We start from the raw sequence: 72089 nt of genomic DNA, 5'->3' as shown, positions 1-72089 counted from the left end.
TCTGGGCCTTATAATAAAGGGGCTCTGTTCTCCATAAGAGTCTTACCCTTACCCAGAGCCCTAGAATCCTGGGCTGATGTGAAAAGGGGTAAAGGAAGAGCCTCCCATGCCTTCACCTCATCTCATCTAAGCCTTGAGCTATGAGGCAAAGGAATCCTCCTGACTCAGAAATGTTTCTGCTCTGTAAGCAGGATCTGAATGTCATTGTTCTCCTCAGACACAGTCAACCTTAAACCTTGATAACAAGTGACAATATAGAATGACCTTAACTTGTATTTTTATTAGCCTGTCCACCTGATTAAGTTTCCTTAAGTTGGAAGAGAAGTAAAATTTGGATAATGCCAACCAGAAAAACTGGTCTCCAAATAATTATGTTAATTGTACCACCCAATCACAAATGAACAAATATAATGAAACATGTATTACCTTCCATGAAGCAGAAAGTAAACTTGAAACGGCACGTCTTTATTTTTACATCAAAATTCTCTTTTGAAGCCATATTAATTAACTTTTCATCATATTAATTATTATTTGTTGGCACTTGCTATGTGCCAGGTACTGTGCTAGGATTTTAATAGCATCCCTAGGAAGTAAATAGCCATCCTTTCATTTTATAGATTAAGTAACTGAGGCAGAAAGGTTAAATACATGCCTCAAAAAACACAGCTTTGCAAAGCCAGGATATCAGAGCCAATGCCTTTATATATATATATAAAGGCATATATATATGCCTTTATATATTATATATATATATATATAATGCTTTTTATTTTTTTCCATTATAGCTAGTTTACAGTGTTCTGTCAATTTTCTACTGTACAGCATGGTGACCCAGTTACACATACATGTATACATTCTTTTTTCTCACATTATCATGCTCCATCATAAGTGACCAGACATAGTTCTCAGTGCTACACAGCAGGATCTCATTGCTAATCCATTCCAAAGGCAACAGTCTGTATCTATTAACCCTGAGCTCCCAATCCATCCCACTCCCTCCCCCTCCCCATTGGCAACCACAAGTCTATTCTCCAAGTCCATGAGTTTCTCTTCTGTGGAAAGGTTCATTTGTTCCATATATTAGATTCCAGATATAAGTGATATCATATGGTATTTGCCTTTCTCTTTCTGACTTACTTCACTCAGGATGAGAGTCTCTAGTTCCATTCATGTTGCTGCAAATGGCATTATATCGTTCTTTTTATGGCTGAGTAGTATTCCATTGTGTATATATACCACGTCTTCCTAATCAAATCATCTGTCAATAGACATTCAGGTCAGTCTCCCAAAGCAACAGAAATCAAAGCAAAAATAAACCAATGGAACCTAATCAAATTGACACACTTTTGCACAGCAAAGGAAACCAAAAAGAAAACAAAGAGATAACTTACAGAATGGGAAAAAATAGTTTCAAATGATGCAACTGACAAGGGCTTAATCTTTAGAATATACAAACAACTTATACAACTCAACAGCAAAAAAGCCAACAACCTAATTGAAAAATGGGCAAAAGATCTGAATAGACATTTCTCCAAGGAAGATATACAGATGGCCAACAAGCACATGAAAAAATGCTCAACATCACTGATTATTAGAGAAATGCAAATCAAAACTACCATGAGATACTAATGCCTTTAAACATTGCAATAATACCACCCTAGGCACAGTATAAGGACCTGGCATTGTCTCTGCAGCAGCAAAGGCTTGATCTCCAGCCCAGCACTGTGGGTTAAGGATCTGGCATTGCCACAACTGTGGCATAGCTCGCAGCTGCAGCTCTAACTACATCCTTAGCCCAGGAATTTCCATATGCGTGGGTGCAGCCAAAATAAAAATAAAAGAGAAAAAAATAATATTACCCTAAATCTTAAACTTCACTCCACCATCAGCCCCCCAACACACACACACACACACACACACACACACACACACACCCCATAAAGATAAGTCATGGGAAGCAGAAAATGGGTGAGCTTAAATACTACTGCCTGTATAGAGCAAAGAACACATTTTCCTAAAAGGGAGACTTTATTGTTTCACTAACCCAGGAGAGGATCGGATAGAGGGCTTTTAGTAGAATCCTAGTCTTTTGCTACCAGGTTTTTTACTTTTGGTTAAAGAGCCTCCATAATAAAGGAAAGTGGTTTGGAAAAGGGCATAGACCCTGAGTATCACTGGTTTTTGTTTTTTAAGAAACTGTAACAAACTTGGATGGTAACACATCATAACACCCCAACTGGAAACTTTCCAGTTGATGTTTGGCTTTTGACCAAGTTGGCCTTATTATTCCCCTCAGATTGAGTAAATTTTAGACAGGTCTTATAACTAGAGGACCCTGACTTCCCTTTCCAAAGAGCATTTACTTTAGAAAACTTATACTGCACATTCTTCCTCTGTGCCTTTGACATACAAATCTTCTCCCAGTCTCTTGCCTAGTTTACAACTCAGGAAAGTCTTTCTCAAGGATCTGGGAGCCATCCCTTTGAAATGTAATTGTCTAAAAAGATAACAACCTCATCTACCATCTTTGTGAAAGGGAGGGAGCCTAACTTCCTTAAGCACCAATTAGCAAACACTGACGGCCTAACTGCATTGACCAACCTCCCTCCAACATCTTCAGAACTCTTCCACTTGCTCAACCCAGCACTTAAAAACTATCCCCATTTGTTTCAGCGGGGTTGAGTTTAGTCTCTCTCTCCTATTGCAATAGTCTTGAATAAAGTCTTCCCTGCCTAATTGTGTCTGGTGCAATTTTTCCTTGACACTTTTGGTTAACCTACCCTTTCTCTACTGGCAATGGCTCTGTGCTTGTAGTGATGTAGGGACTGCATATTCTCTTACAAGATAAGGAAGGAGAAATGAGTGCTTAGAAGTTACAGATACTGAACATTGTTGACCCTTCAGATGGATGTGTCTCATGGCCACTTGTCAATACTGGTCTGTAGTACAGAAGAAAGGTCTAGGGTAAATATAATGATTTTAGAATTTTTGTCAACAAAGACTTGTTTGTAAACCATGGAAGTGGATGAAACTGCCCAGGGACAATGGAAAGAGTGAGAAGATAAGAAGGCTGAGGACAAAGTTCTAGGGCCAAGAGAGGAGAAGGAATAAGTGAAGGAGACCTGGGGAAAGGGTGGCCAGAAAGATGGGAAGAAAAAGAGAACAGTGAGCTATGAAAGGGTAGGATGGAGGAGATGGTCAATAGAATCCTCTGCCTCAACTAGATCAAGTGGAGTGAGAATTAGACAATGCTGCAAGGGAGACGCTATAATGGATTAAGGGGTTCCAGAAAGTTGGAGATGGTGGAAACAATCAATGGAGATGACTTTAAGGAATCCAGTGTTGTAATAATAATGGTTCATATTTATAGAGTGCTTACTAGAACCAGGCATCATTTACAGTGGTACCTCACTTAAGCCCCCTAGCAACTCCTTGAGGAAAATAGTGTTATCACATCCATTTGATGGATGAGGAAACTGAGGCACAAAGAAGTGAAGGAATTTACCCAAGATCTCAAATCTAGTGGATAGCAACATCAGGATTCGAACCCAAGCAATCTGGTTTAAGACCCCAACTTTCTAATCCTCAAGCTAAACTGCCTCTCTTTGTAGAAGGAAAACAGGATTAATATTAAATAAAGCGGAATGCCAAAAAAGGTTTTCTATACGTGTTTGATTTGGGATGGGAAGGTTTGGAGTATGGTTTCGAACTGAGAAAAAGGATCAGTGAAGAAAATCTAAAGATCCTAGAAAGAAAAAAATCAATGAAACAAAGTCCCAGAGGAAGAAAGTGGGATCAGAAGCAATTCCTTATCTATTATTAATTCCTCTAGGCCTCACTGAATGCCTACATGCCAGCCTCTGCTAGACATCAGGGATTTGGTGGTGAACTACAGGGATGGGGCCCTAACCCCAGGAAGCTTCCAGCCTAGCAAGTAAGGAAATATGAAAGGGGGAAAAAAATGAAAAGACCAACAATTTAACTCATGGTATGAGGGATGGTGAGGGATAGACAAACCAGAGGCAGGGAACCTACTTAGAGGCTGTTACTATAATCTGGGCAAGAGGTCAAGATGACCTGGCCCAGAGTCTTGTCTGGATGGAGTATAAGGGACAGATCTCAAAGATGGTTGGGAGACAGAGCTGCAGGACCAAGTGCCTAGAGTGGGGTGTTAGGGAGAAGGAGAGTCAAGAACGATATTCCGGTGTCTTGCTAGGCCACCATGTGATAGGGGTAGCATTCTCTGAAATACTGAAAACCAGAGGAGGAAGAGCAGTGCTGGAGGATAAAGAATATGAACTTCATGACTGGACAAGTTGAGATGAAGGTGCCTGAGTGAGTGGGACAATCTCCCTGGGATTCAGGAGAGAATCCTGAGCTGGTGATAAAGCCTTCGGAGTCTATAGCACGCTGGCCACAGCATAAGCCATAAGGAGAGCTGAGATCACCCGTGGAGGTGTGCAGAGTTAGAAGAGGAGGGGCTTCAGGTAGAACTAACTCTCAGCCCCCAGAAGAAAAAGCATCTGTGGGAGGCTAAGGAGGAGCAGTAGGAGAAGTCAAAGGAAAACCAGGTAAATGAGGAATCATGAAACTCAAGAGAAAACTGTTTCAAGAAGGAAGAATCAGTCAAAAAAGTTAAATACTGCTGAAAGATTAAGACAAGGAGGGTTGAGAAATATTATTGGCGGTCCCCAATGACTTTAGCAAAATTCATTTCAGAGCTGTGATGGTAAAGGATGCCAAATTTCAGGGGCCAGCAGAGGAAGGATGTGGAGGCAGCAGGTTCAGGCAATCGTTCAAGAAGGTTGATGGTGAACAGGTGCAGAGAGATTGGACAGTAACTGGAGAGAAATGGGGAGCACTGCAGAGGGCCTTAAGTTTAGAGAGACATGAGCATATTTAAATGCTGATAAGGAGGAGCCAGTAGAGAAAGGGAGGTTGACAGAGCAGAACAAAGATCTAATGTGGGCAATACTGGGCCTGAGATAGATCCTAGGCTGCCAATCACCTCTCCAGGGTGGAACTAGAGCCAAGGGTCTCACAGCACCCCAGAGTAATTGAGGAGAAGAAAGAGAAGGACACTGAGAAAAACGCATTCGTTAGACAGCTGGGGCCACACCAGTTTGTAAGTTATTAGTGCCATGCAATTTTAGTCAGAGCACTACCATTTGAGGAAAATGTGATTAAAATTTATTTTTAAGTTATTTCATGAAACTAAGTTTTGGTTCTTTATCAAAATAAATTTTTAGGTCCTTTAAATGTTTAGAAAAGGGGTCCAAACTGGCAGCCTGTAGGTCTAATCATTGGCAGACAAATACTTTGTCTAAATGGTGTTCTAAAATTTAGAAATTCCACATAAAAATCTAGACTTCGGAAAATCTTGAAAACTTGAAATCTGGAAACACTGGGACCACGTGGCATGTATCAGATGAGCCAAGTGGCCACTGCCTCATTGGAAAGGGGCAAACACCCTCCAGACTTTCCTAGCCTCACTCAGCCATTTTCCATTCCTGCCCAGCCAGTATAGGGGGGTTCTTCCACTCTGGCACCAAGGTGGATTAGATGGCTCTACAGTCTGTTCCAGCCTTGCTTTATTGTTGAGTGCCTTCTCTGTGCAGGGCAGAGAGCTCAGGCACTGAGGATACGACAGTAATTGTGCCACTGTCCCTGCTCACAGAGTGTGGAAGCTGGAGAGGCTGGCGGAACTAATCTCAACAATATGGGGCTGCCGGGACCCTTTGACAGCACAGATTTAACTCTGCATTTAGAAAATATTCCAGCTGTCTGCTTATCCCACACACCCACTGACGAACAAAAACACATTCCGAATGGATGCTCAACTAGCTATAGAAATTATGACATGAGTTCCTTGGAGTTTGACACTGTATTGTAGCACATTGCTTTAGGAGTCAGGCCAGACCACTGCCTGAAGAGGATAGGGGGGAGCATGGCTTAGCACAAAACAAAAGAAATTCAAAGAGCACTGGAATGTTTTGAGCAATAGCAGTTTCATTGCCTGCCTTCCTTTTCCAAGTTGAAGTCATTTCCAATACTGGGCTGATACCTGATCTTGTCTTTGCCAGACTCAACTGAAGAGAGACTATAATAGAGCAGGTATGACCTGTAGGGCTCAGAAGATGTATTCGTTTTGATAAAAACTCTTGCTGCTGATCATTTGCCCAATGTAAGCGTGTCTGCCTACCTGTGTCCCTTGAGGTTACTATTTTAAGGTGAAGGTGCTCTTTGGAACAGAAGGGCTTTTTCACTACTGAGCCTTCTCCTATTTCTGCTGCAGAGCAATGGGGAAAATATATTTGATAAAGTTTTAATGTGAACTGAAAAATATATTTCACACATAAGGAAGACCTTTATCTCCCACAGTAGAATTACTTTCCATTGAATAAGAGCAAAGATGAAAACAGATGAAGCCCCACGAAATTTCACGCAATAAGAATATTCCTAGGGTTGTTTTGGGGGTTTTTGTTGTTGTTGTTGTTGTTGTTTGCGTTTAAAAAAGAAGTTATTGAAGTATAGGTGATTCACAGTGTTGCGTTAATTTCTGCTGTATAGCAAAGTGCCTCAGTTAAGAATATTCCTATTTTGAGAAATAGTATTAATCAAAGACTTTGAAGGGGTGTGGAGTCAAGGTAGAGGAGGCAGACTGTGCTGAGTGTGGGGCTAAAACAACTATAGGACTCAGAAGGGAGATCACACTGGCTGCTCTGCTGACCCAGTGGTCTTCCCTCCGCCCCTCCCTCCCAAATCAAGATAGCATAGCTCAGTGCAGTATGGATCATGCCTGGAATTTGTGTCTGCCTGAGACACACCTAGATTTGAACCCTAGCTCTGTCACTTACTAACTGGGTGACCTGTGGACTTACTAGCTGTTAACCTTGTTACCTAATGTTGGTAAGTTTCGGTTTCCTCACTTATCAACAAAAGGCTATTCATATACATTTCAGAGAGTTGTCAGAATAGAAAGAGAAGCCTTGCAAAGTAGCTGGTTCATAGCAAGCATTCAGTAAGGGGCACCAAGAAACAGACAACTCTGCTGAGCATATGGCCAAATAATATTGGGAATGTTTTTATGATATCCGTTTTCAAAATCTGACACCTGAATTCCAAGATTATTAGCCCAATTTTCAAACTATTAAAAGGCCCACTATGTAAATCTACAAAAAGCTAAATAAGGTTGACAAAGCAGCTAAAAAGGTGAGGAAGGAAGAATTTCTTCTCACTGTTTATATCCTTTCATGCACTTGGAATTTTTTTCAACTTTATTGAGGTATAATTTACACACAATAAAATTCACCCATTTTTGGAGTTCCCGTCCTGGTGCAGCAGAAATGAATCTGACTAGGAACCATGAGGTTGCAGGTTCCATCCCTGGGTTAAGGATCCAGTGTTGCCATGAGCTGTGGTATAGGTCGCAGATGTGGCTCAGATCCCGAGTTGCTGTGGCTGTGGTGTAGGCTGGCGGCTACAGCTCTGATTAGACCCCTAGCCTGGAAACCTCCATATGCCAAGAGTGCAGCCCTAGAAAAGACAAAAAAAAAAAAAAAAACTTATGCTCAAATCTCTCATTTCTTTACAAGATTCAATTACATGAATGTCAGAAAATATGATATTGACCCACAGATCTCAGACACTGAAAATTCACCCATTTTTAAGTGCATAAATTTGGGTAGTGTATATAATACTATAATCATGTAACCCTCAATCAAGATATCCAACAGTTCTAGCATCCTAAAAATTCCGTTTTGCTCTTTCGGTCAACCCCCTCCTCTATCAGGGCCCTAGTCAACTACTCACCCACACTGTCATGACTGTTTGCTATTTTCTAGAATGTCATGAAAATGAAATTATACAGTATGTAGCATTTGACCTTTATGTTTAGTTATATGTTTAAAATTCATCCACATTATTGCATGTATTAATACTGCATTCCTTTTTATTGCTGAGTAATAACTCATAACATGGATATAGCACAATTCATTTATCCATTCATCAGGTGATGGACATTTGGGTGGTTTCCAGTTTGAGGCTATTATGAATAATGTTGTTGTTAATACGTGCATACAAGCCTTTGTGTTGTATCCTTTAAATTTTGTTCCAAATCCATGTATTACATTTTTAAAATTAGAGTCCAGGAAGCCTCACCTCTCTAAATAACTAGAACCTGGAATAAATGAATATAATTACAGCTTGAGTGACCAAGATTTATATAACTTCGCATGCAACACTCTGTATCTTTTTATGTATTATACATGTAAACACACAAGCACTATTTGGCTTCCTCTAAGCGATATATGTTTAATTTCCCCAGAAGACGAGATCTACCAAATCACTCTGATAATATAAAATGTGTCCCTATGGCCTTAAGGATGTTTAATTTTCTTTAAAAAACAACCTTTAACAACTACATGCAACAATGCACAGGAGATGGGAAATACATGCATTTAGAACAAAAGAATACATAAATTCAAATACAGGCAAAACTCATCTACAGAGATAAAAGTCAAATGAGTAGTTACCTGGAGCAGGGGTCAATGGTATTGACAGCTCAGGGAATCAGGATGGGGGAGGAGTGTGACTGAGTCTTAGTATGCTGGAACTCCATCTTCATCTGAGTACTGGTTCCACGAGTGTATCCGTAGATGAGAATTCATCAGACTGTGCAATTACGGTTAGTGAATTTTACCAGATATATATTTACCTCAATTTTTTAAAAAAGTAAAAGCAAATAATAGTAAAAATCTTTAATCTTGGATCAAATGAGAGCATATGTATAACTGCCTGGCATTATACCTGGCACGTAATAAATGGTGCGAATAAATGTTCATTTCTTTTCTTTGCTTTCATTTCCAAGGCAACTGTGTGGCAAAAAGTTAACATTACAATCATGGAGTTTAAATCATCACTCTTTTTTGTCTACATAGATGGAGCACACTCTCTCCCCTGAAAAATGATGCATAGTGGGCTATGGGGGGAGGCTCCTGGCCTACCCTGACTTGCCTCACCTGAGTGGATCCCAGCATAGATTTTCCGCTGGAATCTGGGCTTGTGTAGAATCTCAAAGTTCTTGCACGTGGCCACCAGGTACAGGGCTGTGCTTGCTCTTACCCAAGAGTGGAGGATCCCATGGGCCTTGGGCATCCCAGATACCACCATGTCTGAAAACAGTGGCAAACCTGAGTGAACTGAAGAAGACTGATTTTTTTAAAGCTGCTGGCAGAGCCCTGCCCTCTGAATCTTTACCTAAACCTTCCCTTGCATCTTAAAAAGTTCATGTAGGGCATGACGTCCAAAAAAACTTCCAGGAATGGGTCTTTGAGAGCAAAAATCACCAAGCTTAAGTTATTTAGACAATGTGAACAGATTGCCTCTTGGCAGTTATTGGTCAATCCTTCTTACACTCAAGTAGCATTGCTTTCTTTGTTTTTCTGAAATAGCCTTATTCTCTCATTCTTAGTTTCAAGACAGACAAGACAAACAGTCTGGGGCAACCAACTGTGTTTGAGTCATTTTCTCATATGTGCCTTTCACACCAAGAGTAGGGACTCTGAGTCAAGGCCATTGAGGGTCGCAAGAAGTAATGAAATGATATACCAAATGTTAATTCTTTGATCCACAAGACAATTTATGCAGTGAGAAGGGTACTTACGGAGTAGCAGCCCAGTAGCTTAGAAGGGTCAGTGAGGCTTCCAAAAATATGGCAAATTCATAAAGATCAAGTGTTTAGTTCAATGTAAACAAAATGGATTTCCTGGCTCAAAGAGGAATGACTTGTCTTTAAAAAGCTGACTTACTTTAGAGACACCTGACAAAATCTCAGAACCTTGAAATAGTATAATCTGTAAATGGCTCCCCAGAGTGGCAATCCAGAATGCTGGAGGTTCCTGAATGAGATGAGTCTGGAAAAGCTGAAGGGAAGAAGGTTGACACAGCAGGGTCAGCAGAATCTGAACGTGATTGAATGGTATTGGTCAGTGATAGAATATAGAATGAGAACTTAAAACACTGATCTTAAACATATGCCTGCTCCATTCTGCTGGAGATAGCAGCTGATCGGGATTTTAAACAAAGAGGTGCTGCTGTATGATATTTCAATCTTTTCTGACATCGTTGTTCAAATGGGTAGGGAGATACTCTCTACTCTGCACCCCCACTCCATTCCTGCCTGAATGCTGAAGGTGCTGCTCCCAGACACCATCCAGCAGGCAGGAAGACACACACACACACACACACACACACACACACACACACACACACACATTAATGTCATGACAGTTGAGGCACAGTCGATATAAAATACACATCAAGGAGTTCCTGTCATGGCTCAGTGGTGAGCGAACCCGACTAGCATCCATGAGGATGTGGGCTTGATCCCTGGCCTTGTTCAGTGGGTTAAGGATCCAGCGTTGCTGTGAGCTATGGTGTAGGTTGCAGATGCAGCTCGGATCCCACATTGCTGTGGCTCTGGCATAGGCTGGCAGCTACAGCTCTGATTCGACTCTTAGCCTGGGAACCTCCACATGCCACAAGTATGGCCCTAAAAAGACAAAAATACCCAAAAAAAAAACCCACAAAAAAACAAAAAACAAAAAAACCACATCAAAGCCATATCTGAATGAAGCCAGTAATTCAGATATTTTGGTAAAGATATTTTTCACTTGTTTGTCTACCCAGCAGCAACAAAAACCCATCTGTCTACATTGCAGACAATGCACCCACCTAAGTGCTGAATCCTGGGATCTTAGGATACTAAAATTAAAGCTTTGGGGAGTTCCTTTTGTGGCTCAGCGATTAACAAACCCGACTAGGATTCATAAGGTTGCGGGTTCAATTCCTGGCCTCACTCAGTGGGTTAAGGATCCAGCACTGCCGTGAGCTGTGATGTAGGTCACAGACATGTCTGGTGTTGCTGTGGCTGTGGTGTAGGTCAGTAGCTGTGGTTTCAATTCAGCCCCTAGCCTGGGAACTTCCATATGCCACACGTGTGGCCCTGGAAAGAAGGAAGGAAGGAAGGCAGGAAGGCAGGAAGGAAGGAAGGAAGGAAGGAAAGAAGGAAGGAAGGAAGGAAATTAAAACTTTGGTATTTAAGGCATCAATTACTTTTCAAAAGAGCTCTCTGGATGGGGTTTGCCCATCTCTTCTAGGTAGCAACCCACCAGGAGCCACAGGAACTAGACACACAGTAAAAAAAATAAATAAATAATAGTAACTGCACAAACCATCCAATACAAAGTTCTGATTTCTGGGAAACATTTTGGCTCATTTGGCTCACTGTGTTTTGGGGAAAATATTAAGGTGCACAGATGTCAATTCACTATCTCTTTTCACTTGCAAACATTCTGAAGCTCAGTTTGAATGTGATTGTCTTGGGGATCTAATGACTCGGGTAGCAACTTATACAAATTAGAGCCCAAGTAATTCAAAAGAGTAAATAGAGCTAACAGGTGAATTCTATCAAACATATAAAGAGGAATTGGTGCCCATCCTCCTTAAACTCTTTCAAAAGGTTGAAGAAGAAGGAATACTCCCCAAGACATTCTATGATGCCACCATCACCCTCATTCCAAAACCAGACAGAGATACCACCAAAAAAGAAAACTATCACCCAATATCATTGATGAATATAGATGCAAAAATTCTCAACAAAATTTTAGCCAACCAAATCCAAAAACATATCAAAAAAATTATACACCATGACCAGGTAGGGTTCATCCCAGGTTCACAAGGATGGTTCAACATACACAAATCAATCAATATCATACACCACATTAACAAAAAAAAAGTCAAAAATCATATGATCATCTCAATAGACACAGAAAGAGCATTTGACAAAGTCCAACATCCATTCATGATCAAGACCCTCGCCAAAGTGGGTATAGAGGGAACATTCCTGAATAGAATCAAAGCCATTTATGATAAACCCACAGCAAATATAATACTCAATGGGGAAAAACTGAAAGCCTTCTCACTCAAATCTGGAAGAAGACAGGGATGCCCACTCTCACCACTGCTCTTCAACATAGTTTTGGAAGTCCTAGCCACAGCAATTAGACAAACAAAAGAAATAAAAGGCATCCATATAGGAAGAGAAGAGATCAAACTGTCACTGTATGCAGATGACATGATACTATACATAGAAAACCCTAAGGACTCAACCCCAAAACTACTTGAACTGATTGATTAATAAATTCAGCAAAGTAGCAGGATACAAGATTAACATTCAGAAGTCAGTTGCATTTCTGTATACCAGCAATGAAAGATTAGAAAAGGAATACAAAAATACGATACCTTTTAAAATTGCACCTCACAAAATCAAATACCTCGGAATACACCTGACCAAGGAGGTAAAGGACCTATTATGCCGAGAACTATAAAACTTTAATCAAAGAAATCAAAGAAGATGTAAAGAAATGGAAAGATATTCCATGTTCCTGGACTGGGAAAATCAATATTGTAAAAATGGCCATACTACCCAAAGCAATCTGCAGATTCAATGCAATCCCTATCAAATTACCCATGACATTTTTCACAGAACTAGAACAAACAATCCAAACATTTATATGGAACCACAAAAGACCCAGAATCGCCAAAGCAATCCTGAGAAACAAAAACCAAGCAGGAGGCATAACTCTCCCAGACTTCAAGAAATACTACAAAGCCACAGTCATCAAAACAGTGTGGTACTGGTATCAAAACAGACAGACAGACCCATGGAACAGAATACAGAACCCAGAAATAAACCCTGACACCTATGGTCAATTAATCTTTGACAAGGGAGGCAAGATCATAAAATGGGAAAAAGAAAGTCTATTCAGCAAGCATTGCTGGGAAACCTGGACAGCTGCATGCAAAGCAATGAAACTAGAACACACCCTCACACCATGCACAGAAATAAACTCAAAATGGCTGAAAGACTTAAATATACGACAGGACACCATCAAACTCCTAGAAGAAAACATGGGCAAAACACTCTCTGACATCAACATCATGAATATTTTCTCAGGTCAGTCTCCCAAAGCAATCGAAATTAGAGCAAAAATAAACCCATGGGACCTCATCAAACTGAAAAGCTTTTGCACAGCAAAGGAAACCCAAAAGAAAACAAAAAGACAACTTACAGAATGGGAGAAAATAGTTTCAAATGATGCAACCGACAAGGGCTTAATCTCTAGAATATATAAACAACTTATACAACCCAACAGCAAAAAAGCCAATCAATCAATGGAAAAATGGGAAAAAGACCTGAATAGACATTTCTCCAAAGAAGATATACAGATGGCCAGCAGACACATGAAAAAATGCTCAATGTCGCTGATTATAAGAGAAATGCAAATCAAAACTACCATGAGATACCACCTCACACCAGTCAGAATGGCCATCATTAATAAATCCACAAATAACAAGTGCTGGAGGGGCTGTGGAGAAAAGGGAACCCTCCTGCACTGTTGGTGGGAATGTAAACTGGTACAGCCACTATGGAGAACAGTTTGGAGATACCTTAGAAATCTATACATAGACCTTCCATGTGACCCCGCAATCCCATTCTTGGGCATATATCCGGACAAAACTCTACTTAAAAGAGACACATGCACCCGCATGTTCATTGCAGCACTATTCACAATAGCCAGGACATGGAAACAACCCAAATGTCCATCGACAGATGATTGGATTCGGAAGATGTGGTATATATACACAATGGAATACTACTCAGCCATCAAAAAGAATGACATAATGCCATTTGCAGCAACATGGATGGAACTAGAGAATCTCATCCTGAGTGAAATGAGCCAGAAAGACAAAGACAAATCCATATGATATCACTTATAACTGGAATCTAATATCCAGCACAAATGAACATCTCCTCAGAAAAGAAAATCATGGACTTGGAGAAGAGACTTGTGGCTGCCTGATGGGAGGGGGAGGGAGTGGGAGGGATCAGGAGCTTGGGCTTATCAGACACACTTAGAATAGATTTACAAAGAGATCCTGCTGAATAGCGTTGAGAACTTTGCCTAGGTACTCATGTTGCAACAGAACAAAGGGTGGGGAAAAAAAGGTAATTGTAATATATACATGTAAGGATAACTTGATCCCCTTGCTGTACAGTGGGAAAATAAAAATTTTTTTAAAAAAAAGGAAAAAAAATAGAGCTAACAAAGGTGCTTGATTTACAATCAAAGGGAAACTTAAATCATTTCAACATAGCTTGTTTGAATTCCTTAGACACTCAGAAAATTATCATCATTAATAAGGATTTTCTGAGCAATACTTTGTGGTGGACACTTAGGCAACAGAGAGATATAAGGCTTGAGGAAGTATATAAATAGCGGCCACAAGGTCACACAAGGCACATATTCAACTAGTTAGATAAGTAGGTGATTAGAAAAGCTTGGGACAAACAAATAAAACTTTTTAGGGGGCAAATGAGACTTGAGCTGAGCCTCAAATCCTAGAAGTAAAAGAAAAAATACTACAGGTAACAAAAACATTGCATGGGATGGTTTGGATATTGCCTTATTTAGCAAGTGATATCCTACAGAAGAGCCATGGGAAGTAAGGCTGTCTAGTGAAGACTGTTTAGGAGGACCTATGCTACACCAGGCATCTATAAGTACTCCATACACTTTGTGTGTACATATGTATGTATGTGTGTAATTCTTTGTTCTATAACTATTTTAAATGTTCATAGTCCCTGATTTATTTTCATTTGGTCACACACACACATACTTGGAAAATATGCAAACATCAGGAATCAGAATGGCATAAAAAAGAGGGCTGACAGGCTGAAGGAATATCCTACACTTTAGAACTAAGCAGTTCCAATCAATCATTTGAAATCCCTTTGTTCAACACACAAAGTTATTTTGTTTTTAATGAGAAAGATTTCGGGACTAGAGCTAAGCTTCTTGTGCTGGCTGAGGCAGGGCCTTCTCTCCATATGCTTTTAATCCTCAAAACAATCTTATAAGGTGAGCCAAATTATTACCATTATACAGATGAAAAACATGGAAGCACAGAGAGATGAATTTGCCCCAAATCACCCAGCAGGCTGAGCTGAAACTTGAACCCAACTGGAATCTGACAGCAGAGCCTGGCTCATAACCATTCTATCACATGAGCTTAACCACATGTAGGATGCTGTGGTAAAAGCATCAACAATATTTGCGGGCCAACAGGATGTAAGAGAAGAAGGTCAGGAAGAGTAAAGGATGACTCCAGGGTTTAGCACATTGATAAAGGAGATGTGGATGCCCCTAAGGCCCAATTCTTCTATTTCACCATGAGCAGAAAGGACATGAGTCCAAGTCCAAATCTGCCACTAACAAGGGGAGCTGGGCTAAGTCACTGAACTTTCTCTGGGCCTCCCGTTTTTCAGTTAGACTAATCCCTAAATGCTCTGCCAGCTTTGAGAAGCAGCAGAATGAGCAGCCAGTAGCATGGACTCTTGTTATCAGATAGGTTTGGGTCCTGGTTCTGCATTTACTATGTGGCCTTGGGCAAATAACTAAGCCTCGACATTCTCATCTTGGAAATGGTGATTACAGCATCTAGGTCATAGAGATCTTGCGGGGATATTTACCATAATGGAATAATCCATGTGAAGCCACTGGTGCAATACCTGGCATATGGCTAAGCATTCAATACGTGATGGTTTTATCGTGAGTATTCCAGCTATAACATGCTATAATAACAAATTGTTAGTCCTGAAACCCCCATTGCAAATAATTCCATTGGCCAAACCCAAATGTAAATGAATAATTTATCAATCCTAATTAACAAAAATATAAGAGAAACTAACATTTTTAGCTACCCTTATGCAGATGTACCATGTGCATTCTATTGTGTGGCATTTACTGCTGTCCAGTGCTGTAGCAAAACGTACAACAAACATACAAGTCCACATTGACATATAACCAAATTGTGCAACAACAAAACAGATAATATTCTAAAATGAAGATTCAGCATCACACTAGACCTTGACTAAAACACAAATGAATCAGCACTTCCCTGAAGTATAACAGTGCAGAACCTTAGTTACAATCAAGTCCTAGAGGCCTAAATATTTAATCCATTTTTTGTCAACTCCAAGTAAAATTTACTTCAAATTTAGCCAGAGAATTATTTCAATTTTCCTTGCTTTTTTTTTTCCTACAGTGGCCATCAGTGACAGTATTATGACTTCATCCACATTGCTGTATAAGAGCTTACTCCTGGTGAATGAAGGAAAAGCCTTTAAAATCCAGGGATTATGGAAAATAAGTATCCCTGCTTATGTATCTATTGTCCTGTATTTACCCATTAACTGAGATCAATTAAAAATCAACATATTTGGGTCTAAACACCTGTTCACTGATTCTGAAACAGAGGCACAGGGAAGAAAAGCCCAAACAGAGATTAAAAAGTGGAATGCAAAGCAAATGTGGACAATTCACCGGTCGTGTATGACGGCAACTTTAATTTCATAATTCAGTGTTTTCCAGTAATGAATGGAAACCCATGGATTATAAGCACATACGGTTTGATCAGCGTTAACCTCCTGATGCAGTATTTTTCAGTAATGAACAGAAAGGAAAGGAATCACACAGTTGCAGCGAAGCATGCGATGACCTGCATGAGCAAGGTCAGGTAATGAAGGAGAAACAAGTGAAGCATCATTTCCTCTTAATGTGGTTATTGGTCTAGTCCTTCCATTTATCACTAGATCCTAAGTTCCCTGCAGGTAGAGATCCTGTCTCTCCCTTTCAGCCTTATCACCTCCAGCGTTCCAGTCCTAACACAGTGCTGGCATGTACTGAATTCTCAATAATTATGCATTGAGTAGATGAATTTTAATATTTTCTAAATCTATCTTCATTTTTCCCAATGGCTAATGAAACATTTCATTGTTTCCTTCTCAATTTGTGCAATTAAAGTTGAAGTTCAAAATTATAATCACTATTGATAACATTTTATCTGATTATTGGTCCATATTTGCCACCTCATCTTTCAAGATTCATAACCTTCCCCCACATGAGGAAAGAGAAAAGAGCAATGAGAATACATGGGCAGTGAGAGCTCATTGAGCTAAGTGTCCAAGAGTCTGACCACAAAAATAAAAGCACAAAACCAGTTTTTTCCCTTATTATGGAATAAAAATGGTTCTCAAATTAAATCAATAGACATTTTCTGGGATCTCACTATGAGGAAAGCCATGAGCAAGTGAAGGCTACTAAGAAAAATGTGCTTCCTGAGAGCTTATGATTTAGGAGAGTTAGAAATTTTATATAAATTATTTGCTTTCATTCATTCCTAGTTTTGTTCCCCAAGCAATGCAATATCATTCCATGTCTTAGGGACTGTTCATACATATCCACTCACATGCATTTCTGACTGTCTCCATTTTTGTAGACATAAAAATGACCTATAATTTCATCAAAGGTGATGTACAGCCTGTTCAAGAAGTCCACTACCTGATTTGGCATGCTGGCACTGGAAAGCTGAGGAAAGCCCACGATGTCACTGCCAAGGGGTGGTGAGGTAGAAAAAAAGTTAAATCAGGCAAAAAATTTAGTAAGACCTGATGAAGCAATGGTACCTCCTTGTTCAGCACAATTTTTTTAAGCTCTCAGAATTCTAAGCCAGGGACAGCAGGACTGATGGACCAGTTAATTGCTTTAGAAATTATCCTCAGTTGTTTCATATGCTTGGTTGGTTTTTGCTGCTTGATTTTGGGTTTAAGGTTTTGGGGGAGTTTGTTTTTGTTTTACCTAGCTTTGTCTTAGACTCTACTGATATATTCAAAGCTAGGCAGCTGGTTTGATGAGAACTCTATCCCCTAACATCTGGCCTTGCCCTGTTTCTGCCAATCAAGTGAGTGGGTTTATATAACAGGAGATTTACATAGATTGAGATGGCTGTGCAAAGCTCATTTAGAGAAGTCCCAGATTGCCTGCCAGTCATCTTGATTCCTACCTACATTCCAGATCTTTTATTTCTGGATTGTTGGGGGGGGGGCTTTCATTTCCTCAGATAAACTACTTGGGTATATACTAGAGTCTTTGCTGGGAAGAGGCTTGTCTGCCTCCCCGCTACCCTAGGAGAGACTCTCCATCAGTGCGAGAGCAGCACTCTGAGTGTGCATTTAAACCCTGGGCTCACTTTCTCCATCAGTAAAACCAGGCAAGTCCCTTGACCCCCAGATTGGGACTGACTGCTTTGAGTGCCAGCAGCAAACTGCCCTTGTGCAAATTGTTTAGAATGTTTCAAGCTCACAGCTTATGACTTCAATTTATAGGTTTTTGTCTGAACTTTCAAACTTGCCCCCAGGCAAGGTGACCTCGGGTCTGCCTCAGCACTCCTGTGCCCACTGTATCCTTTGCTACGGAAGGGAAGAACGATATGGCCTATTTACTTCTTTAAAACACATTCCCTAAGATGAAGACGTATACCTCTCTAAAGCAATTTCCTACTGTTTTTGCTAAGCTGGATGCCTTTTAGCTCTGAGAAATTGATTTAAATTAAAAAATAAAGTGGTGGGGGAGGAGGGAGTTAACCAAATCACACCAACATATCTTATTAACAAACAATATGCCTAAGTGGCAAATTTACTGCCACTTTACTCAAACGCCTTCACTTTCTTCTTTTGCAGATGTTCTGTACCCGACAGCTACTAACAGTCATGCACAAGTTGTATAATGTTGTAGATTGCTTCATCTCTCTGATTTTTTAGTTGAAATCCTAACTCCACTTATGTTAATTTACCTAAAAAAGAAGGATGCATTCAAGTAACTCTATGCTTAGCTGTCAAGGTCAGCCTCCCGTTAGGTCATCCCCAACTTATTTTGGTAACTTGCCTGTTTCTAGGTCTGAATTAGAACAGTCAACTGTCCTCAAAGAAAAGGACATGCAGGGCCCAATCCTCATGTTTGTAGCATGATTTGTCGCCACTGACATTCTCAATTGCTCTGTCCTCCACACCCAGTAGTAGGGTATTGTTTGCATTGCTTGTCTGGCCATAATGGATTTGTACCAAGCCCAGAAACTTCCCTAACCCGGCTCTCCGGGGGCCAGGGTGGAGTGGGGTCATGGCTGATGTCAGGGGCAGGGAAACAGGGAGACGTAACTGGAGGAATGGAACCTCTGTGGGTAATCCCATTCACACTGGGCTTTACAGGCAGAGCACTCTGGTCATCGAGATTGATGCCTCTCTGTACTGGAGATACTATCATGGGAACCAGGACCTCTCAGGGTGAGTGAAGCAGGCCCAGCTGCTACCTTGCAGAGATTTGCAATTTAGTTGGTACAAGGAGTGAGTATTGTTAGAAAGCTCTGGGACTTTGAACTTTGGGGGATTTCATGTAAATTTCTGTTCCCAAGAGCAGGCTATTACCTTCTTCATGGGAAGTCTGTGATAGGTTCCCAGGAGGATGGAGACAGACCCCCACCCCCATCCCCCAAATGTGGCTGTTCACCTTGAAGACCGGCTACAGGACATGGGTACAGCCCAGCACAAGATCTACACCCTTTCCTGGAGTGTGGAGCATAGATTAACCTCCTACAAGGATAAACTGCCCTCTGTCACAGGACTCGACCACCTACCCCTCCCTTGGCCTTCCCCTCCTCCTTCTTCATTCCTGCCACACGTTTCTGCCATGAACTCCAGCCACAGATTCCTGCCACAGATCCTTTATAAGCTTAGAACCTCCTCACAGTCAGGGCTGGCACCATCTTGAGCTCAGCCCATGCCCCTCTGCCTTCATAAATCATCTTTTGCTTTACCAACTAGACCTTGCGCATTCCTCCCTCGGCAAATCTAACAGTCTGGTGATACATGAACAATTGTACTTGCCTCCTCTAGTCTTGGGGATTAAAAAAAAAAAATCTAATGTTACTTGAATTTTCAGGCTGATGGAAGAAGCAAACTGACTAAGATCTCCATTCTGGCTAGAGGGTAAAAACCATCAGAGTGATTTACTGGGCACATTTATTGCTCATTTCACTTGCAGGAAGCTTGGGACCCCCCTGGAGGGATAAAGGATGAATATTTATTGGAGTCTAATAATAGTAGGAAAACCAAATTTTGTATTTTTTCAGTGAAAGAAAGAGTGTGTTATTTCTATATTTCCCTCAGGAGTTTCTGTCTTAATAGGCCATTTTTGATATACATATTCATATCTACTCTGGTAATAAGCTAAATACTTATAAATGCATCATGATCTGGCTATATTCCTATTTCTTGTATTTGTAGTTAACTGAGGAATACAAAACGTAGTCAGGCTTCCAACCAGTATTTACAGAGCAGCTACCATGACCCAGGCACTGGCAACACAAAAATGAATAAAATTCAGTCCCCACACACAAGTAACACATAATTCTCTTAGATAAACAGAAATGCATACAATTAATCACATATGTGGGCTAGCTGAATATAAAACACTGGCTTCCACTGGCCAGGAGAAGGTTTAAAGGATTACACAGGAAGTACTGGCATGTCTCTGCCCCAAGGTTGGGGGGGGGGGATCATTTCAGGTAGATTTGGAAAGTAACTCATCCCAGGGAAAGGAAGAGAATGACTCCTCTATGTCTATGGAGCAAGATAGTCAAGTGCCCCATGGGTTGATAAGTAAACCACTCAGATTAGCTTTTTTATTCATTCTTGAGCCCCCTTGTAGAATATGGATGAAAGCACGGGCTGTCTCCTAGAAAATGCACCCACTTTGCATGCAATTTTAGGAATTCGGGGACTACCTGAAGCCCAGACCTGAACTGTGGAGGACCTCAAATTTAGATAAGCAGAGGAGAGCCAACTGTAACATTCTGGTAAACATCAATATTTATAGATGAAAAGCATTTAAGGGAAGAAGAGCCACTGAAGGAAACAGTGGTATCATCAGAATTGAGAGGGTTGGTCATTGAGGACAACATCATTCACCATAGGTTAATAAGATAACAATGCAAATGCAACAAGCCGGAGAAACCTGTGTTCACCAAAACTCCTCAAGAGCAGTTTACCATACATATAATTGAAATGGAAAACTTAGATAACCCACCTGGAAGGAGAGTCAGAGCCCTAAAGAACACGCTGCAAAATAAAAGAGAGTCCCCCACGGGCCTTCTAAGGAAGATCATGTTTAACCACAGCAGTTTTGGTTTTGTTGAGTAGAGTTTGCCAGTTGAGGGTCAAAGTTGAACTGGGTAGGGTGTGGGGTGGAGTGTAGAAACCTGGAAGCTGTCAAACCTACCTTGTTATGCCCAGCCCCTTCTCAGCATCACCATCACCATCACCACCACTGTCATGATCATCATTAACAGCATCACTAACACTTACCTGGCTTCAGGCACTGGTCTAGACACTCTACATGCACTAACTCCCTGAATCCTCCCAACATTTCAGTAATGCAGATATTAAGATCCCCATTTTACAGATGGGAAGAGTGAAAAAGCCAAGATTTAAAATCAGGGACTAAATCTTGTCAACATTCAAATAAAATACCTTAGAAAGGACAAATCTGGCCTTTCTAGGGTACCCATATGCCATGGTTTGAATCCATATGTCTTAGACCTTCCTTGAGTCAGAGAAGATGGGAAGAGAAAAAAAAAAAAAGTGCACAGTATCCCAGAAGCCAAGGGACAAAGAGGCAAATGTGATCAACTTCTCAAATTTTGAGAGACATCAACTAGGGTAAGGATTGTCATATGAGTCATGGCCTTGGTGAGGGCAATTCCTGTAGAATGATGAGAGTGGGAGCCATAATGCACTTGGTGGGGGCACAAATAAGAGGTAAAAGGAAATCACTGAGCATATATTACTTTTCAACAAGTTCTTTAGAGGACAGGAAACAAATTTACTTCAGGATAAGGAAGCTCACATTAAACCACCCCTAACCCCTAATCACTACCTCCCACCCTTAGCTTGCTCTTTTTTTGGAGAACTAACAATTTCGGCACTCCCTCCCATCAAGGACCCAGCACTAGGTTCCTCATGTTCACTATCTCACTCCATTTGCACACAAGCCTTGTTAGGATTATTTAAAGGTTCAAAGAGGCCTGTACTTGCTATATCCACTTCCTCTTGCCTTATAGTCCCCTGAATACTCTCCAAAGATGGCTTTTTCTCCACAACATTTCATCAAAACTGCTCTTGTTAAGGCCACCAGGGACCTCTACAATGCCACATCCAGTGGCTGATTTAAGAATCAACCTCATAACATGAGAAAAAGAATGTATGTGTGTGTGAGTATGTGTATGTGTGAGAGACTGGGTCACTTTGCTGTATAGTAGAACACTGACAGAACGCTGTAAACCAACTATAATGGAAAAAATAAAAATCATTTAAAAAACAAAATAAAGAATCAACCTCATCTTGGAGCTCCCATTGTGGCTCAGTGGGTTAGGGACCTGATACTGTCTCTGCGAGGATGTGGGTCTGATCCCTGGCCTTAGAGAGTTAAGGATCCGGAGTTGCGGCAAGCTATGGCATAGATTGCAGATGCAGCTTGGATCTGGTATTGCCGTGGCTAGAGCCGTCAGCTCCAGCTCTGATTTGACACCTGGCCTGGGAACTTCCATATGCCACAGGAGCGGCTGTAAAAAGAAAAAATCAACCTCATCTTACTTGACCAGCAGCAGCAAACAGCACTGTTGCTCACTCCCTCCTATGGAAGACACCTTCCTCTCTTGGCTTCTGAAACTTCATCTGGTCTTGATTCCAGCTGCTCCTTCTCAGTCTCCTTTCCTGGCGTGTCCTCCCCCTCCCCCAACCTCAACACTGAGGGACCAGAGAGCTCATCCCTAAACTTGCCGCTCCTGCCTCTTTTACTTTTTACTTTATTTTCTACTTCTCTCCACTGACCCCCTTGCTGTCCCTCCAACTCCAAGTCACTCCCAGCTGTGTACCTCCTGGCTGCTACCCCCAGATGTCCCTCCCTTCATTCAGGGTTCTGACCACACCACAGAAAACAGCAGCCCCTGTCACTCTCTCACTCCTTACACGGCTTTATATTTCTCCTAGCATTTTTCACCTCCTGATAGATTATATAACTATTTGTTAGTCTGTACATTTTCTACCTTCCTTCACTAGATGCTGAGCTCCACATGAGCAGAGAATCAGTCTGTCTCGTATATTACTCTACTGCCCATCTAATACAATGCCAGTACATAGTACATAAGTACTGGTTCAAAGACTAAATGAAAGGAGGCAGTAAGATGGGATCCAGAACCCAAGCAGAGAGCTTGGCCTTGGAAAGCAGAAGGCACAGCCCTCCCTCTGAGAAGAAGAGAAACAGGGTAAAGATAGGCCTTTATTTGGTAAGTTTGGTGTTACCTGGAAGTGGGGAACACTGGTCAGTTTCACATGTTAGAATCTATAATTAGGAAGGAGGGATCCTAAGGTGAGCCATTGACAGTAAGGACAAATGAGACTAAACGAATGTAAGGAAAGCAGTAAAGGTTAGGAATTGCCATTGAGGCAACTGGGGTTAAACAGAAAGACTACCATACAGCTGTGGTCTGTGTGGCCCAGAACATCCTGGTCAATGGCTGGAACTTACCCACCTGCATCTCAAGATAGGTGGAAAATTAAAATCACGACATATAGGTAGCGCTGGAAGCTGAGAGCAGGAGCTAAATCAGAGAGGATATGAACCAGTAAAAAGCATATGAAAGAGGGACCCCAGGAAACTGTCAACATTCAAGGTATGCTTGATGGATGTAGAGTTGCTGACAAGACCATGAGGAAGCCTGCTAGGTTGCAGGAGATGAAGAGGATAGAGGTAGCAGAGAAATCCAGGGAAGAGAGCGCTTCAGAAAGAAGGGAGGAGTGAGAGGTGTCAAGTGCAGGCAAGTGGTCAAACAGAAAAACCAGTTATTTCAATTGGTTATTAAAGAATTACAGTTGTAGCAATTATCTTGCCGCTAGATGTTTACTGATTCCATCGCATTAAAATAATGCTTAGTTTACTTGTTGAATTGCTAGTCAGGAGTTTTCCAGGCAGGGATGCACATTAGCATCTACCAGTGAGCTTTTAAAATACTAATGCCTGCATTTCCCCCCTGAATAATTATAGCAGAATGTCCAAAAGGTGGGATCCAAACGTGAGTTTACTGCAAAAGTCCCAGGGGATTATAATGTACAGCCAGGATTAGGAAGTACCTTGCGAAGGGAAACCAGACCTTCTTCAATAAACACATGAGGAACCTCCATGCCTGACACATACTGGGCAACCCTAGCCCACCCAACAGGGCAGAGGACATAAAACTTTGGTCCTTGAGATAATGGGAACAATCTGTGGGGATGCTGGTGAACCTTGCCTAGGCACCTAAGCCTGGGGATATAATGGTCACCCTCTTTGCTAGGTACCAACTGCTTATTTGCTTCACTGACTCATCAGATCCTTCAAACAAAGACAACGGTCCTTTCACATCATCATCACCACTGTCATCATCGTATCTACTGCATTCTTCATTGTACCAGGCACTGCTAAGAGCATTACATGCATTAACTCATTTAATTAACTCATTTCATATGATGCTTCAATGAAGTAGGTAGAGCTTTTCATCCTTTATTTCATGGGATAAAGAAACTGAGGCTAATAAAGTGAGCCCAAGGAATATAAGGCTAGAAAAAGACAGAGCTGGAACACTAACTCAGCTCTGGCTCACTCTAGAGCCTAAGCTCTAAACCATGTCTACAGCATACCTACATCACACTCTGCTGCTGAGGCAGGAGTCCTCTACTTGCCTGAACACCTCCCCCTGCAGTTTCCTAGGAGGGCTGCTCCCCCAGCTCTTCCTCCCCCTAAGCTGGGCCCTTCCTTCCCGGACTTAGGCATAGCTGTCCAAAATTGAGGGCTGACATCAAATCCTTTCCTTGGTGTTGCAGGAAAAGATTTGTCTTCTACCTTCAACCCCTGACACACACTGACTTCTGTTAAAGGGACTCAAGAGTTATCAAAATTCTAGTGCAAAGGAGAACTGACTTAAAAATTCATGCAATGAGAGCACAAAACTTTAAAACAAAGACGTAAAATTGTTATTTCCATGGTTACAGCAATTAGCTCTCCAAAAAGCATATTCCAGAATAACAAGTCAAATAGAAATGCAAGAACTAACTAAATTGGCCTTTTATTATTAGTGGCATCACATCATGCTTCAATAAGGCATTAATTACTAAAGAGCAGGAGGTCGGTTTTTTGTTTTTCATGCCCTTGGTCTTGGGTCCTTTCTGCCTCAAGTTCTTCTAGGTGTTTCCTGTACTTCTCCATCTAAGCATTCATCACAAAGAGAAATTATTTCATGGGAACATTTTGTTCCCTGTATATTATTTTCTGACTGTTTCTGAAAGCTCCTAGAAGGCAGGGGGATTTCCATAGGGGTCCTTGCCTTGAAATGACCATTCCCCTGGGAAGCAGTAAGCAAGCCAGCAATGAGGGGGTGCATCACAGAGTCTTACTCCAAATGCTCTGCTAAGTCCATATACCTGAATGGGTGCAGTTAGTAAGGACTGAAGTCACCCAAGCTTACCAGTAACATCATCACATCCACCGGACAATTTTGCTGGGATTCATCTTGCATAAAATCTTCACTTCTTCAAATGGCGGTCTTTAAGATGGATTGTTTATCCTGCACCTCCTAAATCAGCTGTAGTGATCAAGACCAACAGTCATGCACTGGCTTACTGATATCCTGAAAAGAATTGCAGAAATGAACAACTTGGAATCATTTATTCCCTGGTTTCTCTGTCTTTTTTAACCTTAACCCTACTGCCAGGAGGATTTGGTTGAGCTTTATATTCGGTAGTTTCAACTGCTAAATCAGTATGTGGGATCTGTGTTCATTTTATAAATATAAAATTGGACAATAAAACACAATATGCTTTCTCAGACTGTTACCAAATCCAAGTCCATGTGCCTGACACACACTGAGGCCAAACAATACCAAAACATTGAGTTTGGAGCTGGAACAGGTTTATTGTAAGGCCATGCAAGGAGACAGGTGGCTCTTGCTTTAAGAAACCCAAACTCCTCCAAGGCTTTCAGTAAAGTCCTTTTAAAGGAAAGGTGAGGGAGGGGCATGGTTAGTTATGAACTTCTTGGTGTTGAATCCTTCCTTCTTGCAGCTATCCCGTAGGTCAGGTCACCACGTACCTGTAAACCTCCATCAAAACAAATGTTTCTCTCTGTTCTGCAACTTCTCATCTAAAGATGTAATGTACAAGAAAGGTAACAGAGCATTAAAATCTGCCTCCATGCCTCCCTGCAGCTTTTAACACTTAAGAAATCTCATAAGTAGGGAGTTCCCATCGTGGCGCAGTGGTTAACGAATCCGACTAGGAACCATGAGGTTGCGGGTTCGGTCCCTGCCCTTGCTCAGTGGGTTAACGATCCGGCGTTGCCCTGAGCTGTGCTGTAGGTTGCAGATGCGGCTCGGATCCCGCGTTGCTGTGGCTCTGGCGTAGGCCGGTGGCTACAGCTCCGATTCGACCCCTAGCCTGGGAACCTCCATATGCCGCGGGAGCGGCCCAAGAAAGAGCAACAACAACAAAAGACAAAAAAAAAAAGAAATCTCATAAGTAAAGCAGTATCACCACCCTCCGTTTCACTTGTTCAAGGTCCCAAGCATCAACTTTTGCCCTCTAAGGTCTAGGCCTGGCTAAGAAGAGGGAGGCCCTGCATGGCCAGCACCCTGCGCAGGGGCCTTCTTCCAGCACCCAGTCTGGGTTCTCCCATCAGTGCCCAGGCCTGGCTGAAGAGGCAGATGTTAGTGGGTGGCACTCTCCAGGCTAGGTCCCCACACCCTGCCCAGCAAGGAACCTAGGACTCAGCCAGCCCTCACGCTTCTCAGGCTCCCCAAAGGACAGCAGTTCTGGGGATTGCAACCCAGAGACACTGCAGCAGCCCTTAGGCCACGGAGGTGGTGCCTGGGCTCAGCCAGCGGGCAACGGCGAACACTCTGGAGCCCTGCAGGACACAGCCCTCTGCCTCCTGCTCCTCAGCTCACCTGCCAACCGAGGCCAGAGGGCCTGCAGGGCCCTGTGGAGAAGGCACAGAACCACTTCTCACCGCCGTCTAACACGAGGACCCCTACAAAACTCACAGTAGCCCAAGAAAAGATCCCTCCCCTCTGATACTAAAGCAGCGCTATAAGAGTCACGCGCTAAATGGTCGTGCGCTAGTGGTCTCGCGATAACAGCCGCGCTGGATAACATCCAGCCCCGCGCGACAAGAGATTTGTGCCCTCCCTCTCCCCCTCCCCCACCTCCCATTACAAGATCACCTTAGATAAACATCATATGACATCACTTATATGTGGGATCTAAAAAAAAGGATACAGGAGTTCCCGTTGTGGCGATATAGAAAGGGATCTAACTAGGAACCCTGAGGCTGCAGGTCGGGACCATGAGGTTGCAGGTTGGATCCCTGGCCTCACTCAGTGGGTTAAGGACCCGGTGTTGCAGTGAGCTGTGATGTAGGTTGCAGACACGGCTCAGATCCAGCGTTGCGGTGGCTGTGGTGTAGGCAGGTAACTATAGCTGTGATTTGACCCCTAGCCTGGGAATCTCCATAAGCCTGGGAATCTCCATAAGCCTGGGAATCTCCATAAGCCTGGGAATCTCCATATGCCAAGGCTGCGGCCCTAAAAAGCAAAGATAAAAAAGGATACAAATGAAGGTATTTGTAGAATAGAAACAGACTCACAGACTTTGAAAACAAACTTAGGGTTACCAAAGGGGACAGGGTGAGACATAGATTGGGAGTTTGAGGTTGGCGTGTGCAAACTGTGGTATGTGGAATGACCACCAAGGGAGCTCTACTCAATATTCTGTGGTGGTGTATATGGGAGAGGAATCTGAAAGAGAATGGATGTGTGTGTGTGTATATTTAACTGAATCACTTTGTTGTACAGCATAAATTATCACAATCTTCTAAATCAGCTATACTTCAATAAAACTTTTTTTTGAAAAAAAGATCACATAAGATACATGGTCCTTTAGGGGACCAACCCCAATTCTGATATGCAACCTGTTTCTGCCCCCTTGGAATCACTGCTGTAACATTCTTTTTTTATTTTAAAGATAAGGGAACTAAAGCCCAGGGATGCTCGGATCCAGAGGCCTGGGGACTTAAGCTCATAAGGGGAGTTAATACCACGGCTGGGGCTAGATCAATGGATTCTGTAACATCACTGACTGGTCCTTTCGATTCCACCACTGCCCTGTGAACTGCACCTAACCCTTTCAAAGTCACAATTCTCATTTCATGTTTTAGTAAATTAATTCTTATGAATTATACAGATTATCATAAGCCCCTTTGCATGGCTAAATCCCAAAATGATGGTAATACGGCCCCACAGCTGTATCTGTGGGTTAGGCATGCCACGCACAGACATGCTTGCTTTGTTTTCATCACCGTATGTGTCATTTGGTCATTGTTTTTATGGCACCAGAGCTCCGCAGGAATGCTGGGCTTCCATCACGGATTCTGCCCTCTCTCTTTTCCTCTCTCCATGTCTTCTACCAAGGAGGCTTCATCCCCATCTATTGGCGACATTATAGCATAGATAATGATGGCCTTCAAAGTTCTGTTTCCATCTCTACTCCAAGTCTCTATTCCAAGTTCCTGACACCTATTCCAGTTGTTTACTGGGTCATATCCACCTGGAGGCAGATTTCAAAAAGCCAGAAAAATGCTCAGAAGTTGTTACTTGAGGCAGAGTTTTCTCTTGTTGATATATCTCTTTCAAGGACATGACATGAGCTTGTGCTTGGTCAATGTGATGGCTTCCAAGTTAGCACTCACCTTTCCTCCTCACCCCCTTACCTCTGCATACTCAGGAGCAAGAACAGAGATTCTCAGGATTCCCTGAAATCAGCTCCTCAAGAAGGAGATACAAGGACTGCTCCACAGAATGGGGCTCTTTGTTCTGTGGGAGGGGAGAAATGAAGAAAAGTAAAAAAACAATTTAGTATTAAAAATAAGCCAAACAGATCCATGTGCCAAACTCTCTAGAGCAAAATATAATTTAACCACTCTGAAAGCAACTTTTGTTTTCACTGATTTATTTATTCATTTACTCAGCTGTTATTTCCTGAGCACCTCCCATGTGCCAACCATGCCTTAGGCACTCAGGACACAGCAGGGAGCAAAGAAAAAAAAAAGGGGGCCCTGCCCTCAAGGTATTTGTAGTCCAGAGGCAGAAGATAGAAATCCACAAATCACATGTAACTTGTCAGTTTGTGATAAGACAACAGAAGAGAGTTTGAGCAGATGAATTTATATCCATGATGGACCAAGGAATCTAAGGTGAGGTGAGGAGACAAGTTCATGGGAGAAGATGGAGGTCAAGGGCCTGACAAGTATTGGACACATTGTCCTCATAACTGAAGTTACCCAAAATGACAAAAGAAGTAGTATTGGAGAGAGAAAAACAGAGAGCCCAGGACTGAATTGGTGTCCTTCTACTAGAGAACTGAATAGGAGTAAGGGAGTGAGCTGGAGCCTTGAACAGCTCTGTCAATCTCTATATCTCAACTGCCACATGTGAAAATGAAATAGCACAAATAAACAATCTATAGGGTGACTTCCACCTAATAGCTTTAGCTGTGGATGCCCCCAAAGGGACAAGCTGAGATGGTTGATTCAACCCCTTAGCCTCCCTCTGAGGTAAAAAGGGTCAAATTAGCAAGTGTAGCAAGTTATCTGTGAAACATCACGTAGAAATACACCGTGCATCAGGCATTCCTTTAGGTGAGCCACTCTGGAGCCTTTACTAAGTGCTTTAATTAACCATGAAGAAGAGAAATTTCAATTCTGTCACCACTACTTGTCTCTCTCTCCTCTTTCTGCCACATCATTCCCATCATTCAAGAACTGTCAATACTCTTTTCCGATCAAGTGTAACTTTCCCAACCTGACATTTAAGATTCTCCACCAGAGGGCCCTTCCTAGACATCCAGTCATACCAGCACTCCCAGACTCCAATGGTGCTGCTCAGGCCCTTTACTGCCTATTGTGCCCCTCAACCCACAGCCTCTGCCCCCCGCCACATACACACACACACACACACTCTCTGCCTATAGGATGACGTCAACCTAGACCCTGCCATGGACAAGTTCCATGTAAGGCTCCTGCTCAGTACAGAAATGACCTTGCTCGTCCACCCTGGTGTGAGAGCATCCACTTTCAGATACTGAAAAATGGTGACTAGTAGGAGCCAATACCCATGAAGGGTATTGTTGTTTTGCTTCATTTTAGTTAATGTGGGATTACACTTAAACTGTGTGATTTGTTGTTGAAAATTAATTTGCTTAATCATATATTAAAGCTGTAACTAGTTAAATTGGGCAATAGCCAGATGAGTGGGGGAAATGGCAATATTGTATGGACCCAAATAGTGTAGTTATTGGTATAAAGTAAATTCTCCACTACCATCAACATTTCATGATTCCTCTGATCTGAGAGATGAGGCAGATTTTCTCATTGTATGCTAGCATCTCTCCTTCTATTCCTCTTTGCATTTATTTAAAGTACAAAGATCAGGAGTTCCCATTGTGGCTCAGTGGAAATGAATCCGACTAATAACCATGAGGTTGCAGGTTCAATCCCCGGCCTCACTCAGTGAGTTAAGGATCCGGCGTTGCCATGACCTGTGGGTGTGGGTTGCAGGCAAGGCTTGGATCCTGTGTTGCTGTGGCTGTGGCGTAACTTGGCAGCTATAGCTCTGATTCAACCCCTAGGCTGAGAACCTCCATATGCCATGGGTACAGCTCTAAAAAGACAAAAAATTAAAAAAATAAAAGTACAAAGATCAGTTGATAATGTTTGATTGTTCTGGCTGAAACCCCCACCTCCCCTGACTTATCTGTTGAACTGCATTTAGGAGCACAAGAAACTACTGGTCAGCATACACAGCTCCCAAGGGTTTTACCTTCAAAATAATTAAGTGAAAAATAATTTCAAAGAACCATGCCCCATCTTCGCTCTCCTCCTATTTCTCTAATAGAAAATGTTTTTAATGATGGTTTTGCTCTCCATTGAAACTATGCATAATTTTTGTCATCTGTTAGAATGTATAAACCTGGAGGGAACTACTTAAAATAAATAAACAAAAACCTAAGGGTAAGAAGAATTTATTTAAGGATTCACATCCTGGGGAACAAAACCCACACTCAACATCATTATGATTGGAATATGGTCAAATGAAACAAATCCCAAAGGATCCCAGTGTTCCAGATGCAGTGAGAGTATTTTTAGTCCTGCTGTCCTATAATCTGCCTAGATTTGGACGGGGGAACTCACCCTAATCAGGAAGACTTTACATAGGGGACTTCTTCAAACAAAAATATATGCTATTCAAACATAGACAGATAGACAAACAATGTAATATATGTCTTAGTCTCTCTCAGAAATATATAAAAAAATCAGACACAATATCATTCTCTGCTAGAGTAGAGTAGGGCACACTGCACTGCCAAGCAATGGAGAAGCATACAACTCCCCAGTGGTTCGTTTGAAAATATGTTCAACAGAGTCTAAGACTGGGTCACTCCGTTTTAGTGATCAACAAAATGATAGCATAACTGCAAAAAGACATGCAGGTCACTTTGATGTGAAATCCTTCCTACACAGCAAATTAAAAATCCACACAGATTGCTCTTCCTCTGTGAAATGCAGAGCCACTCTTTGTAGGGATAGTGGAGGTGTGACTTCAGGTAAGCTCAGCTATACCCACATGAATGCTACAGGGTTATAATTATTGAGGGAAAAAATGAATATTTATTCCAAATAAATCTGATTCACCTGTACATGTCACATTTAAAAGTAAATTTAGGGAGTTTCTTGGTGGCACAGTGAGTTAAGGATCCAGTGTTGTCACTGGTGTGGCTCGGGTCACTGCTATTGTGCAGATTCAATCTCAGGCCCAGGAACTTCCACATGATGCCAGCATGGCCAAAAAGAAAAATGAATGAATGAATAAATTTAGATGTTCATAGACTTATCTATAATTACAGACCAGAAGTTATTTGTCTTCCTACTTACACTGCTAATACCTACTAGTCTATGAGTATCAACATGAACTCTTTTGTTAGTTATACTTGGTTACAGAGCATGTTAGAAATACTTTTCCTGGATACTCATATCCCTGTTAAGTTTTCATTGTAGTATTATATAGCCATATCTCTTTTCTTCTAGTACTTCTAAAGTTTCATTTTTCATATTGAAAATTTAAAGCTGTCCCCCAATTAATTTTGGTTAAAGGTAAGAACTAGGGATCTAATGTTATTTTTGCCAAATGGTTAGACAGTTGTCCTGAATCCTCTATTCAAACAATCCCCACTTACTTGAAATTCCATTTTTATCAAATACCAAATTATCATCCTACTTTGGCCCATTTCAGGACCATCCACTTACCTTTCTGTCTCATTTCTCACACTCCTACCTCCCACCTCTACCCTCATCTCTAAGCTATGGCTGTACATAATTGATTTACAATCCCAGATTGGACCATTCTGACACCTTCGTTGGAAGGACCTATCTTCTTCCCTTCCCCTGGCAAACTTCTGCCTTCCTCAGCTCATCTCCAGTGGGATACCTTCCATTCCCCATGCCCAGTCTAAACTAGATGCTACTCCCATGCACCTAACACTCCCCTAGGACTTCTATCAACTCGCTTATTTGTCTGTCCCACCAAACCAAGATGTTCTTGAACATCAGGAATAGTTCTTGTTTATTTTTGTCAGCTTCATTGTCCAGCATAGTGTGTTATATAAACTTATTAGACCTAGCGAGTGCCTACTATTTGCCTATAGCTACAGTCTAAATGCTATGCAGGACTTTCTATCAGCATCTCCAGGCAGGTCTCCCCTGGGCACCAGTGGGTGAGCCTGGTTGAAAATCCTGTTCCTCTAGGCATCCCTGTCTAGGTATCATGACCTACCCAGTTCCATTCATTCCGCAAGACATTACACAAATCTTCTTCCAAAATAATGCATTCAGATGGCAATAGATCCTTAGGAATGCTGATAGAAAGAGGGTTTGGTTGTAGGATTTGTGCTTCCTAGCACTCAAATGTCTGGATCTTGTTGGAAACCCCAGTTGAGAGGAATGTCACCATTAAGCAGAATATCCATCAAGCTTCCTTTGGGCAGTATTCTGTCCCAATAACCGCATCTGGCACTTCATTGCAAACTCCAATGCATCTGCAAATGTTTGGATGATCTAATTCTCTGGGAAAACCAATAATACAGACCAGAAAGGATCTTTCTGGAAGAGGATCTCCTAATTCCCACTTTAAAATCTGACCTAGTTTTTCTGACATATAAAGGACAAAAATCATCCAGGATTTAGTGCTGGTCACAAATAAAGCTTACAAATCCACCCATCATGATGCAGAATAAAGAATTTAGAAAAAAAAAAAAAGCATACATTATCATCACAATTCATTCTGGGCCTTCCACTTTACATCCAACATCTATAATCCACACAGAACCCCTGCCTGTAGCTATAATTATCTCCACTCTGAATGAGGAAACTGAGGCTCAGAGAGGGAAAGTAACTGGGCCAAGGTTCCCGTATGTAAGAGACCCAGATGCTAAGCCTGAATTCCCCTAATTCCAAAATCCATTCACAGTTTTTTAACATTGCCATACTGTATTCTAATATAATATATGAATATTTTTTCCTTAGAGGAAATCTCACATGATAAAAGTTTCATTTTTCTCAAAAACATTGTTTTGGAAACGAAAAGCAATTTTCACAAGCCAAGTAGTCAGTTTTCTGAGACTTTCCACACCAGCCTCTCATATGTTTGTTTCTCTTTAAATTGGAATCCCCCACTCCTGTACAGGGAAAAGGCTCACCCCCAATCCCAGGCATGCAGCTGGCTTTTCCGCATGGTTAATTACTACATCTGCACCATCAGCACAGAGGCACAGGTGCTATTTTGCATAAACCAAGGACTGACTCGCAGATGATCCATGGGGAGTTGTCTAGGCATAACATTTTTCTCCAGTCAAAATCCTACCGTCTTTGCAGCCTAAAGCTTGTTTCCCCAATCATCATTTCTTGGATTAGATCACAAACAAGACATCCTCCAAGGGACAGCACAGAGCATTACTTTTCAAAACTGACACTGGTGAAGAGAAGAATACTGATGCGTGTTGTACAGTGGATTAAAAGCCGTTTGCCCCGCTCCCCCCTCTGTTAGGAGGATGGACAGGATGTTCTGGCCTCTCCCACCCATGATTCATTTTCCACTGAGGGGGTGGGGCATGTTTTGGGTGAGAGTTCAGACTCAATGCGTTGCAATTACCGGTGGAGCATCACTGTACTAAAGACTGCCCTTTCCATTTCTGCGCCACATGGTAAGGACTCCTGGACTGTCCTTCCTAAGCGAGAACAGACATGCTTGCTGTTCTGCTTGTTCAACCTATGACTGGCTGGATGTGGCAGGCCTGTAGTCCTGTCATATGGATGGGACTCTGCAGGCCCATTCCTCACATGCTTACTCTTAGGCTGCGTATGTGACTCTAATGCCTTAGATTTGGGCTAGGTGGTGGAAGCATGCACTTCAACTTCACACCAGAGTCAGGTTCATTAATCTAGCTTTTATCAAAGTTTACCTTGGGTATCAGAGGTTTGTCTAGCTATGAAAAAAGTGGTACTTTCCTGTCTATTATTCCTTATGTGTCTTTCCCATTGGTCAGATCAGAAAGTGAAGGAGAGGTGAATAGCACCCTGAACATCTAATAACTAAGAGTCTTGGAAACTAGGTTCTGAAAAATACTCTCTGTCAACATCAGGATGCTGCCAAGTCACAGACACATAAGGGAACCCCTCCTGATGGCAAGAAGAAATACTTAAAATACCTGAAGTAGGACATAATCAAAGAACGATCATTATTCCCCTGCTTCATAATCCATGATATGCTTTTTATATACACATCAAGTCAGTAATGCCTTGGTTTACTGATCCTGGCAAGACACAGAGCCTTTTGCAAAGGTGAAGAATTGGGAATTCAACAGCCTGTGGCTGCCAGGTACTTCAGGCTACTTTGTATCTGAAAGACTGGTTTCAGTATAAGGATTATTTTGCAAAACTGCTAACTTTAAACCAACCCAGTATCGCCTAACCAATGTAAACTGTTGCCAGCCCAATGTCTCCCCGTTCATTCCTTAACTTTTTTTTTTGTCTTTTTGTCTTTTTTGTTGTTGTTGTTGTTGTTGTTGTTTTTGCTATTTCTTGGGCCGCTCTCGTGGCATATGGAGGTTCCCAGGCTAGGGGTTGAATCGGAGCTGTAGCCACCGGCCTACGCCAGAGCCACAGCAACGCGGGCTCCGAGCCGCGTCTGCAACCTACACTACAGCTCACGGCAACGCCGGATCATTAACCCACTGAGCAAGGGCAGGGACTGAACCCGCAACCTCATGGTTCCTAGTCGGATTCGTTAACCACTGCACCACGACGGGAACTCCAACTTTTTTTTTTTTTTTAATCTTTAGAGGGAAATGAAGGTTGACATATTTCCCCATTAGTCTTGGGAGTAAGAAAAGAGGGTTGCTCCCCAACCCCCCTCCCCCACCTCTTCTGAACCTAAAGCCAACTGCATATGGCACAGATGAGTGGTAGGGAATAGAAAGAAGCAGAATCACTGAAGGGAAATGTAATCATGGTTTCTGCAAACAGGTAAGTTTCTGGCATAACTTGTTCACAAAATAAGGTCTTAAATGTGTTTTTTTAATGAATCCTTTTTTAAATATAATAAAACTATTGTACTTTTGCTGCAAGCAACATTCGACTTTTGCTGTGATATTAATTCTATCAAGCTCTATTAAATTGATCATTGCCCTAGTCTTTTGTCCTTAATGTACCCTGATTTATCCTTTGCCATGAGAGGTTAAATATAAAATAAAATAGGAGTTCCAGTTGTGGCTCAGCAGGTTAAGAATCTGACTAGTATCCATGAGGAAGCAGGTTCCATCCCTGGCCTTGCTCAGTGGGTTAAGGATCCAGCATTGCCACAAGCTGCAGTGTAGGTTGCAGATGCAGCTCGGATTCTGCATTGCTATGGTTCTAGTCTAGGCCAGGAGCTACAGCTCCAATTAGACTCCTAGCCTGGGAACCCCCAAATGCCATATGTGTGGTCCTAAAAATAAATAAATAAATAAATAAATATGAATCAATGAAGAGTAAGAAAGGCAATTAGGCTTGTACTTGTGTACTGCCAACTAAAGCTTATTGGTAATGATTAAGTGAAGCCTTATGTTGAGAAGGATTCTGAGGCCTATCCAGGCTCAGTGGAAAAGGTTCTAATAGCAAGGTCAACGGATGTGAACAAAGTCCAGGAAGATGGGCATTGTACCTATTTTCCATCTTTGACAGAAACAGAATCTTGCCCTTGAGCTCAAAAGACCATCTTGCAAGGACATAGGTAGGAAGGGCTGGTGCCACAATAACATACATGAAGACAATGTGGAGTTTGAACTTACTGAAATCTCAGTATGAGGCAGCAACATGAACGCAGTGACCAAAGCCTGATTCTCTCCAGGGTGTCGTGAGTGGAAGCATGCTATCTAAAGTTAGGGAGGTGTGTTCTGCTCTGTTCTGGCATGATCATGGTGGGTTCTGCTCCAGGTGATACATTGGAAAGAAATATTAGTTAACAGGCTGGAGAGCAATTGGAACCTATGTTTTATGAGGAAAAAACAAGAATATTCAGCCTGGTAAAGAGAAAAAGAACTCCTGATACCCATCATTCCCAGAAACCTAGCATGCTGCTTCCCCCAAAGTGGACCAACCGAGGTTTTTAGCACCACTAATTTAACTAATTAGGCAACCCACATGAGCTCTCTGGTGTTTTTACCTGCCTACCACTACCAGGGCCTGCCTGCTGCACCCAGCTGTTAAGCTGGTAGGCTAGGATTAATCAGCAATTACAATTAAAGCTGAACATAATTAACAACATAATAATAAGATATTCTTGTTTAATTTCCTGAAGACTATGATGTTCCTGACAGAAGATAAATATAAATAAAGCTCCCAGATTCAGATGAACATTTGAGTCACATCCAAATAATTGTTCATCAAGCTATTGTTACCAAGTAGAAATTCACTGGCCCACACAAATGTAAATTAATTATCTTAATTAATGATCTTGTGGCCCACTACCAATAGACTTGGATGTCCCTGCTGTCTTTAAATGCCTAAAAATTAGATGGATGATGATCGCACAACAATGTGAATCTACTTAATGCCACTGAACTGCATGCTTTAAAAAGGTTAAAATGGTAAATCTTATGCTGTGTATATTTTAACCACAATAAAGAAAAGAAAAAAATTAAATAGCATAGAGTAATGATAAAAGTATAGGCTGTCGAGTCAGAGAAGAGCACAAATTCTGGCCAGGCTACTTAGTGGCTCTGTGACCTCAAGCAAGTTGATAAACTTCTCTGGGAGTTCCCGTCATGGCTCAGTGGTTAATGAATCCGACGAGGAACCATGGGGTTGCGGGTTTGATCCCTGGCCTTGCTCAGTGGGTTGGAGATATGGTGTTGCCATGAGCTATGATGTGGGTCGCAGACTTGGCTCGGATCCCGAGTTGCTGTGGCTGTGGTGGAGGCTGGTAGCTATAGTTCCGATTAGACTCCTAGCCCGGGAACCTCCATATTTCGGAGGAACGGCCCTAGAAAAGGCAAAAAGACAAACAAACAAACAAACAAACAAAAACCTCTCTGAATCCCAGTTTCTTCCACTGCAAAATCGAATAGTAATGCCCACCCATCAAATGAAGTAAGTAGTTGGAGGTAAGAAGTAGAAATGATGCCTAGAAAGCATCCATGGGTGACAGGGCAGCCAAGGACAGTTTAGACTCAGCATGAGGACCAATGTGTAGAAGATCCACTGGTATTCAGGATAATGCTAACTTAGAGCTGTGTGACAATTCAAGAAGCACCTCCACAGAAAGTCTGTCGCTCTGCAAAACCACAACCCTGAAAGCCATGGCAATGGAGAAACAAGAAGCAGGGATTCAAAAACAATGGTTCATTCTCCAAGATGAAGGTTCCTAATCTGTTCCATAGGATGAAGGGGTCACCTGAGAAAAGCAGACAAACAAGTGTGCAGCTCAGGCTTCCCAACACGGGTCATTCCTCAAGGCCACCAGCCTCATGCTTCTGTTTATCTTACTTGCTTCACTTCCCCATGGATCACCCTGGGGAGAGTGAATGTCTTGATCCTCCTTGTGGCCATAGTCTTACCATCACTGTAATAAGAAAAGCCGCTTAGACTCTTATTTGTGTGAGATAGGAACTGTGTTCCCTCCTCAAAGCTGAAGCAGTGTCCCTCTGAGACAAGCTGGTTTGATGGGCACATCAATTTGCTCAAGAATGTGGGACACTCAGTTGGGGGTGGGTGCGGTGGTTAGGAATCTGAAGCAACTACCAACTGTATTAACATGCTGTTGTCCTTCTCACAGAAAATCTTACCGATGGGTCTTAGTTACTAGTTTCAAGCCCCTGAGAGGAGTAAGAGGTAAAGAGGCAGAGGCAGGGATCACCACTTTAGTACATACATTTTCTAAATGGTTTTCACGGGTTCACATGCACTGCCTTCTCAGAGGTCCCAAAGAATTGTATAAACTCTTTTAATGCCTTATTTTGGTATCTGGGTTTTATATCCAGTTCTCTAGATACTGTGAGGATAGAAACTACTGTCTTTTTCTGGTGTGTGGTCCCTGTACCATCCAGACGCCATCCAGAGCAAGTTTTTTGGTTTTGTTTTGTTTTGTTTTGTTTTGTTTTGTTGGTCTTTTTGCCATTTTCTTGGGCCACTCTCGCGGCATATGGAGGTTCCCAGGCTAGAGGTCGAATCGGAGCTGTAACCACCAGCCTACGCCAGAGCCACAGCAACGCGGGATCCGAGCCGCGTCTGCAACCTACACCACAGCTCATGGCAACGCCGGATCGTTAACCCACTGAGCAAGGGCAGGGATCAAACCCGCAACCCCATGGTTCCCAGTCGGGTTCGTCAACCACTGCGCCACGACGGGAACTCCTTGTTTTGTTTTTTAATGACCACACTCACGGCATGTGGAAGTTCCCAGGCCAGGGACTGAATCCAAGCTATAGTTGCAATCTGAGCCACTGCAGTCAGATTCTTACCCCACTGCGCCAGGGTGGGAACTCCCAGAGTAAGCTTTTGGTATAAAGTTGCTGAATAAATTGGATAGAGAACTGGGGCTGAATGGCTGAACAAAGTCCGAGAAAGGGAGGCAGGGAAGGAGAAGGGCACTACCGCAGGGCACTGACTCCTTGCTTTACACACTGCCTCCCAAGTGATGGTTAATCCTAGTAAGAACCCAGCCAGGATAGGCACTATTATTATTTTATTTGAACAGAACAAAGAAGCAAAGTAACTTGCCCAGAGATATCCATTAGTGACTGAGAAATGAAGATTCAATCCATATCTGCCTATTCCAATGGCCCTGCTGTTTCACCTAAGAAAATACAATTAAGCCCAGCCCCTTCCCCTGGTTCTATATCTCTTCTCCATAACTATTCTGCACCGTTCCCTCCCTAATCTTAAAGTCTCTCCAAAAACCCAGAGACCCATTAGATTTACTGCAACTTCTAAGGATCTATGCCAAAGCATTTCTGTGATCCCCAAGTAGGAGCTCTTTAAAACAATGGATGAATATATATTAGCTAGGTGCTACTTTCATTCTCTAAATTGGCTGTGAACTGGAGACGGGCACTTGCATCTGCCTCTTCATGGAATGAATCATGAGCAACTGCAGCTGCTGACCCTCAAGCCCCCCTGAAAGGAGCTCAGGGTGGAGATCCCTCTGCTCTGGGAAAACTGGTAGAATAGGTCTTCAGATAGTTAGATATTTTCAGGAGAAGATTTTATGAGCCCAATTCTTGCATCTCCTAGAAAAACATGAGGAATTTCCATTGTGGCTCAGGGGTAATGAACCCAACTAGTATCCATGAGGACACAGGTTCCATCCCTGGCCTCGCTCAGTGGGTTAAGGATCCAGCGTTGCCTTGAGCTGTGGTGTAGGTCACAGATGCACCTCAGATCCCATGTTGCTGTGGCTCTGGTATAGGCCTGCAGCTGCAAGAAGCTCTGATTTGCCCCCTATCCTGGAAAGTTCCATATGCCACAGGTGTGGCCCTAAAAATACAAAAATAAAAAAACATGAAAATCCTTCATGGTAACATCTGCTCCTTCTGACTAGCAGTAACCTTCACAAGATTAGCAGCAACCTTCTGTAAAAATGTGTGCTTGCTTGCATGTACCTCCCCTCTCCACCAAAATCATATATATACTAACCTTCCTCCCTACCTCTTTGGAGTGGTTTTTTTAAGAGGTATCTGAAATGCTCACTCCGGGGCTATAGTCCTCATTTTGCCCCAAATAAAACCTAACTCCCAACTTTGAGGTTGTGCGTATTTTTTAAGTTGGCAAGGTGATGGATACTTTTGCTGTGAAAATATGGTAGGGAATAAATTACCAGTAGTGCTTTATTAAAACAAAACATCACTAATAAACATGAACCTAGCATGCTCACATGAAAATTAGGAAAAAGAATTTGAATCGGGATCACCAAGTAGCTTATATCCTCCTGTGAGTGACTCCAAATATATTCCACTTTGCAGTCTGTAAGGGTTTTTTTTGGTTTTTGGGTTTTTGTTTTTTGGCGGGTTTTTTGGGCCACACCTGCAGCATATGGAAATTCCCAGGCTAGGATCAAATTCAAGCTGCAACTGTGACCTACACCACAGCTGCAGCAACACCAGACCCTTAACCCACTGCACCAGGCCAGGGATCAAACTCGCACCATAGCAGAGACAGTGACAGATCCTTAACCCACTCTCCCACAGTGAGAACCTCTCTGCAAAGCATTTTAATACTTATTAATCTAATTGGATCTTCCTACAAGGATCAAATGAGTAAGACAGTTTCATCTTATAAATGCAGACAAATCTATCAATATTTTCCTTTCAAGTTTATTCATTGCTTTTAGTTTATCCAAAACTTGTAAACTCATTTCTAAAAATTTGTTTCACTTTTACTTTTTACAATGGATTTTTTTTTTTTTTGTCTTTTTAGGGCCACACCCATGGCACATGGAGGTTCCCAGCCTAGGGGTCAATCGGAACTGTAGCCGCTGGCCTACACCACAGCCACAGGAACACCAGATCTGAGCCGGTGTCTGCGACCTACACCACAGCTCATGGCAAGGCAGGATCCTTAACCCACGGATCAAGGCCAGGGATCAAACCCATGTCCTCATGGAGGCTAGTCAGATTTGTTTCCACTGAGCCATATGGGAACTCCACAATGGATTATTTAAACCATCTAGAATTAACTTGGGATAAAATTTAATTTTCCCCACACAACTAATCTATTGTTCCAGCACAGTTTATTGAATAATCTTTTCTTCTGTTGGGGAGGAAGAAATTTTCCTCTACCCTTCTAAAATCTTTTGGCTGGTTGAATAACTAAGTTGACATGAGATAGATTAATAGGAGAAAATAAAAAAAAAGTTTAATAACATGTATACATGGCAGAGACCCAGGACAACTGAGTAACTCTCCAAAATGGCAAATACCATCTCTGTTTAAAGACAAAATATGTTGGAGGGGAGAGAATTAATGATTTCAAAGAGAAGGAAGGCAATTTACGTGGAGATGGAAAAGCAAACATTTGGTAAACAAATTTTTGTCTGGCCAGGAAGAGACAATGGGACACAGAAAGGAATTTTAACAAACAGGCTTTGCTTAGTATCTGTCCACACAGCTGGCTCACACTACACTTAACTGTGGTGATATCTTCCTTCCTGGAACAGGTCCTCCCTCTATCTACATTCTTTCAGGCAGGTAGGAGGAAAGTTAAAGTTTCTTTCTGGGTCTTTTGGGCCTTGATCATTTTCAGCTAAAAATAATCCACATGCCAAAGAAACATTCTGGGGTGGCAAATTTTGACCCCTACACTTCCTTCACTGATATTTGAGTTTTGCTGTGCATTTTATTTCATGTATGTCCTTTTGTCCACTTCAAGCTTAGCTATTCTACTCCAAATCTACTTGCCAAGTCTTTTTCCAGCAACACAGTCTTTTAATTATTTTAATTTTCTATTCTTTTTAATAGAAAAAAATTTTAATTGAAGAGTGAAAATACTTCCCCTTGTAATTTTTTTTTTTTTAAAGTCCTGGACATGCTCATTTGTTGATTTTTTTCCAAATGAGATTGAGAATTGCTTTGTTAGTATGGCCCTGAGGCTCTGAGGCAGAGAGCAGGCAATGAAGAAATAATAAGGGATCTTCTCCCCTCTTCCCTTCTAGTTCAGACAAGCAGCCCTGTGCTTTTATATGAAGTGAAGCAAAGGTGGTCCACGAATGGTTCTTGTCAACCCAACTTCACTGTTCCTACAATTTTTGGAAATCTGTATTTTCAGAAGCTTCTTTTACATCAAGCAGGATTTAGCAAAACCTGTCCTAGCTAATCCTATACCAGGCCTGTTAGAACGGGTTGGATGGTTATGATAAGTGCCAAAATTTCTGAGAAACAGCACCACTTAATCACAATGCCTGGGATGCTTATAGCAGACAATCTCAAAGTTGCTTAGAAATCTGAAGGGAAAAATTTGTTAGAGAAGTACCATTTAGGTGAATGGTTTCACATAAAAACTTGTCTGCCTTGTGCTGGGGGTAAGAGAATATTTTTAGTTAAATAGTTAAATAGAATTCATCCCCAACAATTGGCCCAAGCCACTTTTCCTCTTTAACCCAACCTTGGCAGCTAGGCTTGTTCCTACCGCCTGGAGATTCTGTTTACAACATACAATAGTCACCATAAAAGATTTAAATCATTCTAAAAACTGTCAATTGAGTTCTGAGTGTGTATCCTTTTCTTTGTTTTTTAGCTATTTTCTCGAAGCTGAGTAAAGATACATCGGGGCTGTTAAAACAGATGGCATGAAACCATTATAATTGTTATTTTAACGGGAAGTTGGAAGAAAGCAGACTACATACTCTACTAAGTAATCTATCACCATGTGACTCAGAAGTTCAGATATTCATTAAGTTAAATTTGCACTACTTTTAATCAGCACCGAGAAAGGCCTGGTGTAATAGTAAAGGAATGTGCTTAGAATCCAACAGACTTGGATTCTAATCCTAAATCCATTTTATGCTACTTAAAAGACCTGAGCAGAGTTCCCACAGCAGGTTAAGAACCCAACGTTGTCTCTGTGAGGATGCAGGTTCCATCCCTGACTCACCCAGTGGGTTAAGTATCTGGCATTGTTGCAAGCTGCTGTGTAGGTTGCAGATGTGGCTGGGATCTGGTGTTGGCATGGCTGTGGTGTAGGCCTGCAGCTGCAGCTCTGATTCAACCCCTAGCCCAGGAACTTCCATATGCTGCAAGTGCTGTGGCTATAAAAAGAAAAAACAAACAAACAAACAAGAGCTGCCTACTAGATCCCATCTGGGTGGACTATTGCTTCCTGGCAGAACCAAGAGCATCCTCACAATTTCTGTCCCCTGTACCTCAGGTGGCCTGGGACCCCCCTGGATACTGCTGACCCTCTGCCCAGGCTCTTTATCACAGTCCAGTGTGCCGCATGTGAATGGAAGAAAAAAAAATCAACATCAGTTTGTGCAACCAACAAAGGGAGCAAGCCAATCAGCAGGCAATTGTAGAACAAGAATCCTTAACAATAATGAGTTACCATTTATGTACCTGGCATTTTACAGATTCTTCCTGTTTAGTTATCACAATAACCCTGTAAGACAGGTACTGATATGAACATTTTACAGGGGAGGAAACAAGGCTCAGAGAAATTCAAAGTAACTTGCCGAACGTCCCATAGTTGGTAAGAGTCAGTGATAGGATTCTAACCCTGTTCTGCATGACTAGAAAGCTCATGCTCATGATACTACATGTGCTCACTCTCCAGAGCCATGGACAGAGCACTGCATGGGCCTCAAAACCTAATTTTACCTGGAAGGAACCTTACAGATGATACTAGTTACTAAGCTGTTGCCTCTCAGTCCCAAGCCCATTCTTCCACACTCAGCTTTGTAATACTAGAGATGGGACCCTCCACACTCCCATTTCTCCTTTGTCAGCTGCTTCCTGTGGGGCTTTCCCAATGGGGAATGGGGCACTAGAAGGAGACCAAAGAGGGGAGAGGGGGCCTGCTACTTCCTGCTTGCTTCCCATTAGGTCCACAAAGCCCTAGCTACTTTTCCTCTTTAACGCCACCTCACAGGCTAGGCTTGTTCCTACAGCATGGAGATTCTGTTTGCAATTTTCTCAGCACCAGCCACATAGTATCACTCTTCCTTCCTTCCCCAAAGACCTCAGATCCTGCTGGGAGGTATGTTTCCCCTTCTAAGTTTTAACAGTTTCAATGTCTTCCCTCTGTTCCCCCTCTAAGGACAGTAGCTGCTTCCTGTTTGCCTTTCCAGTTCTCTAACATCTGGTTAAGAATTGTTTATATTAATTTCTCTGTAGAAATAACTGACATGGTTTCTATCTCCTGTCTGGACCCTGACATAAAGAATCACCTACTCTAATGCCTTTCAAATGGGGACACTGAGGCCCAGAGAAGTTGCAACTTGCTTGAGTTTGCACAGCATGAGTGTGTAATGTTGCCACCATTTACACACTTAGAATGTGATACAACACAGTGAGGTACTTAAACCATCATTCCCATAAAAGAGATATAGAAACTGAAGGTCAAAAGTTAATCTGCTTTAGGAGTTCCCTTCATGGCTCAGCGGTTAATGGTTAACGAACTCGCCTAGGATCCATGAGGATGTGGGTTTGATCCCTGGGTTAAGTGAGTTAAGTATCCGGCATTGCTGTGAGCTGTGGTGTAGTTCGCAGATGCAGCTCGGATCCCTCATTGCTGTGACTCTGGGGTAGGCTGGCAGCTACAGCTACGATTAGACCCCAGCCTGGGAAACTCAATATGCCATGGGTGTGGCCCTAAAAAGCAAGGGAAAAAAAGTCACATGCTTTCCAGGAGTTGCAATACACATATTAGACAAAATAGACTTTAAAATGAAGGCCATAAAGAAAGACAAAGAAGGACACTATTTAATGCACTATCTAATGATAAAAGGATCCATTCAAGAGGAGGATATTACAAACATCACTATATATGCCCCTAATATAGGAGCACTTAGATACATACAACAAATACTAACAGACATAAAAGGAGACATTGATGGGAATACAATCATAGTAGGAGACTTTAACACCCCACTCACATCAATGGACAGATCTTCTAGACAGGAAATCAATAAGGCAACAGAGATCCTAAATGACACAATAGAAAAATTACACTTCATTGACATTTTCAGGACATTACATCCACAAAAAATGAGAATACACACTCTTTTCAAGTGCACATGGAACATTCTCAAGGATTGACCATATACTGGAGCACAAAACTAACCACAACAAGTTTAAGAGTATAGAAATTATTTCAAGTATCTTCTCTGACAACAATGGCATGAAACTAGAAATCAACCACAGGAAAAGACATGAGAAAAAAACTGACTACATGGAGACTAAACAACGTGCTACTAAAAAAACCAATGGATCAATAAGGAAATCAAAAAGGAAATTAAAAAATACCTCAAGACAGGGAGTTCCCGTCGTGGCGCAGTGGTTAACGAATCCGACTAGGAACCATGAGGTTGCGGGTTCGATCCCTGGCCTCGCTTAGTGGGATCCTGCGTTGCCATGAACTGTGGTATAGGTCACAGACACGGCTCAGATCCTGCTTTGCTGTTGCTGTGGTGTAGGCTGGCAGGTGTAGTTCCAATTCAACCCCTAGACTGGGAACCTCCATATGCCTCGGGTGCAGGCCTAAAAAGCAAAAAAAAAAAAAAAACAACAACAAAAAAACCCTCAAGACAAAAGATAATGAAGAAACGTCTGGCATTCCCATTGTGGTGCAGCAGAAACAAATCTGAATAGGAACCACGAGGTTGCAGGTTCGATCCCTAGCCTCACTCAGTGGGTTAAGGATCTGGCATTGCCACGAGCTGCAGTGTAAGTCACAGATGTGGCTCAGATCTGGCGTTGCTGTGGCTGAGGCGTAGGCCAGCAGCTACAGCTCCTATTGGACCCCTATTCTGAGAACCTCCCTCCATATGCTGCAGGTGCAGCCCTAAAAAGTCAAAAAGACAAAAAAAAAATCCATTCAAAATCTATGGGATGCTGCAAAAGCAGTGCTTAGAGGAAAATTCAGAGCAAAACAGACCTCCACCAAAAAAGAAGAAAAACCTCAAATTGACAACTTAACCCACCACCTAAATGAATTAGAAAAAGAAGAACAAACAAAACTGAAAGTCAGCAGAAATAAAGAACCCTAAAGATCAGAGAGGAAATCTAAAATAGAGATTCAAAAAACAATAGAAAAAAAATCAATGAAACCAAGAGCTGGTTCTTTGAAAAGATAAACAAAGTTAACAAACCTCTGGCCAGGCTCACCAAGAAGAGGAGAGAAAAAAATGCAAATAAACAAAATAAGAAATGAAAAAGGAGAAATCTCAATGGATACTGCAGAAATACAAAAAAACATAAGAGTACTATGAACAACTATATGCCAACAAATTTGACAACCCAGAAGAAATGGACAACTTTCTAGATACTTACAGCCCACCAAAACTGAATCAAGAAGAAATAGATCAATTGAACAGACTGATCACTAGAAATGAAATTGAATATGTCATAAAAAATACTCCCTACAAACAAAAGTCCAGGACCAGATGACTTCACAGGCAAATTCTACTGAACATACAAAGCAGAAATTATACCCATCCTCCTTAAACTTTTTCAAAAGGTTGAAGAAGGAACATTCCCAAAGACATTCTGTGACACCACCACCACAATTCCAAAACCAGACAAAGAAACCACCAAGAAAAGAAAACCATAGGCCAATATCTTTGATGAATACAGACATAAAAATTCTCAACAATATTTTAGCCAACTGAATCTAGCAACATATAAAAAAGATCATACACCATGACCAAGTGGGATTCTTCCAGTTTTCACAAGTGTGGTTCAACATACACAAAGCAATCAATGTCATACACACATTAACAAGAGAAAAGTAAAAAACCACATTACCATCTCAATAGGCACAGAAAAAGCATTTCACAAAGTCCAATATCCCTTCATGATAAAAACTCTTACCAAAGTGGGTAAAAGGGAACATACCTTAACATAACAAAAGCCATTTATGACAAACCATCAGCAAATATAATACTCATTGGAAGAAAAGCTGAAAGCCTTCCCACTAAAATCTGGATCAAGACAAGAATGCCCACTCTCACCACTTTTATTCAACATAGTATTGGAAGTCCTAGCCACAGCAATCAGACAAACAAAAGAAATAAAAGGTATCCAAACCGGAAAAGAAGAGGTAAAATGGTCACTGTACACAAATGACATGATACTATATATAAAAAACCCTAAGGACTCCACACAAAAACTACTCGAACTGATCAACAAATTCAGCAAAGTAGCAAGATACAAAATTAATATTCAGATATCAGTTGCATTTCTGTATACTAACAATGAAATATTAGAAAAGGAATATAGGAGTTCCCATTGTGGCGTAGTGGTTAACGAATCTGACTAGGAACCATGAGGTTGCGCGTTCGGTCCCTGCCCTTGCTCAGTGGGTTAATGATCCGGCGTTGCCATGAGCTGTGGTGTAGGTTGCAGACACGGCTCGGATCCCGAGTTGCTGTGGCTCTGGCGTAGGCCAGTGGCTACAGCTCCGATTCGACCCCTAGCCTGGGAACCTCCATATGCCACGGGTGCGGCCCAAGAAATAGCAACAACAACAACAACAACAAAAGACAAAAAAAAAGAGAAAAGGAATATAAAAACACAATATTTTTTAAAATCACATCCCCCAAAATTAAATACCTAGCTATAACGTGACCAAGGAGGTGAAAGGCTTATATACTAAGAACTATAAAACATTAATCAGGAGTTCCTGTTGTAGCTCAGTGGTTAACAAACCTGACTAGTATCCATGAGGATGCAGGTTCAACCCCTGGCCTTGCTCAGTGGGTTAAGGATCTAGTATTGCCATGAGCTGTGGTGTAGGTCACAGACAAGTCTCTTATCTTGCATTGCTGTGGCTGTGGTGTAGGCCAGCAGCTACAGCTCTGATTCAACCCCTAACCTGGGAACCTACAAATGCCACGGGCATGGCCCTAAAAAGATGAAACAAGACAAAAATAAATAAATAAAAATAAAATATTAATCAAGGAAATTAAAGAGGATTCAAAAAAATGAAAGATATTCCATGCTCCTCGGTTGGAAGAATTAATATTGCAAAAATGGCCATACTACTGAAAGCAATCTACAGATTCAATGTAATCCCTGTCCGATTACCCATGACGTTTTTCACAGAACTAGAACAAACAATCCAAAAATTTATACGGAACCATAAAAGACCCAGAATCGCCAAAGCAATCCTGAAGAACAAAAACAATAACTCTCCTAGGCTTCAGGCAATATTACAAAGCCACGGTAATCAAGACAGTGTGGTACTGGTACTGAAACAGACATTCAGACCAATGGAACAGAACAGAGAACCCAGAAATAAACCCAGACACCTACAGTCAATTAATCTTCAACAAAGGAGGCAAGAATATAAAATGGGGAAAAGGCAGTCTTTTCTGAAAGTAGTGCTGGGAAAACTGGACAGCCAAGTGTAAGTCAATGAAACTGGAACACACCCTTACACCATGCACAAAAATAAACTTAAAATGCCTTAAAGACTTAAACATAAGACAAAATACTATCAAACTCCTAGAAGAGAACATAGGCAAAACATTCTCTGACATCAACCTTACAAATGTTTTCTTAGGTCAGTCTCCCAAGGCAGCAGAAATAAAAACAAAAATAAACCTGTGGGACCTAATCAAACTGACAAGCTTTTGCACAGCAAAGAAAACCACTAAAAAAAAACAAACCCAAAATACAACCTATGGAATGGGAGAAAATAGTTTCAAATGATGCAACTGAAAAGGGCTTATCTCTAAAATACTCAAACAATCTATATAACTCAACAGCAAAAAAACCAACAACCCATTTGAAAAATGGGCAAAAGACCCGAGTAGACATATCTCCAAATAAGATACACAGATGGCCAACAAGCACATGAAAAATGCTCAACATCACTAATTATTAGAGAAATGAAAATCAAAAACTATGAGGTACCACCTCACACCTGTCAGAATGGCCATCAGTAACAAGTCAACAAATAACAAATGCTGAAAAGGGTGTGGAGAAAAGGGAACCCTCCTATACTGTTGGTGGGAATGTAAATTGGTACAACCACTGTGGAAAACAGTATGGAAGTACCTTAGAAAACTAAATATAGAACTACCATATGACCCAGCAATCCCACTTTGGGGCACATACCCAGACAAAACTTTCACTGAAAAAGATAAATGCACCCCTATGTTCACTGCAGCACTATTCACAATAGCCAAGACATGAAAACAACCTAAATGTCCACTGACAGATGATTGGATTAAGAACATGTATGTATGTATGTATGTATGTATCTATACACACACACACACACACACACACACACACACAAAATGGAATACTACTCAACCATAAAAAGAACAAAACAATGCCATTTGAAGCAACATGGATATAATGAGAGACTCTCACACTAAGTGAAATAAGTCAGAAAGAGAAAGACAAATACCATATGATATCACTTATATCTGGAATGTAATATAAGGCACAAATGAACCTTTCCACAGAAATGAAAATCATGGACTTGCAGAATAGACTTGTGTTTGCCAAGGGGGAGGGGGAGGGAATGGAGTGGTTGGGGAGCTTGGGGTTAATAGATACAAACTATTGCCTTTGGAATGGATTAGCAATGAGATCCTGCTGGGTAGCACTGGAAACTATGTCTAGTCACTTATGATGGAGCATGATAATGTGCAAAAATAGAATGTGTACATGTATGTGTAACTGGGTCACCATGCTGTACAGTAGAAAAAATTGTATTGGGGAAATAACTATTAAAAAATAAATAAATAAATAAATAAGAATATATATATAAACTGGGTCACTTTGCTGTACAAATTGACAGAACACTGTAAATCAACTATAATGGAAAAAGTAAAAATCATAAAATAAAAAAATAAAATAAGCTTCAAAAAAAAAAGTTATGTGCTTTCTCTAATGTCATCCACCTAGTAAGTAACAGGGGTGCGATTTTTTTCATGGTTGTTTAATGGCTTTTTAATGGTTGTATAATGTGTGTATTGATGCCTTAGTGTTGGCGTTTTTTTTTTACAATGATCATCACAACCAAATTTTACAGCATTTCCATCCCAAACCAACAGGGTACAATTTGAGCTGAACTACCCAAGCTGCAAAACCAGGGCTTTTGACAACTATTCTGTCCTAGGCATCCTGATTCCCCTTGCAGAGAGATGCAGAGATGTACATGTCTCTGCTTCTTTACAGGCTGGAGGAGCTCCTAGTTGTGACTGCTTACTCTCCTCCTAGAACTGCTCATTCCCAATGCCTGTAATCCTTTCTTAGCATTCCTGGCACAGAATTTTAAAAAATCTAAATATCATTCCATCTTCTCCCCAGGCAGTCAGGAATTTTCAGGATGACAGAAGCCCCTCTCCTAGCCAAGCACAATGACTCCAATTCCTGGGTGATTCAGAGACAAAAACAGAGGAAGACTAGTTGGCAATAAGTAAGGAGTAAGGTCAAAGTTAGGACAGTTATAAATACCTTTCATAAGTCTCTTGTAGACCAGGTTGCAAAATGAGAACACTCCAATATGCTACTAACTAGTTATCAAAAAGTACAAAGTTGTGCTTCCAAAATACCAAGTCTCTCTTTATTACCTCCTGACAGGAGGAGCCCAATTATGAACTTCCAAGGAGCTGGATTTGGAACCTGGCCACCCCCCAGACCAGGAGCTCTGTTTATCATAGCCAGGCTCTAGCCGGTTAATCACAGAGGGAGACTGGATGCTCCTGCACCAGGGATGCTGCCTGGCCATGGCAGGAGGGGGTAGCTGGTTGTCCACTAATGATGCAACCTGGATGACCCAAAGCTCCTGTGGAACTCAATACCCTGTTTGTAGGAAGCACCCTCAGAAAGATTCAAGCCCAGAATGGAGGTTCAGAGAGAAGGCCTAAGAGCATGCAGGAAGCCTCGCTACCATCCCAGCCTTGCTACCATCCCAAAAGCCATGGGTCTTTTCCTGTGTCCTGATCTTTGGCCGTCAGTTCCATGAAGCCCATTTATGGAGCACTAACTGGGTGCCAGCATTGACAGGACTGCTTTGTTCAAGTCAGTGAACGTCTGATGAGCAGCTATCATGTTGAAGACTTTATCTGAGATGAAGGATCTATGCCTACAAGGTCCCTACACACACCCCTTCCAGGCTACTCACCTGGTTTTCACAGCTTTATCAATGTCCACAGCAGAAACGTCTGGTTTACCAGACAAGGCACCAGATCAGAAGCCAGAAGGTTTGTGTCTGGGCTCTGCCATTTACCCTCTGTACAATTTAAGCAAGTCACTTAACCACTCCACTGCAGTTTTCTCATGTGCCAGAAGGTATCTGACCTGTTAAGATCCAACAGGATGAATCTAGATGATTCCTATTGAAATTCAAGTGAAGATGGAAAATGTATTTTAGGCCTTTTTGGTTTAACCATTATTGCAGACAAATGAAATTCACTGATTAAGAAAGACCTGGGGAAGTTCCCGTCGTGGCGCAGCAGAAATGAATCCGACTAGGAACCATGAGGTTGCGAGTTTGATCCCTGGCCTCACTCAGCACGTTAAGGATCCAGTGTTGCCATGAGCTGTGGTGTAGGTCACAGATGCGGCTTGGATGTGACGTTGCTGTGGCTGTGGCATAGGCTGGTGGATACAGCTCTGATTCAACCCCTAGCCTGGAAACCTCCATATGCTGCAGATGCAGCCCTAAAAAGACAAAAGAAAAAAAGGCTTGGAGACTGCTTAGCAAAGGAAACTATCGAAATGAAAAGGCAACCTACTGAATAGAAGAAAATACTTGCAATTCATATATCTGATGGGGTAAATATCCAAAATATATTTTAAAAAACTCATTCAATTCAATATTTAAAAAACTATTTTAAAATGGACAGAAGATCTGAATAGACAGTCTTCCAAAAAAGACACACAGATGGCTAACAGGTACATGAAAAGATGTTCAACATCACTAACCAGTGGGGAAATGCAAATCAAAACCGCAATGAGATATCACCTCACACCTGTTAGAAAAGCTATAACAAAAGCAAAGAAATAACAAGGTTGGTGGGGATGTGGACAAAAGGGAACCCTTGTATACTATTGATGGCAATGTAAATTGGGATAATCACTATGCAAAACAGTATGGAGATTCCTTAAATAACTAAAAATAGAACTATCATATGATCCAGCAATTGTACTTCTTTGTATTTATCCAAAGAAGATGAAAAACACTAACTCAAAAAGATAGAGGCGTCCCCATGGAGATGGCATCATTATTTATAATAGCCAAGACATGGAAACAACCAAAGTGTCCATCAAGATATGAATGGATAAAGAAAATATTCTTCAGCCATAGAAAAGATTGAAATCTTGCCAATGCAACAACTTGGAGAGACCTCACGGACATTGTACTAAGTAAAATAAGTAAAAAAAAAAAGGCAAATACCATGTGCTTTCATAGGCAGAATCTAAAGCACATAAACAACCACAAAATAATTTCATAGATACAGAGAACAGATTGGTAGTTGCCAGAGGTTAGGGAGAGAGGTGGGAAGGAATGGGTGAAAAAGGTCAACAGGTACAAACTTCAAATTTTAAAATAAGTCATGGGAATGTGACATACAACATGGTGACTACAGTGAATAATACCATGTCACATTTTTGAAAAATGATAAGAGAAGATATTAAAAGTTCTCACCACAAGAAAACAATTTTTTGTAACTATATAAGGTGGTGGATTTTTTTTTTTTTTTTTGCTTTTTTAGGGCTATACCTGCAGCATATGGAGTTTCCCATGCTAGTGGTTGAATCAGAGCTGCAGATACCAGTCTACACCATAGCCACAGAACGTGAGATCCCGCGTCTGCAACCTACACCACAGCTCATAGCAACAGCAGATCCTTAATCCACTGAGTGAGGCCAGGGATCAAACCCACATCCCCATGGATACTAGTCAGGTTTGTTACCACTAAGCCATGACAGGAACTCCTGTAAGGTGGTGGATATTAACTAGACTTACAACGGTGATAATTTTGCAGTGTATACAAGTACCAAATCATTCTGTTGTACAGCTAAAATTAATATAATGTTACATGCCAATTATACATGAATCAATAAAAGAAAAAGAAAAAAAAATTACTACTAGGAAAGAAAAAGAGGAATTAGATATCAAAAATCATAAGAAATATACAGCTTTATGCCAATATAAATGTTTTCCTTTTTATGGCCACATATGTGGCATATGGAAGTTCCCAGACTAGAGGCAACTGGAGCTGCAGCTGCTGGTCTATACCATAGCCACAGCCACAGCAACACTGGATCCGAGCAAGCTGCATCTGCTACCTACACCAAAGCTTGTGGCAACACTGGATCCTTAACCTACTGAGATGGGCCAGGGATCAAACCTGCATCCTCACAGACACTAACTCGCTAAGCCACAAAAGGAAGTCCTATGTCAACATATTTTAAAATGATACTTTCAGCAGTTCCCATCGTGTTGCAGCAAAAACAAATCCAACTAGGAACCATGAGGTTGCAGGTTCAATCCCTGGCCTTGCTCAGTGGGTTAAGGATCTGGTGTTGCTGTGGCTGTGGTGTAGGCGGGCAGTTGTAGCTCCATTTCTACCCCTAGCCAGGGAATCTCCAAATGCCACAGGTGCAGCCCTAAAAAGCAAATAAATAAATTAAAAAAATAAAAATAAACAAAAAATTTAAAAAAAACAAAAAATAAAAAATTTTAAAAGGTTTAAAAAATGATACTTTCAGAAAAATATCACTTATCAAAATTGACTAAAGGAAAAAAATTTTAACCTAAACAAATCAATAACCATCACCAAAAAAGAAAAAGAAAAAGACACGGGGAACCTGAAACACAAAATCACTCCCAGGAAAATGTGGCCATAGATTGGTATAATTGCAAGGATCCTGCACCTTGTTGTTTTGGTATCAACTTTGTTCAGTGCCCAGTACCAACATGCAGAACAGCCCACACCACTTCATGTGTTTCTATGAAACACTAGAATCACTGGATCTTAGCAGCAGAGGCACTCCCAGCCTATCTCATCCAGTGCCCTGCTCCCACAGCACTCCAGTAACTTGGTCTAAATACATACAAGGGTGAAGCTCACTGTTTGTCATGGTGCCACTCCATTCCTGCTCACTCTGATGGGTAGAAAACATGGAATACAACCCCCCACCCCATATCAACTTCTCAGTGGTCCTAGATCAGCCCCCTGAAGCTACCTGAATGCACCTACTCCTCTTCTCCAGGGCAGTCTGACACAGCTCCTCATTCTCTTGCCTTTAATAAGAGCTCCTATAAACTGCCTTCGGGTTTACAAAGCACTTTCCTTACAGGTCATTAGCAAAATGACATTCTAAAGGGAGGGGGGAAATCCATACCCTGACATTGCTTGGGCCCTATTAACAGAAATGAGTTCTCCACCCTGTTTATTCAGAAGTTGACATTAGGCATAAAATATAGGCAGGACCTTTTCAGCTAGACCCTAGGGAGGAGACACTAAAAATATATCCATGTCCTCGGGCGCCATGGTGAGAGCCGACACTATGAATAACCCTCCATGCTCCCTGAAGATCCAGGCAGGCAACAAGAAGGGGCCTGCAAGCCAATTTGTATATGGGGGGAAAGGGGAGTCATAAGCTGGGGCTGGTCTTCATCTTCTAAGAGATGAGGCATGGCCCAGAGCAAGGGAGGCCTGGTTCATCCACTCCTCAGTTGTGAGATGGAGCAGAGAAGGAGAACTTGGGCGAGGGTGGAATTTGACCATATTATAATCATCATAATTTCCCTCAATATTTCCAAACTATGAGGAAGGACTTGGGCCCAAATTAACTTGAGATTAAACTCAAATAATGTTATGGCACTGTTGATTAAAATGAAATATCTGGCTACACTAATTCTAGATCACTGAGTAATGAAAAGGACTTAATCCCACATAAGCATTATCACTTAATAACAATAATAATTAACATTATGGAGCCAGTCACTGTGTTTTATCCGTATTATTTCACTTAATCCTCACAGTGACCCTATCAGGAAGTACTATTATTATCTTGATTTTATAGTTGAGGAGACTGAAGCTGATAGCAAGTAAGGTCACATTTGCTTAAAGTCATACAACTAGTAAATAATTTACTCTAGACCCATGTGACTCAGATTCTTAGCTCTGTTTAAAAACAAAGAAAGAACAGGGCCACCTTCCATAGCTACTGGGTTGTAGAGCCATTCAGAGCAGTCTAGGGTCTCTAGTTACCGTGGGCTCCTCCCTGCAGACTTCTGAGAAGCAAGCAGGACAGGCCTCCTACTGATGTGGACTCTCTGGGGGCCTCTGGGCCTAGGATTCTGCCATCTAGGTTCTTCCTCTAAGGCCTATACACATCGTCCCTGGATCCTCAGGCTCCCCTGCTCCTGCTGCCACCTGTACCTGCTTGACTGAGCAGAGGAACCTGTGCTGAGCCCCTGCACCCTGAAAGCCAGACTAGTTCCCCCAGAAAAACACAACCCATCTATTCTTCTTTGTCAGTCACTCCCCTTCGCAGATGCTGAGGGACTTGTTGCCTATGGCTCTTTGTTCACTAGAGCACTAGAGAGGGAGAGGGCCCTTGAGTACCAGGCCCTCAAGGTCACAAACCTCACTGGTGACAGAGCTGGGTCTAGAACCTGGTTTCAAATAATTTGCTTACTTGCCACCACTGCCTAAAACAGATTGTAAAAAATAAACAGAAGTAGAGTTTCTTGGCAAAGGGATGCAATTTATGTGGTTATTTACAATAGCTGATCCTTGGAATCTCAAAAGTTGGGCCAGCTAAAAACCCTTTTCTTTTGCTTTTGTTGCATCACATCCATGTGCATGATTAGATTTTGGATAGGTTGAAGCTCAAATTAATTTGAATTTCTAATTTCATACAAGCTAACAGTGGAATCTAGTAATCCAAGAATGGGCTGGGGCAGACAGAGCTTAGTTAGGGATTCCAATTTGTTGAACACAGTCTCCAGGTTATTGAGAAGTGACCATAGACTCCCTGTCTCTCAGAGTTGAGAGGGACATTGACATTTTTTGTTCATTCCTAATTGTGACGATTCCCAAACACCACCAGGCTCATACTATTATCACAATTTTTGGATTATCTGTGAATCCCTCTTATCTACTTCTTGTGTTTCTGTGAAAGAGCTTATTTATTTTATTTACTTGTCTAAAAGCATTAACTGTGAAATCGCAAGCTGATATTAATTTTTCCAAACCATAACTAGGGGACATGATCATTCTGAACACCAAGACAGAATTTTTGACTCAAACAGCAGTGCCATCACAATTAATTTTCTAAGTACAACAGTTTTCCGTGATCCCAAAGGGAAAGCTGTCTGCCTTCTGGGGGCACAATGGAGGGCGGGGTGGGCCCATCCCTGAACCTGGCTGGATGCTTAAGCTGACAGAATTTTGGCAGAAAACTATCAACCATCACTATCACTGTCAAAAGCTCTGGGCCTTTGAACTGAAGATACAGCTGAGACAAAAAGTAGGAAAAGGGGAGCTGGAGCATACACAGTCCTAATGAGGTGGGCTGGTGGTCAAAGCCTTATTTGCATTCGTTTCACTCATTATTATGTGGCATTAAGGAAATTTTCTGCTGAGCAGAGTGACCTTGATATGTGATATCCTATGTTCTCTGAGTATATGCAGAGCATTATAAGATGTAACGATTCCCAAAAAACCCATCTAATCTGACAATTTTCATCAGCCTCCAAAGGGAGATTTTATCTTTTGTCCATTCTCCCATTTTTTTTTTTTTTAGTGTGTTACTATAAAAAAGACAGAACAAGATCTATAACCTTCAACAATGTCCTTGCAAAAGTTAGACATGTGACAGAAGTGCTATCTTTCACCCATCTTTACCACCAGTCAGCATTTCTCAGCAGGTGAATTAAATATACTGGCCCAACTCCCATCTTTCTCTAAATCTTGGTGCTACTCTCTTGAAGCCTCATGTGAGTTTGGCCTATGAATCACAGGCAGTAGACTATCAGGACCAAATAGCATGAATCTAGGCTGTCAGATCCTGATTACTCCAATCGCAAATAGTTTCAAGGAGTTCACATTGTAGCTCAGCAATAACAAACCCGAGTAGTATCCATGAGGACTCAGGTTCAACCCCTGGCTCTGCTCAGTGGGTTAAGTGTCCAGCATTGCCATTGGCTATGGTATAGGTCGCAGACACAGCTCAGATCTGGTGTTCCTATGGCTGTGGTGTAGGCTGGCAGCTGCAGCACCAATTCGACCCCTAGCCTAGGAACCTCCACATGCCTCAGTTATGGCCCTTTAAAAAAAAAAAATCAAATAATTTCGAGTCCATATTTGGAAATGTGGGTTGTAAGGGGCTTGGAAATAAAACTCTGATTCTGGTCAATTACAAAACTTGTTTGATCTGAGTGAAATCTACTATCCAATTTTTTTTAATCTCCAAACACCTTTTCTATCTGTAAAAGAAAAGAAAGAAAAAAAAAGAATAACAGAGATTTAAATATGATTTAAATATTTTACAGTGAAAACAAAACAAAACAATAGCAATAACACAAAATTAATACTTACTTGTTCGTTATTAGCAACAGTAAGACTACCAATAAAATGATGGTGTTCATTAGCAAAGTTGATCGCAATGGGTTTAATAAGAATTTCAATTAAAGAGACACAAAAGCTGGAGTTCCCTTTGTAGCTCAGGGGCAACAAACCCAACTAGTATCCATGAGGATGTGAGTTCAATCCTTGGCCTCACTTGGTAGATTAAGAATCCAGCATTACCGTGAGCTGTGGTGCAGGTCGTAGACACGGCTTGGATCCCACATTGCTGTGGTTGTGGTGCAGGCCGGCAGCTGCAGCTCTGATTTGACCCTTAGCTTGGGAACTTCCATAAGCCACACTCATAGCCCTAAAAAGACAACAACAACAAAAAGAAGACATAAAAGCTAAAGATGTGAAAATTCAATACAATTTAAAAGTCATGTCACTTGACTTTCAGAATTGTCAAAATCCTTAATTTTGATACACTGCATATTTCACCTTCAAAATAAAGAAAAATATTCGGTTTCCTAGCCATTAAAAAGCTATTAGTATTCTTCTTCCCACTCTGCCCTTGTTTCTCTGGAATCATCCTTTGGTGATCTTGCAAACTCCTTTCCATTCTCTTATTAAAGGCTCCAAGGAACCATTTCTCTCTCACACACACCACACACACAATTTCCCCGCAACCCACAGTCAGTAAGCTTTATTATCTATCCTGGGGAGGAAAACATTAGCATCAACAACCCAAAACAACAGACAATGCCAAACCACTGACTTTTAGTTTCAAATATACTGTATAGGTTTGGAGTGTAACTGGACCTTTCTAATAATGGTTTCTAGAATAATGCATAGATGTACTAAGTCAATTTTCTAGATACACACCAAGTGACAAGGAAGAGCAGGAACTCACACCTTAGAGCATGAGCTGAATTTGAGGTTTAGAATTTACTACAGGGGATGCACTTAAAATTAATTTGACAGAGGACCCAAAAATGTATAAGTAGCCCCAGGGTCTTCCCCAAACCACTTTCCACCCCTGTATAAGTAGGAAGTTAACTTTTAGATCAGCTTCTAGATATTTGTGTATTGTGTAGAACCAAGACAGTGAGGGAAGAAGGAAATTTTAAATCATCAAAAAGACTACATAATGGAAAACTGAGAAAAGAAGTTAGAATGAAAAGATAAGTGAGTTTATGTGGGTTAAGTTGGGTAAAGATTTAGGGAGTAGCTTGTATGGGGAAGAAGAGAGACTTTGGAGCAGCTACTGTGCTGAGGGGATACTTTGAGATGGAAAATTAGGATTTTTAAGATGTTCTGCAGTGGCACTTTCAAGAGTGACAGCAAGAATACTTTAATTTGTTTATAATTATTGCTGGTTCAGCGTGGATGGGACTCCACACTGAACGGAACCACAAGATGATTATCCCCCAATCTGCATCATATCAAGGGTCAACCTAGATTCAAGTCACCAGATTAGTTGGTGATCACTGATATTGTTGTCTGTGTGCATGTGTGTTATCCTTTTAACATAGTTATCTCTCCTCTCTGTATTAGACATTAAGCTCTTTGACATCACATATCCTGCCTTTGTAAAATAAGAATAAAAAGTATGGAGTTCTATACACAGTGTGGCAGGATATACTCGTTAAAAGTTTACTGCTTGATGCAGAAATAGGATTGATGCAGGATATACCGCATGCCCTCTTCCCATCATTGAAGCTCTAAGAGAGGTCCTGACTGCCAATTCTGAAATCCCCAGATTAATTTAACTATTATAAATTATTGGCCCCTAAGAACTCATTGCCTCACCCAGTACATCTTAATAAGATGTTTGAGAACCATGGATATAAACCATTTGCTTGAGGCAACCAAAGGATCCATTCGAAAATCAGAAAGGTCTATAGAGACTGACTCCATTAGCCAAAGAAATAATCCCTCCAGACAGTGATATCAACCTCAGTGGGGACCTTTATAAATTCTGGGACTAGTCTTGCACACCTCTCCAGCCCAAGAGAATTAGGGTCTTCTCTAAATTATAGTGGGAAGAGCACTAGAATCAAAGCCCAGAGAACAGGATTCAATCCTAGCTCTGTCACCATATTAAGAGGCAGCATTGGGTGGCAGGATGTTCAAAGAAATGGACTTTGGAGCTAGACAGACTGGGGCCCAACATTTACGTAGAACTTATCACCTTGACTTTGAAAGTATCTCACTTTGCTCTTTAGCAACCCTATGTGACAAGTGGAACAAGGACACATTTCCATTTCATAGATGAGGAAACAAATACAAAGATTAAGTGATTCGCTCAGTCTTTTTGTTTTTCTTGAGGTTTCTTTTGCTCAAAGTCACATAAGTAATGACTAGCACATGGACTTGAACTCTGATTTTCTGACTCTAAACCCTTGGCCCTCTCCAACCTCCCAGACTCTATAAAAGATCCCTCCAAAAACTGCTAGAAAAGAACACGGGCAAAACATTCTCTGACATAAACGTTACAAATGTTTTCTTAGGTCAGTCTCCCAAGGCAATAGAAATAAAAACAAAAATAAACAAATGGGGCCTAATCAAACATACAAATTTTACACAGCAAAAGAAACCTTAAGAAAAATGAAAAGACAACCCACTAAATGGGAGAAAATAGCTGCAAATGATACAACCAACAAGGGCTTAATCTTTAAAACATACAAACAACTCATACAACTCAACAACAACAAAAAAACAAATAACCCAAGTGAAAAATGGGAAGAAGACCTAAAAAGACACTTCTCCAAAGAAGACATACAAATGTCCAGTAGGCACACGAAAAAATGTTCAACATCACTAATTATTAGAGAAATGCATCAAAACTAAAATGAGGTATCACCTCGCACCAGTCAGAATGGCCACCATTAATATCTCTACAAATAACAAATGCTGAAGAGGGTGTGGAGAAAAGGGAACCCTCCTACACTGTTGGTGGGAATGTAAATTGGTACGATCACTATGGAAAACACTATGGAGGTTCCTCAGAAAACTAAATATAGAACTACCACATGATCTAGCAATCCCACTCCTGGTCATACATGCAGACAAAATTACAATTCAAAAAGATACACCCACCCCATTGCAACACTATTCACAATAGCCAAGACATGGAAACAACCTAAATGTCCACTGACAGATGAATGTATTAAGATGTGGTACATATACACAATGGAATACTACTCAACCATAAAAAAGAACAAAATAATACCATTTGCAGCAACATGGATGCAACCAGAGATTTTCATAGTAAGTGAAGTAAGTCAAAAAGAGAAAAGCAAATGCCATATGATATCACTTATATGTGGGATCTAAAATATGGCACAAATGAATCTGTCTGCAAAACAGAAACAGACTCACAGACATAGAGAACAGACTTGTGGTTGTCAAGGGGGAGGTGGGAGGGAATGGGATAGACTGTGAGTTTGGGGTTAGTAGATGCAAATTATTACATTCAGAATGGATAAGCAGGTGTTTCCATTGTGGCTCAGCAGGTTAAGAACATGACATAGTGTCCATGAAGATGCAGGTTCCATCCCTGGCTTCACTCTGTGGGTTAAGGATCTGGCATTGCCACAAGCTGCAGCATAGGCTGCAGATGCAGCTTGGATCTGGCATTGCTATGGCTATGGCATAAGTCAGTAGCTGCAGCTGCAATTCAACCCCTAGCCCAGGAACCTCCACATGCCACAGCTGTTGCCTTAAAAAGAAAAAATGGGGAAAAATAGAATGGATAAACAATGAAGTCCTACTGTACAGCACAAGGAACTGTGTCCAACTCTTGGGCTATACCATGATGGATACACCCACCCCATTGCAGCAGGTCACTTTGCTGTGCAACAAAAATTGGCACAACATTGTAAATCAACTATACTTAATAAATAAAAATAAATACATAAAAGATCTTTCCAGTTCCCTGAACACTTCCATGTCACACAAGTGCTGGGACAGCCTCTCTGATATGTTGTTCTGGAGAATTTTCCCTCCAGTCCTGTGGACTACCAGAGTTGGTCTTACTCCTTCTTGGCATGACAGACCTTTAACATGACAGACCTTGAAACAGGAATCCTATACCCTTTAAATCTTTATTCTTGAGCCACACATCAGAGTCAAATTCCCTCAGGGCTGTTTTATCTGTTAGGCCCAAAAATACCAGTGCCTGAGGCCCAAAAGTTTACTAGGGGATTATGGGGTCAGTGGTGGGACGGGGCAGGGGGAAGAAATGGCTGAAAGCTACACAAAAGCCAACTGAAACTAATAAGCATTTAATTTACTGCTTATAAAATATATCAGCTTCATTAATTTTTAAATTTATTATTCATAACATTTTTCATTACACTGAGAGTAATTCATAGATTAGATTCTCTTGTTTAATAAGAATTCCTGGAGTTCCCCTCATGGCTCAGAGGAAACAAATCTGACTAGCATCCCTGAGAATCAAGGCCAGTTCGATCCCTGGCCTCACTCAGTGGGTTAAGGATCTGGCATTGCCATGAGCTGCAGTGTAGATTGCAGATGTGGCTCAGGTCTGGTGTTGCTGTGGCTGTGGCGTAGGCCAGCAGCTGCAGCTCTGACCCCTAGCCTGGGACCTCCATATCCCACAGGTGTGGTCCTAAAAAGCCAAAAAAAAAAAAAAATGGTTTCCTGACTAGGCACAATGATAAGAAGACATAGTCAACTGTAAGTTTAATAAGGCATTCATGGGCAAGTAATTTTAAAAGCAAAATTACAAAAATCCTTTCAAGATATTTACGGAAATTTTTATATTTAATGGAGAAGTGGGCACATTTTAACATGTTTGATCTAAGTGATAAAGTCTCCAAAAGAGTCCGTGGAAAACTTTAAATGGCCCTGGGTCTCCCATTGCCTAAAATTTTCCATGAAAGTCAACAAGACACCTTTTAATAAGATGGCTCCCTGTGGCCTAACAGTTTATGTAGTTTCTTCTAGTTGCTGAATTTGCCCAGAAAATTGAACCTTGTTGGTTTGGAAGAAAACGAAGGTGCTGGGGAACACTTGAAGCCCTGGCACAATATCGCCAGCACAGCCTACAGTGTGCCAGGCTAGTAAATAGATAACTAAGAATTCAAAGGGAACCCCATAGGAAGCTTCCTCTCTCTGCACTATTTGAACTGCTTCCAGATGTGATGAGAAAGTACACTTAAAAAATTCAGACTCTGGTGAAACAGTCTGCATGTGGCCAAGAGCATGGTTTTAATTGCCTTAAGGAGCACTGGGGTACACTGGCAGGATCCTAAAAATGCTGTAGGTTAAAGATATCTTGCACCCAAAGAGACTGCTATTAATTCTATTAAACTTCTTACATTCAAGGAATACGCTTGGCATCAAAAACAGGCAATTCTTTAAAGGCTCAAAGGTTCTGTGAGTGCTGTCTTCACAGAGCCCAAGGTGAGAACATCTGGCATGAACAACTTTATCCTTGGTGCCTTCAGAAGCCACCAAGAGGAAGAGCTGTGGGGATCAGCTTGTGAATCTCAAGGGAGGTAATGATGCTAAACTTGCTTCCTGGAGGGATGAGCCTATGACTCTTGGCTTCAACCTCAGGCCTCTGGGTGTCCTGGGGAGCTAGATTACTAAGACAACATTTGGCTGGTATCTGCAAAAGCCACAGCCAGTTCTAGAACTTGCTACTCAGCTTGGAAAAGAAAAGTCAGAACCTTATTTGTATTTTAAAAGGACTTCCTGGGTCTTTCTGCCTGAGGCAGGAAATAAACCAAGTTCCTGACAGAGGTGAAGTAAGGAACATGGGGCCCTGCCTGCATCAAAAAGACACATGTAGAAAAAGCTTCCACTCAAAGGTACTCTATGGCCTCAGAGGCTCAGTGTCCTGGGTGAGGGTGGATTTGCCTCACAAAACACTCTGTCTCCAACTAGCACCTCAAGAGTCTGTCCAGGGCTGCCTCCTACTCAATCTTCCAAGTGCACTTGTTCCATCTCTGTGCCTTAAACTTGAGTTTGCCTCTGTGTCCAGGCCCTTCAGATTGATGTTGAAATCAGCTTGGATCTTGACCCTGGCTTCCCCTAATGCTGTCTGCCTGCATCCTTTGTCTGTATTCCCAAAGCCGATCCTCGTCCCGACACCCAGCCAGGGCTGAAGAGCTACACTTCTAGCTTCCTGGGCAAAGACTCTGGATGTTCTAATGCAGAGATCTCTAGAGTTTGTATATGGAAACTCAGCCAGCACCACTGAGGAGGGGACAAGTTCAGCAATATGGAGCAAACCTATGGAGCACTCCAATATTATTTGGAGCAATAAACCCCCTTCAGTGATTCAATAGTGCTTATTGAGTGCCTGCACTTAGAGGAACTATGCTAGGTACTCAGGGCACAGCAAGGAACAAGGCCTTCCTGAGTGCTGTCCTCACAGAGCTTGGAGTCGCCTTCTAACCTACTGAATAGGCACTCTGCTTCCTTAGCCTCTGCTTCTAGAGCATCTTTCCAAATCTGATACAGGCAATAAGAGAGGTTAGACCCTCGTGGACCAACACCACCTGGGATAGCAATAAGGCAAGGAATTAGTACAGCCAAGGCTCCTTCTACCCAATTCCCATCCTAGTTCATGCATTGTTGCCCTTGGGTATCTGCTCTCTGGGTACCTCCAGCATCCATCAGTCACGTCAAGTTGCAGTTCTAGTGAAAAGGAAGAAAATCTGAGAGACAATAAACACCCTATGGCTATTCAGTGTCGTGCAAGATTGAATCTGATCTTTCCACTGGAATTAAGTGGAAGTAATTTAGCTCATTGGAGCATATATGACAGTAAGAAAAACGCAGCTTATGAAACCATATTTATTTTCTATTAATCTTATAACAACATCCTTCTTCCAGATTAAAATACTCAGAACCAAGACTCATAGTCACCTTTGGGGTATATGACTTATTAGAAAGAGGCATTCCTGAATCATGGTGTTGATTCCTTGAAGGGTAATACAAGGAGACGGATTGTCTGCTCTGTCTCTCTCTCTCTTTTTTTTTTTTTTTTGGTCTTTTTAGGGCCGCACCGGCAGCATATGGAGATTCCCAGGCCAATCAGAGTTGTAGCCACCAGCCTACACCACAGCCATAGCAACACTGGATCCGGGCTGCATCTGTGATCTACACCACAGTTCACAGCAACGCCAGATCCCCAACCCAGTGAGTGAGGCCAGGGATGGAACCTGCATCCTCATGGATACTAGTTGGGCTCATTAAGGCTAAGACATGATGGGAACTGGGACTGTCTGCTCTCTTAATACAGATCCCAAGATAGGCTTCTCTTTTTTTTTTTTTTTTTTGTCTTTTTGCTATTTCTTTGGGCCGCTCCTGCAGCATATGGAGGTTCCCAGGCTAGGGGTCGAATCAGAGCTGTAGCCACTGGCCTACGCCAGAGCCACAGCAATGCGGGATCCAAGCCGCGTCTGCAACGGCTTCTCTTGAATATGACCACAGACCCTGGTCTCCCTGAATTTTCCAAAGCTTCTAATGTTAAATCCCCCCAAAACTCCATCTAATCTTTACTCTCTTATGCTACCTTCAGTGATATTAAATTCTGAAGATCAAATATACATCATTTAGGAGTTCCTTGGTGGCCTATCAGTAAAGAATTTGATGTTGTCACTGCTGTGGCTTGGGTTCAATCCCTGGCCTGGGAACATCCACATGCCACAGGTGTGGCTGACATATATATTTGTGTGTGTGTGTATAAAATTTAGGTAATACACCATGATAACCAAGAGTTTGATTTAGCATTTTTTAATTCTAAAATTATTTTTAAATTGGCTATTTCGTGGTCTTCTCTATATTTACTGCAATTAGGTGTATCTCACTTTGTGGAATAAATGCATTACAGAAGGTTCACTTTTAAAGTGAATCTTCCCCCTCTGACATTCATATAAAACCAGTCCCAAGACAGAAGAAAACTGACTTTAATGATGCAGAAATCTTTTGAAAATTACATATTTAAAGGAGAATTTTTTAAATAATAATAATACACATATGAAGGCTAAAGTTTCTTTTGTTTGGCAGAATCATTTCTACAGTTAAAGGGAAAACAGTAATTATAGCTTAAGAACAGAACATCCTAGACTAAAAATTCATTCAGCCTTTATCAAATCTCCCTGTCATCATTTTATAAGAGAATAACAGGAAACTCTTCCTTGGGTGCTCAAACCTTGTTTCCTAGCAATTGATGGAGGCTGCAAGCTCTTAGGAATAAGCAATTGAGCTTAGGCTGAAGAAAGTGAAGGTTGAGGTTCCAAATGCCATAGGGAGAAGACCAATAGGCAATTATGAGAAAGTGGGACTCCCTCTATGTGTTCATGGTGTTACCTGTTACACAATTTAAAGTTAGGCTTTAGACATCATATAATTATTTACTTAATCAACCTGAATCAAGAGGTATACATAAAGGTGGAGAAGGGAGGACAAAATGGGTAAGGGAAAAGTAACTGTTCAGTAAAGGAGGCCAAAACGGAGTGTTATGAATCAGGAAGAGTGGCTAGGAGTTCAGGACATCCCAGACACTAGTTGTGTGTGTGTACTCACACACACACAGGCACATGCAGATAACAATGCAAAGACAGCACCATGATTTTGCTAAGAAGTTGGTACAGACTAAATCAGGAGAAAAGACAGAATACAGATCTGAATATATAGCATACTTGCAGCTAAAACTTTGCGTGTGGTTCTTAGATGATAGTGGATGGACTGTGTTCACACTTTGTTGTATTTTCTGTAGTAACCATGAGGATGAGGGTTCAATCCCCGGCCTCACTCAATGGGTTAAGGATCCGGTGTTGCCATGAGCTCTGGTATAGGTCACAGATGTGGCTTGGATCTGGCTGTGGTTGCTGTGGTGGCTGTGGCTGTGGCGTAGGCCAGCAGCTGCAGCTCAGATTGGACCCATGGCCCGGGAACTTCCATATGCTGAGAGTGCAGAGAAAGAAAGAGAGAGAGAGTGGGAGGGAAGGAGGGAAGAAAGGAAGGAAGGAAGGAGAGGCTCGACATCAAGGAAAAGCAGACAAAGGTCAATTCTCCTGAGACAAGAAGACTAATAAAAGGAAGACTCAATCAAGAAGCTAGGAGTGGGATAGTGAAGAAAACATTAAAATGCACCTGAGAGGCTGTGCCTGAAGTGAGGTCAGGGTTGAGCTCAAAGGCAGCTCTGGGGATGACACAAAGCAGGGGCTAAAAAAGCTATGGACTAGTTAGTGAAGCTCTGTAGTTATAATTTAGTTTACTCATGTACACTGATGCCCCCAAACCACCTCACACAGTAATGCAATAGACATGGGGCCCAAAGGACCAACTGAATGTGCAAACTTAAGACCTACTCCAGAAGAGGGAAACAGAGGAATAGAAAAGAAAGTTAGCTATCCCAGAAGTGCCATCTAGAGGGGACATCCCCTCATGCCAGTGGGAAAGGCCATGACAAATGCATCTCAGGAGCAGACTGGCAGGCACCCAGAGCCAGTTACTGAAACACATGACCCAGAGCAACAGCTTCCAGCCCAAAGTCATACAGCAGGAGTCACCGCATCCCAAAGGCAGATCTGGGGGAGGAAACGGTCTAGAGTACCCATTGTGAAGCCTGCCATCCACCCCTTCTTTTCCTAGTCTCTGCACAAATGAAACCAAGATTCGACACCCTGAGCATGACTCTCAGGAACTAGTTCATGTATACTGGTTCCCAGCCTTTCTCTTCTTCCCATGCTTAAGAGAATTCCATCTTGACCCTCCTCACCCCACTTGCCAGCCAGGGATGGTCCTGCTTTGCTAACTAAGCTCTTTTGGACCTTGTAATTCAGAGGAAAGGTGCTGGAAAGGATAATAAGAGTCAGAAGGACAAGAGCTGGTGGGATATTGGAAGTCTACTGGAGGGAAGCTAAAGTGAGGGAGATGAGGAAGCTGCTTCAGTGTAAGGGAAATGCATGGAGAAGAAAAGGAGATGGTAAAGATTTAACTGTGGACTCCTTATCTCCCCTTACAGAGTTCAAGAACAGCAAGTCAAGGGCTGAGACCTTCGGAGATTACTTTTGAATGCTGGACTATATTCTTTAACCACAACAGTGCTCAGAGACTGCCCCATGAGAGCACATGATTTATAAAGATTTCACATCAATGAGGCACACCTCCTTCCTAATGGGACCTTGGGGCTCAGGGGTGCAGCTAATTACAGTCCAATAAAACCACAGTAAACATTGACTTCTTAATGCTAAAATAAAGGTCTTTAGCCATTACTGTTTCCCCTTGGGATTTTTTTCCTAAGAGAATTGTCCCTGAAGCTCCTAACTCTGCAAGTTGCTCAATTTTCTCTGACAGTACAGCAGGTATAAAAGCACCTAGCGTTAGAAGTGACAGGGGAAAAGCTTGAGCTGCACAGAAATGTCTGCTCCAGGTATGTTTTAAAGGATGAATGAAAAAATCTGAAATATTCTTTGTATCTTTGTGACTAGATACAAAGCTCGACAATTTCATAACTTGGTACTCTCTAATGAAAACAAGACTCCCTTTAATGAAATCAATTGTTTGGAGCACAGTAAGTAGGAAAATGAGCCATTTTATACACCGACATGGTGCTGCTAATCTTATGCACATAGTAATTCAAAGGCATATATATAAGGTGCACACTGGGACCTGCTTGGGGCATAAAAAATCATAGTAAACAGTCAAAAAGCTAAACGGTGATAAATGACTTCCCTGGTATGGTACAGGAATATTCACTGCCATGGCACAAACTAGGACAAAGAAATCTATGCACCATTCCTAATCGGTGGGAGGATTAGGGCCAAAATGTCAAGGTGGGGATGAGTGTGCAAAGATCCCACCCCAAGGACACCACAGACTATTGGAATTGACAGTAAAGAGATGAACTAACAGCAGAGCTGATTCTGCAAAGTGTGAAGACATAGCAGTTTCTGGTGGTGACATGTGGCAAAAAGACCCACCCTACCTATAATCATCCCTCTCAACCTCCAAACCTCTCCTATTTTCACCTTTGGTTTTAGGCACTGAGGGCTACTATTCAAACAAAGGTATTTTGTGGATTAAGGACCTAAATGTAAGACTGGATATTACAAAACTTAGAGGAAAACATGGGCAGAACATTCTTTAATATAAATCACAGCAATATCTTTTTTGGATCCATCTCCTAGAGCAATGGAAATAAAAACAAAAATAAACAAATGGGACCTAATTAAACTTAAAAGCTTTTGCACAGCAAAGGAAACCATAAACAAAACAAAAAGACAACCTTCAGAATGGGAGAAAATATTTGCAAATGATGTAACCAACAAGGAATTAATCTCCAAAGTATGCAAATAGTTCATATAGTTCAAAATAAAAAAAAAAAACCAAACAACTCAATCAAAAAAATTGGCAGAAGGAGTTCCCGTCGTGGCGCAGTGGTTAATGAATCCGACTAGGAACCATGAGGTTGCGGGTTCGGTCCCTCCCCTTGCTCAGTGGGTTAACGACCCAGCGTTGCCGTGAGCTGTGGTGTAGGTTGCAGACGCGGCTCGGATCCCGCGTTGCTGTGGCTCTGGCGTAGGCCGGTGGCTACAGCTCCGATTCAACCCCTAGCCTGGGAACCTCCATATGCCGAGGGAGCGGCCCAAGAAATAGCAACAACAACAACAACAATAACAACAACAAAAGACAAAAAAAATTGGCAGAAGATCTAGACATTTCTCCAAAGACACACAGATAGCCAAAAGGCATATGAGAAGATACTCAACATCACTAATTGTTAGAGAAATGCAAATCAAAACTACAGTGAGGTATCACCTCACACCTGTCAGAATGGCCATCACCAAAAAGTTTACAAGTAATAATTGCTGGAGAGAGTGTGGAGAAAAAGGAACCCTCCCACACTGCTGATGGTAATGTAAACTGGTGAGGCCATTGTGGAGAACAGTATAGAGCGTCCATAAAACACTAAAAATAGACCTACCATATGATCTAGCAATTCCACTCCTAGGTATATATCCAGAGAAAACCATAATTCGAAAAGACACATATACCCCAGTGTTCACTGCAGCATTATTTACAATAAGTAAGACATAGAAGCAACCTAAGTGTCCATCAACAAATGAATGGAAAAAGAAGATGTGGTACATTGGATCAGTGTGTGTGTGTGTGTGTGTGTGTGTGTGTGTGTGTGTGTAACAGAATATTAGTCATAAAAATAATGAAATAATGCAATTTGCAGCATCGTTAAGACCTAGCGATTATCATACTAAATTAAGTTAGACGGTAAAAGACAAACATCATATGATACCACTTACATGTGGAATCTAAAAAAACAATACAAATGAACTTATTTACTAAACAGAAGTAGACTCACACCTAGAAATCAAAACTTATGGCTACCAAAGGGGAAAGTGGGGAAGGGATAAATTAGGAGTTTAGGATTAAAATATACACACTACTGTATTTAAAATAGATAACCAAAAAAGACATACTGTATGGCACAGAGAACTATACTCAACATTTTATAATAATCTATGAAGAGAATGTAAACTATATATATTTTTTAATCACTTTGCTGTGCACCTGAAGCTAACACACTGTAAATCGACTATATTTCAATAATTTATATATATATATATATTTTTTTTTTTTTTTGTCTTTTGAGGACCACATCCATGGCATATGGAAGTTTCTAGATTAGGGGTCAAATCCAAGCTGTAGCTGCTGGCCTACACCACAGCAACGCAGGATCTGAGCTGTGTCTGCAACCTACACCACAGCTCAGGGCAATGCTGAATACTTAACCCACTAAGTGAGGCCAGGGATAAAACCCACGTCCTCATGGATCCTGGTTGGGTTCGTTACTGCAGAGCCACAATGGGAACTTCTCAATAATTTTTTTAAATGAAGATATTCTGAAGAAAGAATAACCTTTTGAGCTATTGGCTTTAATAAGCACCTTTGTTGAAATTAATTTTCAATCAACAAATCAGACAACCAGAATGAACCTGAAGGATTAGGGTTCAAACTGGATCAGGTTGGAAGAGGTAAATGATCAGGAATTAGTTAAAGAAGGTGCAAAAGACTGGGTGGGTACAGAACACCACCTCCCACCCACAGCTCTCAGGAAGGTCTGCTCAAAACCAGTAAACTGAGCATTAGATCCTCAAATGGGGAACAAAATCCCACAGTAAATAGCTGGGGGAGAATATTTAATTAGGGCCTTATCTTTAATAAATGAAATTAAAATTTAAGAAAATGTTTTATCGTACTTATTTAATTAGCTTCTAATTAGTACAATTATGTACTGAGTCTTTCAACAACTCAAATATTTATGTTAGGAGACATAAATTTTGAACAAAAAGAATATAATAGTATTATATAATATCCTTCTCTTCATGTTCATCTTTTGTAGTAAGATCATAAAAAGGGTCATTTCTGCAAAAACACTCAAGAATATATTAATTTACCAATATCAATTTCCTTCTATATTCAAATAATTTGCTCTGAAGACCTATCATGTCTTAACCTTTATTGGCTTTCCCTTCCATTGTTAACTTAGCTGACTCTTCCAAACCTCATTCACGTGTGATTAGAGCAATATTCCAACATCATTTTCTTCAACTTAATGAAATCCTAAAAAATTTCCAGGAGTGACAATTTCACTTCATAACCTATTTACAATGAGTATGCAAATATACTGTCAAAGGTTACAATATTCATCAGTGAAACTGGAAAAATATGTTGATAGGCAGAGAGGCAGGTGCTGGTATAAATCAGGATAGATATTTGAGAGGGGACAAATTTTGCAAGCAGAAGAATATTTTCATGTGATGATAAATACCGCTTTCCCATGAGATCATGTAATTGTTGTAACGAATTATGAACACTGAGATATTCAGATGGCTGTATTATGCCACCCTCCTCCTTGGGCCACAGCTGATTGGGTCACAGATGGACAACTGACCCAACTAAAGCAATTATCTTCTATTTCTTGGAATTCTGGGATTGAGACACAGTTACATGTATAGAACAGTGATCTCACCTTTTTTGATGGCTCATATTTATCGGTAAAAAAGGTCTGACTACACAAGTAAGTCTCAAAGATACTATGGGCTCAGCTCCAAACTACTGCAATAAAGCACATATCAAAGTAAAGAAAGTCACACGAATTTTTTGGTTTTTCAGTGCAGATGTTACGTTTACACTAT

This window comes from Phacochoerus africanus, chromosome 12, assembly GCF_016906955.1.
Source record: "Phacochoerus africanus isolate WHEZ1 chromosome 12, ROS_Pafr_v1, whole genome shotgun sequence".
Classification (NCBI taxonomy): domain Eukaryota; kingdom Metazoa; phylum Chordata; class Mammalia; order Artiodactyla; family Suidae; genus Phacochoerus; species Phacochoerus africanus.
This window is presented reverse-complemented; position numbering follows the sequence as displayed.